The sequence below is a fragment of the Gobius niger genome, assembly GCF_951799975.1.
Source record: "Gobius niger genome assembly, chromosome: 1".
In the NCBI taxonomy this organism is placed as follows: Eukaryota; Metazoa; Chordata; class Actinopteri; order Gobiiformes; family Gobiidae; genus Gobius; species Gobius niger.
In genome coordinates this window covers 76,427,945-76,500,033 of record NC_136852.1, presented here as the reverse complement: position 1 = coordinate 76,500,033, position 72,089 = coordinate 76,427,945, and the positions used below count along the sequence as shown (strand labels likewise).

At 45.8% G+C, this 72,089-nt stretch overlaps 1 protein-coding gene across 1 annotated transcript; it reads left to right on the top strand.

Moving 5' to 3' along the window:
- The first annotated feature begins 40,301 nt into the window (after positions 1-40,301).
- Positions 40,302-71,414, top strand: ascc2 (activating signal cointegrator 1 complex subunit 2). The gene is made up of 19 exons (XM_079564865.1): positions 40,302-40,357; positions 43,835-43,963; positions 46,282-46,440; positions 47,407-47,580; positions 47,688-47,817; positions 47,883-47,950; positions 49,210-49,323; positions 52,737-52,849; positions 53,968-54,036; positions 55,274-55,378; positions 56,002-56,070; positions 56,130-56,204; positions 63,419-63,605; positions 64,757-64,944; positions 65,961-66,080; positions 67,500-67,715; positions 67,786-67,879; positions 70,469-70,557; positions 71,224-71,414. The coding sequence occupies exons 2-19, from the start codon at positions 43,874-43,876 to the stop codon at positions 71,393-71,395; spliced, it is 2,232 nt and encodes a 743-aa protein (XP_079420991.1). The 5' UTR covers positions 40,302-40,357; positions 43,835-43,873; the 3' UTR covers positions 71,396-71,414.
- The last annotated feature ends 675 nt before the right edge of the window (positions 71,415-72,089 follow it).

The window sequence follows — 72,089 nt, the reverse complement described above, 5'->3', positions numbered from 1 at the left end:
CCTAACCCTAACCCTAACCCTAACCCTAACCCTAACCCTAACCCTAACCCTAACCCTAACCCTAACCCTAACCCTAACCCTAACCCTAACCCTAACCCTAACCCTAACCCTAACCCTAACCCTAACCCTAACCCTAACCCTAACCCTAACCCTAACCCTAACCCTAACCCTAACCCTAACCCTAACCCTAACCCTAACCCTAACCCTAACCCTAACCCTAACCCTAACCCTAACCCTAACCCTAACCCTAACCCTAACCCTAACCCTAACCCTAACCCTAACCCTAACCCTAACCCTAACCCTAACCCTAACCCTAACCCTAACCCTAACCCTAACCCTAACCCTAACCCTAACCCTAACCCTAACCCTAACCCTAACCCTAACCCTAACCCTAACCCTAACCCTAACCCTAACCCTAACCCTAACCCTAACCCTAACCCTAACCCTAACCCTAACCCTAACCCTAACCCTAACCCTAACCCTAACCCTAACCCTAACCCTAACCCTAACCCTAACCCTAACCCTAACCCTAACCCTAACCCTAACCCTAACCCTAACCCTAACCCTAACCCTAACCCTAACCCTAACCCTAACCCTAACCCTAACCCTAACCCTAACCCTAACCCTAACCCTAACCCTAACCCTAACCCTAACCCTAACCCTAACCCTAACCCTAACCCTAACCCTAACCCTAACCCTAACCCTAACCCTAACCCTAACCCTAACCCTAACCCTAACCCTAACCCTAACCCTAACCCTAACCCTAACCCTAACCCTAACCCTAACCCTAACCCTAACCCTAACCCTAACCCTAACCCTAACCCTAACCCTAACCCTAACCCTAACCCTAACCCTAACCCTAACCCTAACCCTAACCCTAACCCTAACCCTAACCCTAACCCTAACCCTAACCCTAACCCTAACCCTAACCCTAACCCTAACCCTAACCCTAACCCTAACCCTAACCCTAACCCTAACCCTAACCCTAACCCTAACCCTAACCCTAACCCTAACCCTAACCCTAACCCTAACCCTAACCCTAACCCTAACCCTAACCCTAACCCTAACCCTAACCCTAACCCTAACCCTAACCCTAACCCTAACCCTAACCCTAACCCTAACCCTAACCCTAACCCTAACCCTAACCCTAACCCTAACCCTAACCCTAACCCTAACCCTAACCCTAACCCTAACCCTAACCCTAACCCTAACCCTAACCCTAACCCTAACCCTAACCCTAACCCTAACCCTAACCCTAACCCTAACCCTAACCCTAACCCTAACCCTAACCCTAACCCTAACCCTAACCCTAACCCTAACCCTAACCCTAACCCTAACCCTAACCCTAACCCTAACCCTAACCCTAACCCTAACCCTAACCCTAACCCTAACCCTAACCCTAACCCTAACCCTAACCCTAACCCTAACCCTAACCCTAACCCTAACCCTAACCCTAACCCTAACCCTAACCCTAACCCTAACCCTAACCCTAACCCTAACCCTAACCCTAACCCTAACCCTAACCCTAACCCTAACCCTAACCCTAACCCTAACCCTAACCCTAACCCTAACCCTAACCCTAACCCTAACCCTAACCCTAACCCTAACCCTAACCCTAACCCTAACCCTAACCCTAACCCTAACCCTAACCCTAACCCTAACCCTAACCCTAACCCTAACCCTAACCCTAACCCTAACCCTAACCCTAACCCTAACCCTAACCCTAACCCTAACCCTAACCCTAACCCTAACCCTAACCCTAACCCTAACCCTAACCCTAACCCTAACCCTAACCCTAACCCTAACCCTAACCCTAACCCTAACCCTAACCCTAACCCTAACCCTAACCCTAACCCTAACCCTAACCCTAACCCTAACCCTAACCCTAACCCTAACCCTAACCCTAACCCTAACCCTAACCCTAACCCTAACCCTAACCCTAACCCTAACCCTAACCCTAACCCTAACCCTAACCCTAACCCTAACCCTAACCCTAACCCTAACCCTAACCCTAACCCTAACCCTAACCCTAACCCTAACCCTAACCCTAACCCTAACCCTAACCCTAACCCTAACCCTAACCCTAACCCTAACCCTAACCCTAACCCTAACCCTAACCCTAACCCTAACCCTAACCCTAACCCTAACCCTAACCCTAACCCTAACCCTAACCCTAACCCTAACCCTAACCCTAACCCTAACCCTAACCCTAACCCTAACCCTAACCCTAACCCTAACCCTAACCCTAACCCTAACCCTAACCCTAACCCTAACCCTAACCCTAACCCTAACCCTAACCCTAACCCTAACCCTAACCCTAACCCTAACCCTAACCCTAACCCTAACCCTAACCCTAACCCTAACCCTAACCCTAACCCTAACCCTAACCCTAACCCTAACCCTAACCCTAACCCTAACCCTAACCCTAACCCTAACCCTAACCCTAACCCTAACCCTAACCCTAACCCTAACCCTAACCCTAACCCTAACCCTAACCCTAACCCTAACCCTAACCCTAACCCTAACCCTAACCCTAACCCTAACCCTAACCCTAACCCTAACCCTAACCCTAACCCTAACCCTAACCCTAACCCTAACCCTAACCCTAACCCTAACCCTAACCCTAACCCTAACCCTAACCCTAACCCTAACCCTAACCCTAACCCTAACCCTAACCCTAACCCTAACCCTAACCCTAACCCTAACCCTAACCCTAACCCTAACCCTAACCCTAACCCTAACCCTAACCCTAACCCTAACCCTAACCCTAACCCTAACCCTAACCCTAACCCTAACCCTAACCCTAACCCTAACCCTAACCCTAACCCTAACCCTAACCCTAACCCTAACCCTAACCCTAACCCTAACCCTAACCCTAACCCTAACCCTAACCCTAACCCTAACCCTAACCCTAACCCTAACCCTAACCCTAACCCTAACCCTAACCCTAACCCTAACCCTAACCCTAACCCTAACCCTAACCCTAACCCTAACCCTAACCCTAACCCTAACCCTAACCCTAACCCTAACCCTAACCCTAACCCTAACCCTAACCCTAACCCTAACCCTAACCCTAACCCTAACCCTAACCCTAACCCTAACCCTAACCCTAACCCTAACCCTAACCCTAACCCTAACCCTAACCCTAACCCTAACCCTAACCCTAACCCTAACCCTAACCCTAACCCTAACCCTAACCCTAACCCTAACCCTAACCCTAACCCTAACCCTAACCCTAACCCTAACCCTAACCCTAACCCTAACCCTAACCCTAACCCTAACCCTAACCCTAACCCTAACCCTAACCCTAACCCTAACCCTAACCCTAACCCTAACCCTAACCCTAACCCTAACCCTAACCCTAACCCTAACCCTAACCCTAACCCTAACCCTAACCCTAACCCTAACCCTAACCCTAACCCTAACCCTAACCCTAACCCTAACCCTAACCCTAACCCTAACCCTAACCCTAACCCTAACCCTAACCCTAACCCTAACCCTAACCCTAACCCTAACCCTAACCCTAACCCTAACCCTAACCCTAACCCTAACCCTAACCCTAACCCTAACCCTAACCCTAACCCTAACCCTAACCCTAACCCTAACCCTAACCCTAACCCTAACCCTAACCCTAACCCTAACCCTAACCCTAACCCTAACCCTAACCCTAACCCTAACCCTAACCCTAACCCTAACCCTAACCCTAACCCTAACCCTAACCCTAACCCTAACCCTAACCCTAACCCTAACCCTAACCCTAACCCTAACCCTAACCCTAACCCTAACCCTAACCCTAACCCTAACCCTAACCCTAACCCTAACCCTAACCCTAACCCTAACCCTAACCCTAACCCTAACCCTAACCCTAACCCTAACCCTAACCCTAACCCTAACCCTAACCCTAACCCTAACCCTAACCCTAACCCTAACCCTAACCCTAACCCTAACCCTAACCCTAACCCTAACCCTAACCCTAACCCTAACCCTAACCCTAACCCTAACCCTAACCCTAACCCTAACCCTAACCCTAACCCTAACCCTAACCCTAACCCTAACCCTAACCCTAACCCTAACCCTAACCCTAACCCTAACCCTAACCCTAACCCTAACCCTAACCCTAACCCTAACCCTAACCCTAACCCTAACCCTAACCCTAACCCTAACCCTAACCCTAACCCTAACCCTAACCCTAACCCTAACCCTAACCCTAACCCTAACCCTAACCCTAACCCTAACCCTAACCCTAACCCTAACCCTAACCCTAACCCTAACCCTAACCCTAACCCTAACCCTAACCCTAACCCTAACCCTAACCCTAACCCTAACCCTAACCCTAACCCTAACCCTAACCCTAACCCTAACCCTAACCCTAACCCTAACCCTAACCCTAACCCTAACCCTAACCCTAACCCTAACCCTAACCCTAACCCTAACCCTAACCCTAACCCTAACCCTAACCCTAACCCTAACCCTAACCCTAACCCTAACCCTAACCCTAACCCTAACCCTAACCCTAACCCTAACCCTAACCCTAACCCTAACCCTAACCCTAACCCTAACCCTAACCCTAACCCTAACCCTAACCCTAACCCTAACCCTAACCCTAACCCTAACCCTAACCCTAACCCTAACCCTAACCCTAACCCTAACCCTAACCCTAACCCTAACCCTAACCCTAACCCTAACCCTAACCCTAACCCTAACCCTAACCCTAACCCTAACCCTAACCCTAACCCTAACCCTAACCCTAACCCTAACCCTAACCCTAACCCTAACCCTAACCCTAACCCTAACCCTAACCCTAACCCTAACCCTAACCCTAACCCTAACCCTAACCCTAACCCTAACCCTAACCCTAACCCTAACCCTAACCCTAACCCTAACCCTAACCCTAACCCTAACCCTAACCCTAACCCTAACCCTAACCCTAACCCTAACCCTAACCCTAACCCTAACCCTAACCCTAACCCTAACCCTAACCCTAACCCTAACCCTAACCCTAACCCTAACCCTAACCCTAACCCTAACCCTAACCCTAACCCTAACCCTAACCCTAACCCTAACCCTAACCCTAACCCTAACCCTAACCCTAACCCTAACCCTAACCCTAACCCTAACCCTAACCCTAACCCTAACCCTAACCCTAACCCTAACCCTAACCCTAACCCTAACCCTAACCCTAACCCTAACCCTAACCCTAACCCTAACCCTAACCCTAACCCTAACCCTAACCCTAACCCTAACCCTAACCCTAACCCTAACCCTAACCCTAACCCTAACCCTAACCCTAACCCTAACCCTAACCCTAACCCTAACCCTAACCCTAACCCTAACCCTAACCCTAACCCTAACCCTAACCCTAACCCTAACCCTAACCCTAACCCTAACCCTAACCCTAACCCTAACCCTAACCCTAACCCTAACCCTAACCCTAACCCTAACCCTAACCCTAACCCTAACCCTAACCCTAACCCTAACCCTAACCCTAACCCTAACCCTAACCCTAACCCTAACCCTAACCCTAACCCTAACCCTAACCCTAACCCTAACCCTAACCCTAACCCTAACCCTAACCCTAACCCTAACCCTAACCCTAACCCTAACCCTAACCCTAACCCTAACCCTAACCCTAACCCTAACCCTAACCCTAACCCTAACCCTAACCCTAACCCTAACCCTAACCCTAACCCTAACCCTAACCCTAACCCTAACCCTAACCCTAACCCTAACCCTAACCCTAACCCTAACCCTAACCCTAACCCTAACCCTAACCCTAACCCTAACCCTAACCCTAACCCTAACCCTAACCCTAACCCTAACCCTAACCCTAACCCTAACCCTAACCCTAACCCTAACCCTAACCCTAACCCTAACCCTAACCCTAACCCTAACCCTAACCCTAACCCTAACCCTAACCCTAACCCTAACCCTAACCCTAACCCTAACCCTAACCCTAACCCTAACCCTAACCCTAACCCTAACCCTAACCCTAACCCTAACCCTAACCCTAACCCTAACCCTAACCCTAACCCTAACCCTAACCCTAACCCTAACCCTAACCCTAACCCTAACCCTAACCCTAACCCTAACCCTAACCCTAACCCTAACCCTAACCCTAACCCTAACCCTAACCCTAACCCTAACCCTAACCCTAACCCTAACCCTAACCCTAACCCTAACCCTAACCCTAACCCTAACCCTAACCCTAACCCTAACCCTAACCCTAACCCTAACCCTAACCCTAACCCTAACCCTAACCCTAACCCTAATGCCTCCGGGACTAGGGGGTACCATGACAGGGGAATGGCCCGTGCAAAACCGGTCTCATACCAGAGATGGGTCCCTTTTCAAACACCTAACCCTAACCCTAACCCTAACCCTAACCCTAACCCTAACCCTAACCCTAACCCTAACCCTAACCCTAACCCTAACCCTAACCCTAACCCTAACCCTAACCCTAACCCTAACCCTAACCCTAACCCTAACCCTAACCCTAACCCTCAGAGCAAGGCTACTCAAGGACACACATGGACGTCAGAGTGACTCAGATCAATGGATAATACACACCAGGGGGCGCTGAACCCAATTTTTAAGGCAAGTTAGCCGACATTTAAAAACAATTTCACATTTAATTTAATTTTACACTATCAGTTTCTTCGATTAATTTCTCCATTAAACCAAGTTGAGTTGGGGGATAGATGGCCTAATCCAATCATTGGCCCTAACCTTAAGGTCAGTGGACCCATGCCTAAACCTAATTTATAGGAAGGACAATTTTAGTTCTACAAAAAAACATCATTTTTTGCATTATGGATTATGTTAGCTTGTTATTTTAGTTTGTTATTTTGGTGTTGTACAACGCGACTCTGGGAAAACCTCATGGTACAACTTGCAGCAGATATGGCCCGTGCATTACCGAGCTCCACTAGGGAGTTGGGTCTAACTCATAAACCTACTCCGCCAGTGCCTATCTGGTGTTGGAAATGCCAGCGTTCATCATAAGACGCCTTGGAAGCCAGTTGGGGAAATACCGTAAGACGTGCCTATAATTTACCATGACAAGCAGTCATGAGGACATGTGCACTGATGCCTGAAGAAGGACTAGTTGATCCGAAACGTCGCGACCGTGCACAGAGGGGAATAGCTCACATTTAAAAATCCAAATTTGGTCAAGTTTGATAGAGCAACGCGGGATTTGGCGCACAGTATATAAGAAGCTCACCAAGCAGGGAGCATTCAGTCAGAGCAAGGCTACTCAAGGACACACATGGACGTCAGAGTGACTCAGATCAATGGATAATACACACCAGGGGGCGCTGAACCCAATTTTTAAGGCAAGTTAGCCGACATTTAAAAACAATTTCACATTTAATTTAATTTTACACTATCAGTTTCTTCGATTAATTTCTCCATTAAACCAAGTTGAGTTGGGGGATAGATGGCCTAATCCAATCATTGGCCCTAACCTTAAGGTCAGTGGACCCATGCCTAAACCTAATTTATAGGAAGGACAATTTTAGTTCTACAAAAAAACATCATTTTTTGCATTATGGATTATGTTAGCTTGTTATTTTAGTTTGTTATTTTGGTGTTGTACAACGCGACTCTGGGAAAACCTCATGGTACAACTTGCAGCAGATATGGCCCGTGCATTACCGAGCTCCACTAGGGAGTTGGGTCTAACTCATAAACCTACTCCGCCAGTGCCTATCTGGTGTTGGAAATGCCAGCGTTCATCATAAGACGCCTTGGAAGCCAGTTGGGGAAATACCGTAAGACGTGCCTATAATTTACCATGACAAGCAGTCATGAGGACATGTGCACTGATGCCTGAAGAAGGACTAGTTGATCCGAAACGTCGCGACCGTGCACAGAGGGGAATAGCTCACATTTAAAAATCCAAATTTGGTCAAGTTTGATAGAGCAACGCGGGATTTGGCGCACAGTATATAAGAAGCTCACCAAGCAGGGAGCATTCAGTCAGAGCAAGGCTACTCAAGGACACACATGGACGTCAGAGTGACTCAGATCAATGGATAATACACACCAGGGGGCGCTGAACCCAATTTTTAAGGCAAGTTAGCCGACATTTAAAAACAATTTCACATTTAATTTAATTTTACACTATCAGTTTCTTCGATTAATTTCTCCATTAAACCAAGTTGAGTTGGGGGATAGATGGCCTAATCCAATCATTGGCCCTAACCTTAAGGTCAGTGGACCCATGCCTAAACCTAATTTATAGGAAGGACAATTTTAGTTCTACAAAAAAACATCATTTTTTGCATTATGGATTATGTTAGCTTGTTATTTTAGTTTGTTATTTTGGTGTTGTACAACGCGACTCTGGGAAAACCTCATGGTACAACTTGCAGCAGATATGGCCCGTGCATTACCGAGCTCCACTAGGGAGTTGGGTCTAACTCATAAACCTACTCCGCCAGTGCCTATCTGGTGTTGGAAATGCCAGCGTTCATCATAAGACGCCTTGGAAGCCAGTTGGGGAAATACCGTAAGACGTGCCTATAATTTACCATGACAAGCAGTCATGAGGACATGTGCACTGATGCCTGAAGAAGGACTAGTTGATCCGAAACGTCGCGACCGTGCACAGAGGGGAATAGCTCACATTTAAAAATCCAAATTTGGTCAAGTTTGATAGAGCAACGCGGGATTTGGCGCACAGTATATAAGAAGCTCACCAAGCAGGGAGCATTCAGTCAGAGCAAGGCTACTCAAGGACACACATGGACGTCAGAGTGACTCAGATCAATGGATAATACACACCAGGGGGCGCTGAACCCAATTTTTAAGGCAAGTTAGCCGACATTTAAAAACAATTTCACATTTAATTTAATTTTACACTATCAGTTTCTTCGATTAATTTCTCCATTAAACCAAGTTGAGTTGGGGGATAGATGGCCTAATCCAATCATTGGCCCTAACCTTAAGGTCAGTGGACCCATGCCTAAACCTAATTTATAGGAAGGACAATTTTAGTTCTACAAAAAAACATCATTTTTTGCATTATGGATTATGTTAGCTTGTTATTTTAGTTTGTTATTTTGGTGTTGTACAACGCGACTCTGGGAAAACCTCATGGTACAACTTGCAGCAGATATGGCCCGTGCATTACCGAGCTCCACTAGGGAGTTGGGTCTAACTCATAAACCTACTCCGCCAGTGCCTATCTGGTGTTGGAAATGCCAGCGTTCATCATAAGACGCCTTGGAAGCCAGTTGGGGAAATACCGTAAGACGTGCCTATAATTTACCATGACAAGCAGTCATGAGGACATGTGCACTGATGCCTGAAGAAGGACTAGTTGATCCGAAACGTCGCGACCGTGCACAGAGGGGAATAGCTCACATTTAAAAATCCAAATTTGGTCAAGTTTGATAGAGCAACGCGGGATTTGGCGCACAGTATATAAGAAGCTCACCAAGCAGGGAGCATTCAGTCAGAGCAAGGCTACTCAAGGACACACATGGACGTCAGAGTGACTCAGATCAATGGATAATACACACCAGGGGGCGCTGAACCCAATTTTTAAGGCAAGTTAGCCGACATTTAAAAACAATTTCACATTTAATTTAATTTTACACTATCAGTTTCTTCGATTAATTTCTCCATTAAACCAAGTTGAGTTGGGGGATAGATGGCCTAATCCAATCATTGGCCCTAACCTTAAGGTCAGTGGACCCATGCCTAAACCTAATTTATAGGAAGGACAATTTTAGTTCTACAAAAAAACATCATTTTTTGCATTATGGATTATGTTAGCTTGTTATTTTAGTTTGTTATTTTGGTGTTGTACAACGCGACTCTGGGAAAACCTCATGGTACAACTTGCAGCAGATATGGCCCGTGCATTACCGAGCTCCACTAGGGAGTTGGGTCTAACTCATAAACCTACTCCGCCAGTGCCTATCTGGTGTTGGAAATGCCAGCGTTCATCATAAGACGCCTTGGAAGCCAGTTGGGGAAATACCGTAAGACGTGCCTATAATTTACCATGACAAGCAGTCATGAGGACATGTGCACTGATGCCTGAAGAAGGACTAGTTGATCCGAAACGTCGCGACCGTGCACAGAGGGGAATAGCTCACATTTAAAAATCCAAATTTGGTCAAGTTTGATAGAGCAACGCGGGATTTGGCGCACAGTATATAAGAAGCTCACCAAGCAGGGAGCATTCAGTCAGAGCAAGGCTACTCAAGGACACACATGGACGTCAGAGTGACTCAGATCAATGGATAATACACACCAGGGGGCGCTGAACCCAATTTTTAAGGCAAGTTAGCCGACATTTAAAAACAATTTCACATTTAATTTAATTTTACACTATCAGTTTCTTCGATTAATTTCTCCATTAAACCAAGTTGAGTTGGGGGATAGATGGCCTAATCCAATCATTGGCCCTAACCTTAAGGTCAGTGGACCCATGCCTAAACCTAATTTATAGGAAGGACAATTTTAGTTCTACAAAAAAACATCATTTTTTGCATTATGGATTATGTTAGCTTGTTATTTTAGTTTGTTATTTTGGTGTTGTACAACGCGACTCTGGGAAAACCTCATGGTACAACTTGCAGCAGATATGGCCCGTGCATTACCGAGCTCCACTAGGGAGTTGGGTCTAACTCATAAACCTAACCCTAACCCTAACCCTAACCCTAACCCTAACCCTAACCCTAACCCTAACCCTAACCCTAACCCCCTAACCCCCTAACCCCCTAACCCTAACCCCCTAACCCCCTAACCCCCTAACCCTAACCCTAATCTTAAAATACAGGGTTTATGCATTACCATAACCCCAAACCTAACCCTAGGGACTCAGGGTTCTTGCCTAATCTTAAAATACAGGGTTTATGCATAACCCTTAGGTTACCCTAACCCTTGGTGGTGTGGCTTGAGGGGCAGGGGTTGAGCCTGACCCCAAACCAAGCCCTATCCCCTAACCTCCAACCATAACCATAACCCTAACCCCAAACCCAACCCCAGGGAACTCCCCCTGGTGGATGGGCTTGGGGTATGCTGTCACTTCTTGTTACCGAGTCACCCCAGCGCCTCTCCGCCTTGGATGGCCATGTCCAATCATTGGCCCTAACCATTAGGTCAGTGGACCCATGCCTGACGTTTTAGGAAGGACAATTTCAGTTTTACAGAGAAATATCATTTTTTACATTTGGGATTATGCAAGTTTGTTATTTTGGTGTGTATAAACAGTCTGAGAAGACCTCAGGGTACGCGATCACAGATCTGCACTAAAGAGAGAGACATGGGGGTACAATAGGGAAACAATTGAGACAAAAGTGGGGGAAATATCCAAAATGACCTTCTCCCATAATAGGACCTATTTTCAGATCTGGGCATGTATGGCAAAGTAGCCCACACGACTTGGGCTTGTAGCTCAGCGATAGTGTGCGGGACTTGGGTGCGGGAGGTTTTCAGTTCAAACACAGCTTTGTCACTTTTCACATTTTTTAACACACACACACACACACACACACACCTGTAGACGTCATGGACCATTTTATTGAACGCTCACACCTCAAAAAAAAAAAAAGCATCAAATAAATAACATTGACACTGAGCCATTTAGTACTTTCCCCCAAAAATTGACTCAACTGTCGAGCCAAGTGAGATCCCTGCCCTCCCCACCAAAAGACTTTCTATCCACCCCATAGTCCCACAAAAGCTCTTCTCCAACCACAACATCTCGAAGAGCATGAAAGAGGACCACTGCACGTGTCCCTTCCGGGAGGTTTACGTTGTGAACCTTTGGTGCCACATTGGCATTTTTACGTGAATGGTTGAGGCGCCTTCCGTAGGTGTCCATGGTGGGGTGGCAGCTGCAGGGAAACTGTGTGGCGTCCACACACAGGCTTTTGCCTGCAGAGTCTTTGAAAAACAAAACATATCCAGACTGAAGGAGCTTTTTCCCTTGCGAGGACGGCATATTCAGTCCATGATAATCACAAACGACTTCATTTTTCCGCCGGGGCAACACTGTGATTATGCCTAGGGATTTATAAAACAGAGAAGATTGGATAAACATATTGGCGGTCAAAAAAAAACGCTGTGAAGGAAATACCTTTTCCCTTTTCCTCTTCAAACTGCACCACGGCGAGACCGGTCCAGCTCTGCTCCATCACCCTGCGGACAATCCACTGCATCTCCTCCTCTGTGTCTGTAGGTGGAACCCAGGCCTTCAGCACATCCCCAGTGCTGGGTACATTTGTCTCCCACTTCTCAATGTCAATCTTGTGTTGCACAGTGGATGGACGTGGTTCTGTACGGGCTCTGTTCTGTGCTTGATCTTCAGGTAAATATAAAAGAAGAAATGTTACTATACTTACACATATTACATATTACATACATTTTGTGGTATATGTCAAATGGCAGTTGGTCTCTAAACTTTGGACCTGTGGCTTTTTTTTTTTTTACACATTTTAAGGTATCACTTTTTATAGAAGAAGATCTTCATTGATATAGTGCCTTTCACAGATATAATCACAAAGCGCTTCACATGAGACAATTGTACATTCGCTCCATACTGGGTGGTGGTAAGCTGCTTGTGGTTTCCCCTGGGTGAGACTTACAGAAGCGCTGTCGCGACTGCACACGTCTGCACCAACAGTCCCTCTGACCACCATATATAAGTAAATATAAATATATATAAAGCACTGAAGACTCAAGCATGGTATTTACCTAAAATGTACTTCTCCCGCACATGTCGCTGCTCAGATCGCCACTTCTTGTAAAAAGGCCTGTAATCGCTAAATCCGGCTTTCTCGCAGGCTGCCTTTGTCGGCGCCTGTGCATCTGGAGTGATTGGAAAGGCACAGAGGAAGTCATTCCAGCGGCTGATGGACCGAGTTTCTGGACTGGTGGTGGCACCCTCTCTGACTGTGTACCTTGACAAAACACAGAGGGATAATGTTTTTTATTTGTAAAACTGTCAAAAATTAAGTAATAAAGCACAACTGAAATGGATTCATTTCAAAGTTTGATACTAACTTTTCTTCCAAACGGCGCACGTCAACCGCTGCGTTCTTAAGCGCCTGTCCGCCATTGGCCAGGAAAAATGCTATGCTTTCGTCCTTCTGTACAAAGGTCGGCCTCACATTTCGGAAATACGTTTCCAAAGTCTGCCAAATCATCAAAATTACACAGGTTGCCTGGACAGACTTTTTTCATCGTCAAGTGTTTCAACCTGCCTTGTCCGTGGATGGGCTCAGCTGGTAGGTGGAACCCCCCGTTGAAAGCAGAACTACTCCGCCATCTGAGTCCGGTACCCGCTGGAGCCAGCTCTGGACCTGTCCGATATTCAGATAGCGCATTAACAATAGTGTTTTCTGCTGTCATGCCCCATAGTACTTCCTGTCAGCCGGGTGGGGTGAATGAAGCTGTTCTACAGTCATCACTGTCTGTCTGCCTGCCTGTGCGCCCGCACGCCCGCACGCCCGCCTGTCTGTCTCTCTGTCTGTCTGAGATAACCCTGTTTTCAGTGATGCCAGTAAAATGCACACAAATGGATACTTACAGTCAAATCAGATACAGCTTTTGAGCTGAATTGGTAGCCTTTCATCAGTAGCACCTGGCAGTAACGTCTGTACTCGGTGCTTTCCCGGTTGGAAAGTGTTTTTTTCTCCTTGACTTTGTTCTCTATGCACCGCATGTCACGCATGGCCGCCTGCAGCACATCCACCTCTTTACAACTGTAAAAGCAGAAAAGACATACATGTGTTGAAAGATTTTCAAACAGCACCCAAGTGCTCCATTCGCTGCTCCTTCTGGGTCCTCTCTAACGCTTCAATTCTCCTCCGGCTTTAAAAAAAGTGACCCCAAATCAGCAAAGATAGGCCCGTGTTTGTGAGTGTGGGAAAAAGCGATTTCTTTGCATGTGTTGTGACATAGTCTTTGTGTAATGGCAGTGTACACCACGCATACGGACACTGTATGGCTGCTAAAATGAAAGGTTCCCAGACACGTGTTCCACTTCTATAAACTTATTTATTCGGCCCAAAAACCCAATATCCACATCCACATGTGATATAGGCCCAGGTGCCATATAGAGGCAGGGGGTAAAATAACAGTGACAAATCATAATTGGCTGCTACACTTTGCAATCCTTGGACTTTCACTTGTCACTTTTCTTAACCGATTCAAAATGTTCAAAACAAACAAAACAAAAAGTTATACATAATACATACACACATAAAAAGACACACTACACTGTAACAACTTACAGTGAGTTGTGAAACAGCTGCACAGCTGTTGTCCCATTCTTGCAGCAGTAGGGACACGCAGTACCGTCTGAACGTAGTCATCTCTTTGGTGGTCACCGTCTCACCTCCAGCCATACTGTTGGCAATCTGGAGCATCTTCTCTTGTCCTCCAAATACAATCTCCTGGTTCTCTGCCCCGGAGCCATCATCCCACGCAGTGGTTTCACGGTCCATGTTCTCTGCCCTGGAGTCGCACAGAATTGCAGACAGTTGTTTTTCAGAGTTAATCTCAAGTGCAACACCCGAGTTTAGCCCTAACCCCCAATACTGCAAAGTCTCATTTATAACCCTAAACCACAAGTGAAATGATTTCGAGCTATGGACTAGTTATCAACAACAACGAAAAAAGAAAATACGATAAACAATGACTTATATAAAACAGAATTGGCTTTTATCATTTTACCACTCACATGGCTTCTGTTGAGGTTGCTCTGTTGACGGCCGGCCGACTCGATTACACATATAGAAACACCCCCCGCCCCTTGCTAATGACACCAGCTAACGCTCACTTAGCCACTCCTCCTGGAGGCAAATCTTGGCCAAAAAAAATAAATAATAATAATAATATCTTGACCTGAGATCCTGAGGAAAGAACTGTGGTGTAGTACGTTTTACGGCCCACTAGGTGTCACTGTGTGACCGCAATGAATGCTGTCCAAGCGCCGGTGTCCAATCAGTTTAGTAGAATGATTTGATTTGAACAGAGGCAATGCAAAACATACATTTAGCTCGAAAAGGAGAGAGGCATTGTACCGGGTTTTGGCAGCTGTGCTAATTTCCACTTGCAGTCCATGGGCAGCCTGATGTTAACAGACAACGTTTATGATATATGCATGTATAAATACAGGGAACTCTCAAAAGGACATTACAGATGCAGACACTGAACTCATTTTTTAAAAGAATTAATTGCCTTTTCACATTTATCGTAAGGTAGAAGATTAGTTTGTTATGACAATATCAATCAATCAATTCAAAATGTAAAGAACCAAAACTACTTTATTGAAAAAACACACCAAAAACACACGCTATAACAACAATAAATAATGCTCCAAGAATATAAAAAAGACACTCCACTAATTCACTGGGCCCCTATCCTCTTTCCCTCTTTTCTCCCCTCCCTCCGTCAGGTCCATCTCCGCCCTTAGCTGCTGGGCCCTCTTCTTTTTTAGCATAGTTTTAATCTCTTCGCCGAGGTATTCCTGCATGGTTTTGTGAGGTGATGGGCTATATCCTTTTTGCCATATGCTGTCCTCAATGCCCCGGCGAGTGATTTTCAGACTTTTCAAAGCACTGTCTTTTGTACCTGCGAAATCAAACAACAAACATTTCCGGTCAGATTGTGGCTTGGAATGTCACTAGTTATGTCAATGTGTCACTTAACTGTTTATTCCCATCCGCTCACACTGGTACAGGAAGTAGGCTAGTTGCTGACGGCTCAGTCTTTCATTGGGGCTCATATGATGAGGCAGAAAAGGCTGTAGGGCCGCCAAGACCTCCGGTTCTGGTTCCTTGTTTGGTTCTGGCTCTGTTGGCGGCACTGGCTCCACCACTTCCTGCCTCGTCAGCTCGGCCTCTGCGTCTGTGGCTTCTGCCGGGGTGGGTGCCTCACTCACACCAGTCAGTGTGGCCGCTGAGAGGGCATCATCAAGGTCTGCCCCAAGCTCCACACCCCGCGATGGAGAGGAGTGACTGGAAGGTGAAAATGTGATGTTGCCACGCTCTAGTTTGGCCAGACGCCCAGAGACGATTTCTTCCAGTGATCTCAGTTGGGTCTCTATGGCATCCAAGCGGCGGTCATTTCTCTCCATCGCGCTTGAAAACTCCGAGGACAACCTTTGGGAACAGTCCCTGTAAAATTCGGCCATGAAGCCTTGTTGTGCACTCCTCCACGCCTGGAGGCCATTGTGCACTTCAGTTTGGAGCGTGGACATGGTGGTTTTCATGTCTCCAATCGCCTCCTTAATTTTACCCACAGCTATCTCTTCAAAAAGCTCCAGCTCATCCCCTGGATTCAGGCTGACATGCTCGTCTCCGTCGCACTCCATGTCTGTAAGGGGGGGGGAAAGTATGAAAGTATGAACTTCAAAATATAGTTTCTGAGTAAAAAGTGAAAGTTTTGCGTTGCTTTTTTGAAGAATTGAATGTAATGGATCCTTTGAAGCAAACCAGGACTAAACTGTGGGCTAGACTAGGTCTAAAGAGTTAAAGTAGCATCTCGTGATAAAAAAAGTGAGCATCAAATGTGCTGATGATACCACCATCACTGGGCTGATCTCATCTCAATCTCATAATTGTGGGGGAGGCGGGGGGATGTTGGTTAACCTGATTTTGAACATGGCCGATAAAATTAATCTGAATCGTTTGGTTGTAGGAGATCATTTTTTCTTTTCTTTTTTTTATTTTTTTTTAAATAAAATACCTGTTACTTTTAACCCAATTACAAAAGTAATGTAGCACAGGCTAATGAAAAGTACGCGTCATAAAACTGACTCACGTAAAGTAAAAAATACCTATAATTTGGATTTCTTATTATGGTTTTATTCTGCTGCTTTATGGTGACTAAGTGATATCAGCATTCTCTCCTGTAGCACTATCTATTATTCTGCATTCACAACATTCTTTGAAGTAAAAGAGACGGTGAAAGTGTGGTTGAAGGCCCTTTTGGGGTTAACCCTAAAGCGTTAAGGGTTGGGACAGATTAATTAAGTTGGACCGCTTAATTAAGTCGGTGCTTTAACCACCTTATTGGAAATTGAACCACACTGCTGCCAATGCTGTTACCCTGTATTTATTTGGGAAGAAATTAACTAAACTGGGTCAGCAAGTCAAAGAAAGGAACCAGAAAAAAACTTTTTTTGTCATCCACTGCGCTGAACTCAGACTAGGGAGCAATCGACATACGCGCGCACATGCTGTGACAATGAGAACATTACACGTGCGTTGGACTTCATATGCGATAGGCTACATACCTTTAACTGGAGTGGTGCCGATTAAAAGAACAACGACCTGACTCTTGCGCTTACGATAATAGAAATAACTTGTAATAACCATCTACAATCCCACCGAGCAGATGGGCCCCCTTTGAGCAGACGCTCACAGAGCCTCTAGTGGTTCGGGGGGGGGAACTGTTGTTGTTTTTTATGTATTCATTTATTTATTTTCCGCTGACTCCATTGCTGAATGATATTTCCCTATGGATATCAATAATCCATATTACCACTTAGACTTTATTTTGCTGCTTTTTTGGAATGACAATTTCAGTTTTACATTATATCAGTTTTGCATTTAGAATGACGTTGCTTTCTTATTTTCTGATTTTCAAACTAATTGGAGTCTAGCTCAGTTAGTGATGAGTAACTCAGGTATGGCCAGTGCATAAGTCAAACCCTTAACCCCTAAACCCTAAGGAACTCCCCCTAGTGGATGGGGTTAGGAAACGTTGCCACATATGCAAATGAGAGTCTTGGCTTTCCAGAGTCATCTGCACTTTCTTCTCTATACCTAACCCTAACCCTAACCCTAACCCTAACCCTAACCCTAACCCTAACCCTAACCCTAACCCTAACCCCCTAACCCCCTAACCCTAACCCCCTAACCCCCTAACCCCCTAACCCTAACCCTAATCTTAAAATACAGGGTTTATGCATTACCATAACCCCAAACCTAACCCTAGGGACTCAGGGTTCTTGCCTAATCTTAAAATACAGGGTTTATGCATAACCCTTAGGTTACCCTAACCCTTGGTGGTGTGGCTTGAGGGGCAGGGGTTGAGCCTGACCCCAAACCAAGCCCTATCCCCTAACCTCCAACCATAACCATAACCCTAACCCCAAACCCAACCCCAGGGAACTCCCCCTGGTGGATGGGCTTGGGGTATGCTGTCACTTCTTGTTACCGAGTCACCCCAGCGCCTCTCCGCCTTGGATGGCCATGTCCAATCATTGGCCCTAACCATTAGGTCAGTGGACCCATGCCTGACGTTTTAGGAAGGACAATTTCAGTTTTACAGAGAAATATCATTTTTTACATTTGGGATTATGCAAGTTTGTTATTTTGGTGTGTATAAACAGTCTGAGAAGACCTCAGGGTACGCGATCACAGATCTGCACTAAAGAGAGAGACATGGGGGTACAATAGGGAAACAATTGAGACAAAAGTGGGGGAAATATCCAAAATGACCTTCTCCCATAATAGGACCTATTTTCAGATCTGGGCATGTATGGCAAAGTAGCCCACACGACTTGGGCTTGTAGCTCAGCGATAGTGTGCGGGACTTGGGTGCGGGAGGTTTTCAGTTCAAACACAGCTTTGTCACTTTTCACATTTTTTAACACACACACACACACACACACACACCTGTAGACGTCATGGACCATTTTATTGAACGCTCACACCTCAAAAAAAAAAAAAGCATCAAATAAATAACATTGACACTGAGCCATTTAGTACTTTCCCCCAAAAATTGACTCAACTGTCGAGCCAAGTGAGATCCCTGCCCTCCCCACCAAAAGACTTTCTATCCACCCCATAGTCCCACAAAAGCTCTTCTCCAACCACAACATCTCGAAGAGCATGAAAGAGGACCACTGCACGTGTCCCTTCCGGGAGGTTTACGTTGTGAACCTTTGGTGCCACATTGGCATTTTTACGTGAATGGTTGAGGCGCCTTCCGTAGGTGTCCATGGTGGGGTGGCAGCTGCAGGGAAACTGTGTGGCGTCCACACACAGGCTTTTGCCTGCAGAGTCTTTGAAAAACAAAACATATCCAGACTGAAGGAGCTTTTTCCCTTGCGAGGACGGCATATTCAGTCCATGATAATCACAAACGACTTCATTTTTCCGCCGGGGCAACACTGTGATTATGCCTAGGGATTTATAAAACAGAGAAGATTGGATAAACATATTGGCGGTCAAAAAAAAACGCTGTGAAGGAAATACCTTTTCCCTTTTCCTCTTCAAACTGCACCACGGCGAGACCGGTCCAGCTCTGCTCCATCACCCTGCGGACAATCCACTGCATCTCCTCCTCTGTGTCTGTAGGTGGAACCCAGGCCTTCAGCACATCCCCAGTGCTGGGTACATTTGTCACCCACTTCTCAATGTCAATCTTGTGTTGCACAGTGGATGGACGTGGTTCTGTACGGGCTCTGTTCTGTGCTTGATCTTCAGGTAAATATAAAAGAAGAAATGTGACTATACTTACACATATTACATATTACATACATTTTGTGGTATATGTCAAATGGCAGTTGGTCTCTAAACTTTGGACCTGTGGCTTTTTTTTTTTTTACACATTTTAAGGTATCACTTTTTATAGAAGAAGATCTTCATTGATATAGTGCCTTTCACAGATATAATCACAAAGCGCTTCACATGAGACAATTGTACATTCGCTCCATACTGGGTGGTGGTAAGCTGCTTGTGGTTTCCCCTGGGTGAGACTTACAGAAGCGCTGTCGCGACTGCACACGTCTGCACCAACAGTCCCTCTGACCACCATATATAAGTAAATATAAATATATATAAAGCACTGAAGACTCAAGCATGGTATTTACCTAAAATGTACTTCTCCCGCACATGTCGCTGCTCAGATCGCCACTTCTTGTAAAAAGGCCTGTAATCGCTAAATCCGGCTTTCTCGCAGGCTGCCTTTGTCGGCGACTGTGCATCTGGAGTGATTGGAAAGGCACAGAGGAAGTCATTCCAGCGGCTGATGGACCGAGTTTCTGGACTGGTGGTGGCACCCTCTCTGACTGTGTACCTTGACAAAACACAGAGGGATAATGTTTTTTATTTGTAAAACTGTCAAAAATTAAGTAATAAAGCACAACTGAAATGGATTCATTTCAAAGTTTGATACTAACTTTTCTTCCAAACGGCGCACGTCAACCGCTGCGTTCTTAAGCGCCTGTCCGCCATTGGCCAGGAAAAATGCTATGCTTTCGTCCTTCTGTACAAAGGTCGGCCTCACATTTCGGAAATACGTTTCCAAAGTCTGCCAAATCATCAAAATTACACAGGTTGCCTGGACAGACTTTTTTCATCGTCAAGTGTTTCAACCTGCCTTGTCCGTGGATGGGCTCAGCTGGTAGGTGGAACCCCCCGTTGAAAGCAGAACTACTCCGCCATCTGAGTCCGGTACCCGCTGGAGCCAGCTCTGGACCTGTCCGATATTCAGATAGCGCATTAACAATAGTGTTTTCTGCTGTCATGCCCCATAGTACTTCCTGTCAGCCGGGTGGGGTGAATGAAGCTGTTCTACAGTCATCACTGTCTGTCTGCCTGCCTGTGCGCCCGCACGCCCGCACGCCCGCCTGTCTGTCTCTCTGTCTGTCTGAGATAACCCTGTTTTCAGTGATGCCAGTAAAATGCACACAAATGGATACTTACAGTCAAATCAGATACAGCTTTTGAGCTGAATTGGTAGCCTTTCATCAGTAGCACCTGGCAGTAACGTCTGTACTCGGTGCTTTCCCGGTTGGAAAGTGTTTTTTTCTCCTTGACTTTGTCCTCTATGCACCGCATGTCACGCATGGCCGCCTGCAGCACATCCACCTCTTTACAACTGTAAAAGCAGAAAAGACATACATGTGTTGAAAGATTTTCAAACAGCACCCAAGTGCTCCATTCGCTGCTCCTTCTGGGTCCTCTCTAACGCTTCAATTCTCCTCCGGCTTTAAAAAAAGTGACCCCAAATCAGCAAAGATAGGCCCGTGTTTGTGAGTGTGGGAAAAAGCGATTTCTTTGCATGTGTTGTGACATAGTCTTTGTGTAATGGCAGTGTACACCACGCATACGGACACTGTATGGCTGCTAAAATGAAAGGTTCCCAGACACGTGTTCCACTTCTATAAACTTATTTATTCGGCCCAAAAACCCAATATCCACATCCACATGTGATATAGGCCCAGGTGCCATATAGAGGCAGGGGGTAAAATAACAGTGACAAATCATAATTGGCTGCTACACTTTGCAATCCTTGGACTTTCACTTGTCACTTTTCTTAACCGATTCAAAATGTTCAAAACAAACAAAACAAAAAGTTATACATAATACATACACACATAAAAAGACACACTACACTGTAACAACTTACAGTGAGTTGTGAAACAGCTGCACAGCTGTTGTCCCATTCTTGCAGCAGTAGGGACACGCAGTACCGTCTGAACGTAGTCATCTCTTTGGTGGTCACCGTCTCACCTCCAGCCATACTGTTGGCAATCTGGAGCATCTTCTCTTGTCCTCCAAATACAATCTCCTGGTTCTCTGCCCCGGAGCCATCATCCCACGCAGTGGTTTCACGGTCCATGTTCTCTGCCCTGGAGTCGCACAGAATTGCAGACAGTTGTTTTTCAGAGTTAATCTCAAGTGCAACACCCGAGTTTAGCCCTAACCCCCAATACTGCAAAGTCTCATTTATAACCCTAAACCACAAGTGAAATGATTTCGAGCTATGGACTAGTTATCAACAACAACGAAAAAAGAAAATACGATAAACAATGACTTATATAAAACAGAATTGGCTTTTATCATTTTACCACTCACATGGCTTCTGTTGAGGTTGCTCTGTTGACGGCCGGCCGACTCGATTACACATATAGAAACACCCCCCGCCCCTTGCTAATGACACCAGCTAACGCTCACTTAGCCACTCCTCCTGGAGGCAAATCTTGGCCAAAAAAAATAAATAATAATAATAATATCTTGACCTGAGATCCTGAGGAAAGAACTGTGGTGTAGTACGTTTTACGGCCCACTAGGTGTCACTGTGTGACCGCAATGAATGCTGTCCAAGCGCCGGTGTCCAATCAGTTTAGTAGAATGATTTGATTTGAACAGAGGCAATGCAAAACATACATTTAGCTCGAAAAGGAGAGAGGCATTGTACCGGGTTTTGGCAGCTGTGCTAATTTCCACTTGCAGTCCATGGGCAGCCTGATGTTAACAGACAACGTTTATGATATATGCATGTATAAATACAGGGAACTCTCAAAAGGACATTACAGATGCAGACACTGAACTCATTTTTTAAAAGAATTAATTGCCTTTTCACATTTATCGTAAGGTAGAAGATTAGTTTGTTATGACAATATCAATCAATCAATTCAAAATGTAAAGAACCAAAACTACTTTATTGAAAAAACACACCAAAAACACACGCTATAACAACAATAAATAATGCTCCAAGAATATAAAAAAGACACTCCACTAATTCACTGGGCCCCTATCCTCTTTCCCTCTTTTCTCCCCTCCCTCCGTCAGGTCCATCTCCGCCCTTAGCTGCTGGGCCCTCTTCTTTTTTAGCATAGTTTTAATCTCTTCGCCGAGGTATTCCTGCATGGTTTTGTGAGGTGATGGGCTATATCCTTTTTGCCATATGCTGTCCTCAATGCCCCGGCGAGTGATTTTCAGACTTTTCAAAGCACTGTCTTTTGTACCTGCGAAATCAAACAACAAACATTTCCGGTCAGATTGTGGCTTGGAATGTCACTAGTTATGTCAATGTGTCACTTAACTGTTTATTCCCATCCGCTCACACTGGTACAGGAAGTAGGCTAGTTGCTGACGGCTCAGTCTTTCATTGGGGCTCATATGATGAGGCAGAAAAGGCTGTAGGGCCGCCAAGACCTCCGGTTCTGGTTCCTTGTTTGGTTCTGGCTCTGTTGGCGGCACTGGCTCCACCACTTCCTGCCTCGTCAGCTCGGCCTCTGCGTCTGTGGCTTCTGCCGGGGTGGGTGCCTCACTCACACCAGTCAGTGTGGCCGCTGAGAGGGCATCATCAAGGTCTGCCCCAAGCTCCACACCCCGCGATGGAGAGGAGTGACTGGAAGGTGAAAATGTGATGTTGCCACGCTCTAGTTTGGCCAGACGCCCAGAGACGATTTCTTCCAGTGATCTCAGTTGGGTCTCTATGGCATCCAAGCGGCGGTCATTTCTCTCCATCGCGCTTGAAAACTCCGAGGACAACCTTTGGGAACAGTCCCTGTAAAATTCGGCCATGAAGCCTTGTTGTGCACTCCTCCACGCCTGGAGGCCATTGTGCACTTCAGTTTGGAGCGTGGACATGGTGGTTTTCATGTCTCCAATCGCCTCCTTAATTTTACCCACAGCTATCTCTTCAAAAAGCTCCAGCTCATCCCCTGGATTCAGGCTGACATGCTCGTCTCCGTCGCACTCCATGTCTGTAAGGGGGGGGGAAAGTATGAAAGTATGAACTTCAAAATATAGTTTCTGAGTAAAAAGTGAAAGTTTTGCGTTGCTTTTTTGAAGAATTGAATGTAATGGATCCTTTGAAGCAAACCAGGACTAAACTGTGGGCTAGACTAGGTCTAAAGAGTTAAAGTAGCATCTCGTGATAAAAAAAGTGAGCATCAAATATGCTGATGATACCACCATCACTGGGCTGATCTCATCTCAATCTCATAATTGTGGGGGAGGCGGGGGGATGTTGGTTAACCTGATTTTGAACATGGCCGATAAAATTAATCTGAATCGTTTGGTTGTAGGAGATCATTTTTTCTTTTCTTTTTTTTATTTTTTTTTAAATAAAATACCTGTTACTTTTAACCCAATTACAAAAGTAATGTAGCACAGGCTAATGAAAAGTACGCGTCATAAAACTGACTCACGTAAAGTAAAAAATACCTATAATTTGGATTTCTTATTATGGTTTTATTCTGCTGCTTTATGGTGACTAAGTGATATCAGCATTCTCTCCTGTAGCACTATCTATTATTCTGCATTCACAACATTCTTTGAAGTAAAAGAGACGGTGAAAGTGTGGTTGAAGGCCCTTTTGGGGTTAACCCTAAAGCGTTAAGGGTTGGGACAGATTAATTAAGTTGGACCGCTTAATTAAGTCGGTGCTTTAACCACCTTATTGGAAATTGAACCACACTGCTGCCAATGCTGTTACCCTGTATTTATTTGGGAAGAAATTAACTAAACTGGGTCAGCAAGTCAAAGAAAGGAACCAGAAAAAAACTTTTTTTGTCATCCACTGCGCTGAACTCAGACTAGGGAGCAATCGACATACGCGCGCACATGCTGTGACAATGAGAACATTACACGTGCGTTGGACTTCATATGCGATAGGCTACATACCTTTAACTGGAGTGGTGCCGATTAAAAGAACAACGACCTGACTCTTGCGCTTACGATAATAGAAATAACTTGTAATAACCATCTACAATCCCACCGAGCAGATGGGCCCCCTTCGAGCAGACGCTCACAGAGCCTCTAGTGGTTCGGGGGGGGGAACTGTTGTTGTTTTTTATGTATTCATTTATTTATTTTCCGCTGACTCCATTGCTGAATGATATTTCCCTATGGATATCAATAATCCATATTACCACTTAGACTTTATTTTGCTGCTTTTTTGGAATGACAATTTCAGTTTTACATTATATCAGTTTTGCATTTAGAATGACGTTGCTTTCTTATTTTCTGATTTTCAAACTAATTGGAGTCTAGCTCAGTTAGTGATGAGTAACTCAGGTATGGCCAGTGCATAAGTCAAACCCTTAACCCCTAAACCCTAAGGAACTCCCCCTAGTGGATGGGGTTAGGAAACGTTGCCACATATGCAAATGAGAGTCTTGGCTTTCCAGAGTCATCTGCACTTTCTTCTCTATACCTACAGCCCCCATGGCCCCGGCAGCCCTGTAACCCAAACCCTGAGGAGCTCCCCCTAGTGGACCCCATTGGTAAGTGCTTGTCACATCTTGTTACTGAGTTCTGGCCATGCCTGCATTTACATTACACATCATTTGAACAAATCTGGTCGACTCATATCGCCCTAATTCATGACTTGAAAATGACTTTCAATAGAATTCATTTCTCCATTATACCCAGTTGAGCTGTTGACTAAGAGGGCCATATACAACCATCGGCCCTGACCTTAAGGTCAGTGGACCCATGCCTGAACCTAAGTTATAGGAAGGACCATTTCAGTTCTACAGAAAAATATCATTTTTTGCATTTGGGATTATGTTAGTTTGTTATCGTGCCTTTTTTGGAATGACAATTTCAGTTTTACATTATATCAGTTTTGCATTTAGAATGACGTTGCTTTCTTATTTTCTGATTTTCAAACTAATTGGAGTCTAGCTCAGTTAGTGATGAGTAACTCAGGTATGGCCAGTGCATAACTCAAACCCTTAACCCCTAAACCCTAAGGAACTCCCCCTAGTGGATGGGGTTAGGAAACGTTGCCACATATGCAAATGAGAGTCTTGGCTTTCCAGAGTCATCTGCACTTTCTTCTCTATACCTAACCCTAACCCTAACCCTAACCCTAATGTCAGGGTTTCAATGCCTAAACTTAATATTTTTTCCAATTATTAATTCGGACTTCTGTTGATTTTTTCCATTAATTTTTTCCAAAATTCGAATTCCTATTTTTCCCCCCATTTTTTATACAATTGTTTCCCCTCTTTTGATCATCCCCCCCTCCTTTTTTATTCCTCCCCCCTTTTCCCCTCCTTCTTTTTTTATGGGTGTGGAACCTTTGGCCAGGAATACTTAGCCTATTGGCCTCCAGTGTGGATCCTGGATATCCGTGGTCCATGCTGGGGGCCTTACGGCCAGTGGGCCGCTCTGGGGGTGGCCCTGGGGTTGGTCGGGTGTCCTGGGAGTAGGGACGGAATCTCTGTTTTGCTTGTGTACTGTTGACATGTTTATTATTATTTTTACAAGTGTTTATGCATAAACCTCACCTACGGTTGAAAACGTGAAAACTTAAAGTGTTACATGGTCTAATTAAAGTGGGGGCTGATGTGATCCGTCCCGTCTTCCACTTCGCCTGGGCCGGCGGGGTCGCTCCTGGAGTTTGCCCCTGGCACCTATAGAAATACAAAGTATAAGAAGTTAAGGATTATTGCCACTGGGATGAGAATTAATAATAGTCATGCATATGATCTTGTGCATCTTACATATATTTATATTTTCAGTAAGGTTTGAAACATACGGCAGTGGTGGGTCACTGTATACAGGGCCGACGGCTCTCTAGGAGTATTCCTACTTCCCCTTTACTTTGCCTCTCTCTATAAGAGACAGTGGGTTTGGTTTAGTACTCGCTGAGGGGTTGATGTCCTTGGGAGGGAATTTGAGGAGCTTTTGGGCAGGCCTGTTGCCAGTGAACTGAAAACCGACTGGTCTTTTTAAGAATAATAACACCAAAACCTAACACTAACCCTAACCCATGACAGGGGAATGGCCCGTGCAAAACTGGTCTCATACCAGAGATGGGTCCCTTTTCAAACACCTAACCCTAACCCTAACCTAACCCTAATTTTTGTAGATATATTGTTTAATATATGGAAAAACAAAAAGCTGAAGCCCAAAACTGGCATATTACTTTGTTCCTCATCATGTCAGCTTTCTTTGTTCTTTGTTCCCACTGGTAATGACCCAAGATACACTCTATTGAAAGATACTAGTTTTGAAAAGGTAGCAAAAATGTGTCTGAGGAGGGGGTTTGGCTCCCGGTCTAGGAGGTCTATTCGATAGGGTGGGGAATTGTTATATTCTCTGTTTTTGTGATGGGTTCATGGACTGGTCTGTTGCCAGTGCTACCAAAGCCTAAATGGCCTATTTTAGTATTATTTCTCCAAACCTAACCTAGCCAGTTGCCAGATCAGTTCTCGCCCACACGTGCAGTTGGAACTCCATTTCCTCACCTCATATACATATAATGTAATTTTCATATGATTTTTTTAATCTCATATTAATGTAACATAGTTGGTCCTAAACCTCCATCCATCCATCCATTTTCTTCCGCTTTATCCGGGGCCGGCACCAGGCCAGCTCGGAGACATAGTCCCACCACCGTGTCCTGGGTCTTCCACGAGGCCTTGTCTCAAACCTAATCTGGGTTTTGTACAGACCTTCTGTGTACATAAGTCTGGTCTGGTTTTCTTCTGTCTCCTCCTGACCTCCTTGCTCGGCCCGACCGGCAGCATCATATGCCACATGTGGACTTAGACTTAATTATAGTCATTTGTTGACCTCTTAATCATGTCTCTCTTTGCAGGTATCTACTAATCCCTTTTTTGTTGTTGTTTTTTACAGTTATCCCTCCCTTCATATCACAACATTTGCACCATCAATATTTTTTTTTTTTTCATATTTAATCTTCCATAATGGCTTCCTTCTTTATTATCCCCTCCCCTGTCCATCCCCGTCCCCATTCCTGTCCAATCATTCTGTTTCCCTCCAAATGGGCGTGAGTTTACCCTGATCACTAATTAGGTGCTGGTTGACAGGCACAGATTTATAGATCTGTAGCTTTCCAAGCAAACAATAGGTGTGTTTGAGATGAGCCAGACGGACGCAGTTTTACAGCCGACTGCAGACGCTCGGTGCCGGTTAGATTTCTGTTCTTGCTCCAGAGGCTCTGACGTCACGGGCACGTGGGGCACGTGGGGCACGTGGGGCACGTGGGGCACGTGGGGCACGTGGGGCACGTGGGGCACGTGGGGCACGTGGGGCACGGAACGATCTGAGACCCCGACGAGAGCAGCCGACTGGATCAGCCGCTGCATCTCTCCAGAGGAACTGCAGCGGCTCCACGGCCCCGTGCACGATGGGAAAACACCCACCTGTCCTCACGCTCAGGTGATTGGATACGAGTCTGTGTGATCAGAAACGTGCTCCTCCCCCTCCCCCTCCTCCTCCTCCCCTCTCCTCTTTAGATCTGAACAAATAAACTCTGACTGAAACTATTAAAGTTCTGCATCGCCCCTAAAACAGAGCTCATGTTTGATGCTTTTACAGAACAACTCGTGATTTAAAAGGACGTATTTTATCTCACAAACTTGAACAAACAAACGAATGGGAAAGTTTCCTCTGATGAAGAATGACGTCTCTGGAGTAAAGGAAACAGAGCAGGAGGTGAAGGACTTTTATTTAGGATAAACTTTAAATGAGCGCGATATCTGAACGAGACGCTGCTGATCTGAGGCTCTCGCTGTTCTCTGCATGTGGAGCGGTCGGATTGGCTTCAGACTTTTTTCTCCGCCCCCGTTGTGCCGGCTACTCTCGATCATCCAGGCGAGCCGCAACGGCATCTCAAACACACCTACTGTAAAACATCAGTCACACTCTGTGTGTGCTCCATGCATCCCCTCTGAAGAAGCACCAGCAAGTGCGAAACTTTAGGGGTCTCCCTTGGATCGCACCGGGATGCCTGTCGGGTTTTTAACCCTTTAATTTGTTCCTTTTTTTGAATCTCCGGAGTATTTTTTTTTTTTCAGTTTGGATTAATTTGCATTTTTCAAAGATTTTAACCTCAAAAACTTCAAATAAAAGAGACTTTTTTAACTATTGAACACCACTAAGCCCTGTTTGCTGTGGGTGCTTTGCCCTGACACCACCCTCCGCACTCACCTGCCCGGTTGGAGGGAAAAGCCTGCTCTAAAACATCTCTGCTACAGCAATCTGCTACAAGCCACCCCATAGACTAGGCCTCGGCCACAACCATCTGGACTGACACCTGAGGAACACCGATCGCGTGCAGTATCCAGCGCCATCTTGGTCCGGGCCGTGGTCGTGGGGAATCCAACCTGTTTGAGGAGCCATGGCATCGTCACGTCAGGTGGGCACACTGCATACACACAAACAGGGCGGGGTTGCTAAGCCGCGGGCATCTCGGCGTGGTCCAGGGGAAGGAGTAGGGTTAGACTCACACCCCAGATTAGCTTTAGGGACAGCTGGGGTTTTCTCTGCAGATCCAGCCGCCCATTTTGTACACGGGAATCAGTCATTAGATGAGCCCACATGGGGACTAGCAAAAGCTATGTTTAAGCTTATCCAAGCTGTACATCATCTTTCCGTGATTGAGAGGGCTATCCAAACTCAGAATCCGATGTCATTTATTTATTTTTATCTGTTTCAATAAACTTTGAAATATATTTCTACTGTTTCCTCTTTTTTATATATATATTTTTTGCAGTATTTCCTCATATTAGGCACTGGTTTACTTTAGCTTGTCACACCTATTTTTTAATAACACCTAGTTTTTGTACTAGCCTAACCCTGTCATTTATGCTAAACTTAATGCTAGTGCTACTTTTGCTTAAACTTAAAATTCTCCAAATTTATTGACATTACTTGATTGTAATTGGCCAAAGTAGTGTCACTCAGGACGCAGTTTGAGGCTCTGTCGACCCGTGCTCCGTTTGAAGGCCTCCAGCGTGTGTCTTGTTTGCACAGGAGACACGCTGGGGGCCTTACGGCCAGAGGAGCTCTCCAAGGTGCTAGTCTACGGGTCCGGATTTGATCGGCCTTGTGTTTGGGTTTACGTTGCATGATTTGCACTTTAAAGGTACTTCTATTTGGATGGTAGTTTTCCAATCTTGTTTTCCAATTCGATAAGTATACAACTTTAGTAGGATTTTGATGGTTTTCTACTGCAAAGCTACTGGTGAGCGGATATATATTCTCTCTCGCATTTCGTTGGACTCCCTGGACTGCTCTGAGGTTATCTCCCTGGCACTTTAGGACCGAAAGGTGAGCTTTGGGTTCAGGGCAAAAGGCATCATTATTAGAACATCTTTAATTGGGGCTAATTACAATCAATATTAGTTTCACACATTCAGTTGGGCTGGGGCGGTGGATCGGGCAGCCTGGGATCTTATGCGCTTACATTGCGCTTAAACCCTATGGAATTAATGAGTAGTAATGAAAACAAAAGGTTTCTGCTGGTTCTGTGGGCCCTGAATATCAGGTTATATGGACTAACTTGTTGCCAGTGCACAAAAAGCCTATTATTTTAATAACAACTTTCTATAACCTAACCCTGACCACTAAAATTCATCATCCAAATCTCAAATACACCTCAAACCGCAATTTGTTTTGCTCGTGCATGAGCCTCACATGGTTTCATCCTGTCCTGGGGAGATCCGATTTTACCTGAATGTGTATGTCGACTAAACGTTGGTACTGTAGGTGTCAGCATATAAATAAAGTTTGTTATTCTCGTTTCTGACAGTGAGTGTTTTGCTTTCAAGAGCTCTCCTATTAAGTCATTATTTCTGTTTAGAGAATAATCATTTCATTGTAACAGAGTGGAGTCATGTCCTGTGGGCCATCACTGGCCTCAAGCTGGATGGGGATATGGTCAACAGAATATTCAGAAGGGGGCCTTATGTAAGGCCATCAGTAGCGATTGGGGCAAGAAGTAAAAAGTTGTACATTTACTTTAAATAGAATTGTACACAGTCTTATATAGCAAGTTGGAAATAGTGGTTTTGTCATTGTATGTTCAGGGTCTGACTCCTGTGAAGAAGAGGAATGGCTGGAGGAGAATGACAGCCTGTTACCGTCATTAGTGCCACTTCAAATATCACTGCTGCTGTTGCCAGTTGCTGGTACTTCTGCAACTGGTGCTGCTACCGATGTTACAACAGTTCCTATAGCAACCACCTCTGCTGAGTCATCCTGGCAGAATGAATATGGGGCCTGTATTATAGTGATATACTATAGTGATATGGTTATTGCAGTAGCTGTCATGGTCTGCTTTCTGTTGCCTTGTTTTGGTTTGTTTTCTTGTGTTTATGTCCTTGGTGTTTTATTTTGACATGTCTTTTTGGTCTGTTGTGATTTTCTGTTTGACTTCCCTCTTGCTATTGTGTAACCCACATAAAATTGTGCCTTTTCAGAATAGATTAAATAATAAATTTCTAGTTGCCTGCCGTGACCACACGCGCGCACCTTTTTCCCTCACAAGATGTCCATAGCCAATCACGTCACAGTAGTATTCCTATACAAGCTTCCTGCTCCTTCTCTCCGGCAGAAGGTGGGGAGAGGCAACAGGACGGCCGCAACAGGTTAGTTGGTAAACTCACTCTATTTCGCTGTAGTTTTCCGTTGATTTAAACTAAACCTCCGTTGTACATTCTACGCTTGTCGAGTTCGCTAACTGCCGCTGCAGACGCTGGGCTTCTCGCTGTGGGACAGATTATTGAGTGGAAATCGGTGAGTCTGATGCGTCTGTGTTATTGTTTTGATGTAGCGCATTGCCTTGTTTGGAATTGTCATGCTGGTATTTTAGATGTTTTGATACCATGAATGTTTATGTCTTTATAGCCGAGGGTGTTTTTGAGACCCATGTTTTATTGTAATGCAATTATAGTTGTGTGTGTGTGTGTGTGTGTGTGTGTACACAGGAAGGAAAGAAAGTCTAGCTAGCGTTTGCGATGTTTGTTGATTTGGTCCTTGGTTTATCCGAACAGGCCAGCTGCCCTGTCGGGTCCACTCATGACGTCGAGCTTTGAGAAATCCGTAAAAAGGCAGAGACGAGACCACATCTCCAAAACCGGGACACGGGCGAAAACCGTGCCGTTCCGGACCCGAGTCTTAGGGTTTACAACTTGCAGATTTCAGCGATTGTGATGGAGAATTGGCACAAACAGTGTCGGCAATGAGCTAGCTTACTGGTACTATAGCATTGATGTTTTATATTGCATATTTAATTTGGTAAGTGAGCTATAATTAAGTTTACACTGCGTTCCAAATTATTATGCAAATTGTACTTTTGTGTCAAAAAGGTAAAAAAAATAATAATAATGAAACTCATGGATGGTGTCGTGTCTCGTGTATGAATCACTGACATTAATCTCAGAGACCTGGGATGATTAGTTTTCAGGTTAAGCCCAGTTAAGGGAAAAACTGCTGAAAAAGGGTGTTCCACTTTGTTCAGCAGATCATCATTTTCAAGCAATATGGGAAAGAAAAAGGATCTTTCTGCTGATGAAAAGCGTGAAATAGTTGAATGTCTTGGTCTAGGTGTGAAAACCTTCGATATTTCATGAAAGATGAAGCGTAATCATCGCACTGATAAGAGATTTGTGGATGATTCAGACACACTCCGGTTTGTGCAGATAAAGGCACAATGAGGACGGTTTCTGCCAGACAAACACATCAGATTAAGAGAACAGATGCTACAAAGCAGCAGACAGGTATTTGAAGCTGCTGGTGCCTCTGGAGTCTCGCAGCAGCTGTGTGATCAGTACTCAGTGTTGGGAACTGTTGGACTTTTAGTTACATTATTCCTTAGCCTTCTAGTCGTGTATTACCCGTCTCCAACAATTCATCCGGTTCTTTTGGATCATACTGTTGATAAATAAAGACATTAAACAGATATAAGAATCATTAATTATTGAGAATTGGTATCACAGGTAAATACAAACAATAGTTGCTACGCGGATGACACTCAGCTCTACATCTCCAGTAAGCCTAATTCCACACTCCCACCCTCCTCTCTCACTAACTGCCTCCATGAAATGAAGTCCTGGTTCACGTCTAACTTTCTCAAACTGAACAGCAATAAAACTGAACTCCTTCTCATTGGCACCAAATCCACCCTAAATAAAATCAGCAATCCCTCCATTCCCATTGATGGCTCATACATTTCCCCCGTCCCTCAGGTAAAGAGTCTGGGTGTCATCCTCGACAGCACCCTCTCCTTCACCGCACACATCAATAGCATCACCCGCATCGCCTACTTCCACCTCAGAAACATCCGCCTGCTCCGCCCTTCAATCTCCCCTCACACCACTGCCATACTTGTCCACAGCCTCGTCACCTCCCGTCTCCACTACTGCAATTCCCTGCTGTTTGGTCTCCCTCAGAAAACTCTCCATAAACTCCAACTGGTCCAAAACGCAGCTGCCTTATCATAACACACACACCCTCCATAAACCATATCACACCTGTCCTTCAACAGCTCCACTGGCTCCCCACCACCCACCGTGTCCAATATAAGATCCCGCTCCTCACATTCAAAGCAATACACAAGCTCCGCCCCTCCATACCTGACTGACCTCTTCCATATCTCCCCACCTGCTCCTCCTCTTTCGTTTCGTTTCGTTTATTATGAATATACAATAAAAACATTTACACATTCATTCATGGAGTATTGCATATTCATAAATGGGACACCCTTGAAGCAATAGTTTGCTTATATATAGGACACAATATTAAAAGCACAAACATACATTAATACATTAGCAACCTAGGAAACATTACCATTGTTGCCTATTACCTTCCAAACCTATAACTAACCTTACCTACTCTAATCTAACGCTACCTTATCATACTTTTATTACTTTAGCAATGCAGCATCATTCTCTACGGCTCACTGCCGCCCCACTCGCCCGTCTCGTCACCATGGGGAGTAGAGCCTTCAGTCGCTCTGGAACACTCTCCCTCCTGACCTCCGTAACACCGACTCACTCCCACACTTCAAATCCATCCTCAAAACTCATCTGTTTAGACAAGCCGACTCACTGCGACCACAACTGCATCGTCCTTTATTCAAGCTGTTTTTAACATTGTATTTTAACTGTTTTTAATTGTTGTGTAATTATGCTTGTGGATGTGAGGCGACCTTGAGTGTCTAGAAAGGCGCCTAAGAAATATATTATTATTATTATTATTATTATTATTATTATTATTATTATTATTATTATTATTATTATTATTATTATTATTATTATTATTATTATTATTATTATTATTATTATTATTATTATTATTATTATTATTATTAGTTATGCTTCACGAGCAGGAGGTCGTTCCACGTTGAGACAACACAGCGCTGCGGCCCCTCGTGAGAGATCTCTGCCACTGCTTTGTCTCACACTTTTTAGAAACTCCCTGACACCTCACCATGCTGTTTGTGAGTCTGCAGAGTTCATCTCGAATCGGCCAAGGTCGGTTCGAGCTGTTCTCCACATTGTGACAATGTGCAGCGAGCGTGTTTAGGCGTACGAGCGCTAACTTTCTCCTTTCTCATCGCTTCCTGTAACTTCAAAGTTACCATTTTCGTACTTCCTGTACTTTCTCTGTCATCATATTTACTTGTTATTGTCTCCCTTGCATTCCAGTTAGTGCTATGGCAGATATAATTTCCTAACAGAACGTTGCTTTAAAAAAGGGTTAGTTACTCTACTCTGCTTATTTTAGTAACTTAAGGCCCAGCCTCTCTGCCCCCGGTGTCTCGGTAAAACCATCTCATCATGACCTCATGTTTAAGTAAATCTCATTCATAAGTTGCTTTGCATGCCTTATATGGTGCGACGGAGGCGTGCAGGGGGCGTGGCCTGAGGAGGGGTCATGTGCACATTTCTGCTCCAGGTGGAATCAGTGAAGGGGAGGTGACCTGGTGCTGCTCGTACGGACTCTTATAGGCAGAGTCTCACGGAAAATGAGACCCCTGGCCTCTGTCAGAGGGAGGACATCAGTCAGAGGGAGCACCACAGTCAGAGGGAGCACCACAGTCAGAGGGAGGACCACAGTCAGAGGGAGGACCACAGTCAGAGGGAGGACCACAGTCAGAGGGAGGACCACAGTCAGAGGGAGGACCACAGTCAGAGGGAGGACATCAGTCAGAGGGAGGACCACAGTCAGAGGGAGGACCACAGTCAGAGGGAGGACCACAGTCAGAGGGAGGACCACAGTCAGAGGGAGGACCACAGTCAGAGGGAGGACATCAGTCAGAGGGAGGACCACAGTCAGAGGGAGGACCACAGTCAGAGGGAGGACCACAGTCAGAGGGAGGACCACAGTCAAAGCTAACGTCATCAGTCTAAAGAGACGATGTGCTGAACTCAAGAAAGTCAACGAGCTGTTACAGAAGAGGGTTTGTTCACACTAAATGTTTCACGGATTCATTATTTAGTCCCAGTAACATAAATACATTGTTTATCACTTAAACAGGTTTCTGGTGATGCATCAAAAGATCCATTTACTAACAATGGATTTGATGGAAGAAATTGAGGTAGGAAACAGTGGACCAAATGTATTTACTTATATAGAATGTACTTAACAAGGATTTGTTAGGAGCTAAATGAGCTGCAGGTCAGCGCTGAAGAAGCAAATTACAATTTAATGGCCTTCACAAAGCAAAACATTGAGTTGGGTAAGTTACAAAAGATCAACTGGAAGAAACCACAAGTAAAGGTTCAAAGTTAGAGGGTGAGTTTGTTAAAGAAAATCAGTAACTTTTTAACTTGTCTTATATGAAATCATATTTTATCCTGTAGCTGAAATGAGTGAGAAGCAAGAGCTGGTCGATAGAGATGCGCGGGTCAACCCGAAACCCGCAGTCAACCCGCGGATTCGGTAGGGTCGGGTACGGGTGGGTCGGCTCACAAAGCTCCCTTTTTTTCCGTCTTTATGTTGTTCGCTCACAATATGCAGGTCATTCTTTTCCATAAATGCCACAAAAGTCAACTGTGTTTGAATGTAGGTGTTGGGTTTAACTAAAGAAGCAAAAAGCAGAGACAGAAGCAGGAGTAGTGATGTGCCGATCGTGTCGAGGCTTCGAAGCGTGTGCCGAGTAATCTAGAGGGATGTTTATTGAAGCGCGTATCGATGCGTGTGTTGATCACGTGTGTGGTGCATGGTGTGGTGACGTTCGAAGCCTCGGGAAGTGGCCGTACCACATGACTGATTCAGGAAATGATTCGCGGGTTTGGAGCGCGATTCAAAACAAAAGAGACAGTGAAATGAAATGAAATGGATTCCCCCTCACATTTTGTGTATTTGGGTTAGACATAAACAAAGTATCACAAGCACATTTTACATCACAACTCTTTCAGCCCCCACCATTTATTTATTTTGTTATACATTCTCACGGACATGTCCCTTTTTAAATCCAGATTCAAGACTAATATTTTCAAACTTGCTTTTAATACTTAGAGCACACTGAATTATGTCCAGGTTGCAATCATTTGGTGTTTTTGTCTTTTTATTGTTTTTATCTTTCTGTGAAGCACTTTGGTCCTCCTGGTGTTGTTGTAAAGTGCTACAAATAAACTTTTATTGATTGATTGATACATTTCTTGTCCACGTGATGGCGTAGTGGAGCAAAGCACCTTGATGCTTCGAACCGTGTGTGATGCAATTGGCTGTGAGGCTTCAATGCTTCATGGGGCTTCATCTTGCCATCACTAAGCAGGAGGCAAGTTTAACAGTTTATTTATCAAACTGATGGTGGCAGGCCGTGGAGGCAGGGAGCAGGTCACCAGGAACGAGACACCAGGAGAATCTGAACAGATGAGGACACAGCATGTAAGTATTTTCCAGGTAAGTAAAACACAAAGTGCTTCCAAAACAAGGAGCTCTGTAACGCTACTGAACAGGACAGAATTATCTGGCAGTGCGGTGCTGAGACATCCAGGCCTTCATACTGTGGTTGATTAGGTAATGATGTGCAGGTGTCTAGTCTGCAGCTCCAGGAGGAGTCAGTCACGCCCCCTGCCACACACTGCTCTGCTGCAAAAAGAAAACAAAAGGGGGGAGGGGGACAGCACACAAACCAAATCATAACAGTAGGGCTGAAACAACTAATCGATTAATCGATGACTAATTGATTAATTAAATAGTCGACAACTATATAAAAATGACATAAAAATGTAGTATTTTTGATGAAGTCCTACTTTGTTTATATAGTTCGGGTCTGTGTACATTTTGTTCATTGTAAATTTCATGAATAGAGCCTCCAACAAACATTTCCCTTTAGTTTACTCCATCAACACATCTTCAAACAGCGCCACTTAACCTATATGTGATTAAAAAAAAAAATAGAAAATATATAATTTTCCTACACCATTCACAGCCAAGCGATTATTCGATTAATCGTAAAAACACTCAATAGATTAATCGATTACAAAATAATCGATCGTCGCAGCCCTAGTTGAATGTTTTGTTTTATGGGGTAAACGTATCATTAGCATGTTATGTTTAGATGTCACCAGACCTATCGCTTCTGTATGACTCTGATCACGGCTACAAATGCGTCACAATAGCCGTGCGACACGCACATGTGATGAAAGTACTGCATCAACAAGAAGAACAAGGTAAAACTAACATCAAAGACACAGCATCTTACTGACCTGAGGAGAGCAGCTTCTGAGCGTCAGGTAAAGCTGCTCCACTTCAGTCCAAACTCTGTTTACTTTGACAGAAAGACTCGTCCATGACGTGGTGGAAGTAAAGCCTCGTGACAGTTTCTGCTCCTTGTTTCCTGATAAGTCCATGAGCGATTTCAAAGGTTCCTCAGCGGCGCAGCATCGAGTGCTAGTTCTCCTGTAAACTCGCCGTCACGAGACGCGCTCCCGTTTGAGTGATATCCAGCTGCAGCGTGAGTCATGAAGCAGTTTTTTAATGTGTGCGGGTCGGGTCGGCAAACTGAGAGGCTTTTCTCCGGGTCGGGTTTAAATTACAGCGGGTCGGGTTGGTGCGGGTCAGAAAAAAAGCCGACCTCTAGTGGTCGGACTCCTGACCGAACATCTCGATCGAGCAAATGAGCAGATCCAGGTAAAAGTACAATCTTTGAGATAATACTGTTTTAATTTCAGAATGATCGCCTCAGTTTTCTTACGGTATTTGAATGTGCCTTAGGATCTACAAACACAACTGAAGGAGCTGGAAAAGTAAGTCTTAATTTAATGTATCAAAACAAGAAATAACACAATGAGCAAACAGAACTTTGAAGCAGGACCTAGTCATATACAGAGGGCTACGTCTTCCATCTCCTTCAGCACGACTTTAATCTGACTCCTGTATTCAGTAACGAATAATCAAACGCATGACTATTTCAGAGCCAGCATCAGATTAAAGTTACTTTTCCAAGTCAGTGCATTACTATGTCATTTTCCTTTGTAAAAACAGACATATTTTCCTTGTGTTTGCGTAACCTCTACTGCACAAACTTAAACAACGATGTAAATACCCAATAGTCACTATTTGAGTTTGTGGATTGTTAGGGACCAGGCAGTGAGACCATGAGACAAAGGCTTCAAATCTCAAAAAATGCACTTTATTGGCCACAACAAACATGGGCCGATAAAAGAGGTCAACTTAATGTAACTTTACAGAAATAGAATGTGCAAAGGAAACTAACACAGACAAACTGACCTCCTCAAATGAGACAAAAGGCAACTTAGATACAGCTTGGACCAATGACCATCATATATGAGTAGGTTCCAGTTTTTATTGTAGTTTTAATTACGCAAAACAAAAGTACTTCCATATGGAAAAATCATTTTCTCTGACTGCAGCTGAAGTTTATTTAGGATTTTAATTTATTCTAATTTGTTCCATTTTAGCCTTGACCTGGTTTCAACACTTCATTCGTTTTCCCCCATTTATTTTCCAAAGGCAGTGCTGTTGGATTCCCCAATAACCATGTCTGGTTTGTGAACATTTCAGACAGAGCCGTGAAGAGCTCCAGGCTGCACACGCCACAGTCCACCAGCAGGAGGCAGAGCTGTCCCAGGTCAGGGAGGACCTGAAGGCAGAAAAGGCTCCCTTTTTACACTTGACTACTTCCCTATTAATTTCATTGATATTTTGTGATTTATGGTGGATTGGCAAACTCAAATAACTGCTTGTGTTTTATTCTCATTAGGAACGTGTGGCTTTTTTTAAAATATAGTTTTATTTAAAAAACCTGCCCTGTAATTAATACAGGCTTTTTAATCTTTCTAACCCATGCGAGTGCCAGTTTGGGCAAACGTTTTGACCCAAGGGCACATTGGGTTTCGACACTTGTCAGGAGGACCAACGGTCATTTCTTCATTAATCAATATTTTCCCTATGGCATAATTTTTCAAGTCTTGACCAGAGCAGATACAAGTAGGAGAAAATGAAGACTACAACTGTTAAAGTTTGAAACACATTTAGTCCTGGAAAACCAATTTTCCAATGGTGTCTTGTCCATTTACCTGCTTCCTAAACAAGCCAGTATTGAACCTCCAAATGAGGGTCTAAACGGATGAAATCAGGACTAAAGCATGTCGACCAAATACTAAAGACTGTGGTGTTCCTCAAGGGACCTGCCTTGGTCCACTGCTTTATGCCATCTTAGTACTGAAACAAGCTAAACTAACCATGTATGCAGATGATACTACAGTTTAAAATCTTTAGCTGTAGTAAGAAGATGCCGTCAGTTTCAGAGCCCTGGAAGTCACATCCGACAAAAAGAATATATATATATATATATATATATATATATATATATATATATATATATATATATATATATATATATGGTGGTCGAAAATGACCGAGCCTTGATCCTGTGGGACTTCCAGATACAGACGGACAAAATGGTAATGAACCAACCGGACATTGTGGTGGTGACAAAGAGCAGAGGAAAGCCGTTGTGGTCGACATAGAAATACCAAGACTTCAACATAAGAAAAAAGGAACACGAGAAACTAGAGAAACACCAGGGGCTCAGAGAAGAGCTGGAGAAAACCTGGAGGGTGAAGCATCAGTGGTGCCCGTGGTCGTTGGGGCACTCGGGGCAGTGACCCCCAAACTGGAGGAGTGGCTCCAGCAGATCCCAGGAAATACATCAGACATCTCGGTCCTCTGGTAGAGGACCCGAGCTTGGAGGAAAAAGACACCGCCCGCGGAGGGTGAGAAAGAGTTTTCTTCACACCACAAATTATCTCACGATAATTATCTCAGGGGGATTTTTTTTTTTTTTTTTCATAAATAAGGAATTTAAGGTTATTGGTCGAACAGTTCCATGTACTCCACTTGCAGTGTTGTTTGGAGTTTGGAATGGGCAAGAAATAAATATGAGGTACAAGTGACATCAATATCCGCTGTATCCAGCAGAGGGCGCTCCCGTATAAGGACCATTGATCTGCAGCTGCAGCTTTCCCCAAACTTCTCGTAGAAGCTAACCCGCTAGCGTGTTAGCATATTCGACGCTTTTCAAACATTGACTTCAGCTCGTCTCTGTTTCTCTGAGAGACATACATTGTTATTATTATTATTATTATTATTATTATTATTATTATTATTATTATTATTATTATTATTATTATTATTATTATTATTATTAGTAGTAGTAGTAGTAGTAGTAGTAGTAGTAGTAGTAGTAGTAGTATTAGTATTATTATTATTTGGTGCGTACGTGAGGCGTAAATGCCGGAGTTTGTGCTTCCGCTGAGGATCGCGCAGCGTCACTGCCTTTACTTCCGGGTCACTTCCGGATTCAGAGCGAGAGGAGCTTTATGTGAAGTTGAAGCTGATCTGAGGTAAATCACGGATTATCTGATTCGTCCATGAACTAAACTGCTTTTATATTTGTATATTTCCTTTATTTCCCATCAGCTACAGAACATTCCCTCCTGCGCAGTCACAGCTCATGAGGCTCTGTTGTTGTTGTTGTTGTTGTTGTAACATTTAGGACCTGATGTTTCTGGAGTTATTGCTTTATTCGGGTTAAAGTAAAGTCCCGTAATGTGAATATCACACGTCGTTAGGCCTGTTTTCACTGGAAAAGTCTTATCTGAGCAAAATATTTAGTTTCACTTGAGTTTATTTGAGCAGCTTCCAGTTACACAGGGTTCTGACGTAGAGAAGTTTACAAAAAGACATCGTGCTGTATATTAAGGGTTGACGGTGGCTCAGAGAGTAGAGCGAATCCCGCTGATGCGCACTGTGGTTGTGTCCTTGGGCAAGACACTTCACTTCCTCGCCTCCAGTGTCTGCCACACTGGTGGGTGGATGAGAGAGTGAATGGGTGAATGGTTCCTTGATTGGAGGACATTTTGACTTCATTTTCTGTTTTCCGTCATATATTCATCAATAATAGGTAACAAACTATAAAAGCTCATTGTTTCATATGATGTTTGATATATTTAGTACAACCCAGTCACTGTCATTCAAATACGTGTGCTAATGTTAGAAACTAGCTGTTTAGCTAGCTGTTACTACTGACCAAGGAACAAACTTGCTAAAGCAAACTTGTAAATAAAAAGAAGTGAGCAACATTTGAAAAGCAACATGTGCAATTATCCCTGTATTTAAATCACTGACCCACTTGCACTATGATGTAAACCTGCACTGCTAACACTGACTTTAACATGTTTTTGTTATAGTCTGTTTACTTAATTATTTACTCTTTTATACTTTTGTCCCCACAAAGTTCATGGTAGTCATTGTACATAAGAAACCACTATTTCACTATTTACTTATTTATTTATTTATTTATTTATCTACTTTCTCACCTTTTCTGCCTCTTTGCACCTGAGTGTTTCTAAGAACTGAATGTAAAAGTACATTTCTGTGAGATCAATAAAGGCTGATCTTCTCTTAAACTAAATACAATTAAATGATGCAGTTTTATCCTAAAACATTGTGTAACAGTTTTGCACAAGGTAAAGTGAGACTTTAAACAAAAAAACTGACAAATAGCTCCTACACTCTATACTCTTGTACTCTATACTACACAAATACTCTATACTACACAAATACTCTATACTCTCTATACTACACAAATACTCTATACTTTCTATACTATACAAATACTCTATACTCTCTATACTACACAAATACTCTATACTCTCTATACTACACAAATACTCTATACTTTCTATACTATACAAATACTCTATACTCTCTATACTACACAAATACTCTATACTCTCTATACTACACAAATACTCTATACTTTCTATACTACACAAATACTCTATACTCTCTATACTACACAAATACTCTATACTCTCTATACTATACAAATACTCTATACTCTCTATACTACACAAATACTCTATACTCTCTATACTACACAAATACTCTATACTTTCTATACTACACAAATACTCTATACTCTCTATACTACACAAATACTCTATACTCTCTATACTACACAAATACTCTATACTACACAAGTACTCTATACTCTCTATACTACACAAATACTCTATACTTTCTATACTACACAAGTACTCTATACTTTCTATACTACACAAATACTATATACTTTCTATACTACACAAGTACTCTATACTCTCTATACTACACAAATACTCTATACTCTCTATACTACACAAGTACTCTATACTCTCTATACTACACAAGTACTCTATACTCTCTATGCTACACAAATACTCTATACTCTCTATACTACACAAATACTCTATACTCTATACTACACAAGTACTCTATACTTTCTATACTACACAAGTACTCTATACTTTCTATACTACACAAATACTCTATACTACACAAGTACTCTATACTCTCTATACTACACAAATACTCTATACTTTCTATACTACACAAATACTCTATACTACACAAGTACTCTATACTCTCTATACTACACAAATACTCTATACTCTCTATACTACACAAATACTCTATACTTTCTATACTACACAAGTACTCTATACTTTCTATACTACACAAATACTCTATACTACACAAGTACTCTATACTCTCTATACTACACAAATACTCTATACTTTCTATACTACACAAATACTCTATACTACACAAGTACTCTATACTCTCTATACTACACAAATACTCTATACTCTCTATACTACACAAATACTCTATACTCTCTATACTACACAAATACTCTATACTCTATACTACACAAATACTATATACTTTCTATACTACACAAGTACTCTATACTCTCTATACTACACAAATACTCTATACTACACAAGTACTCTATACTCTCTATACTACACAAGTACTCTATACTTTCTATACTACACAAGTACTCTATACTTTCTATACTACACAAATACTCTATACTACACAAGTACTCTATACTCTCTATACTACACAAATACTCTATACTTTCTATACTACACAAATACTCTATACTTTCTATACTACACAAGTACTCTATACTCTATACTACACAAATACTCTATACTCTCTATACTACACAAATACTCTATACTACACAAGTACTCTATACTCTCTATACTACACAAATACTCTATACTTTCTATACTACACAAATACTCTATACTACACAAGTACTCTATACTTTCTATACTACACAAGTACTCTATACTTTCTATACTACACAAATACTCTATACTACACAAGTACTCTATACTCTCTATACTACACAAATACTCTATACTCTCTATACTGCACAAATACTCTATACTCTATACTACACAAGTACTCTATACTTTCTATACTACACAAGTACTCTATACTTTCTATACTACACAAATACTCTATACTTTCTATACTACACAAATACTCTATACTTTCTATACTACACAAATACTCTATACTCTATACTACACAAATACTCTATACTTTCTATACTACACAAATACTCTATACTTTCTATACTACACAAATACTCTATACTTTCTATACTACACAAATACTCTATACTTTCTATACTACACAAATACTCTATACTTTCTATACTACACAAATACTCTATACTCTCTATACTACACAAGTACTCTATACTCTCTATACTACACAAATACTCTATACTCTCTATACTACACAAATACTCTATACTCTCTATACTACACAAATACTCTATACTCTCTATACTACACAAGTACTCTATACTCTCTATACTACACAAGTACTCTATACTCTCTATACTACACAAGTACTCTATACTCTCTATACTACACAAGTACTCTATACTCTCTATACTACACAAGTACTCTATACTTTCTACACTACACAAATACTCTATTGGTTTCTAAAGTCTGTTTCCCTGACAGGAGGAAAAGCCTGGTGCCGGTCAGTGACACAGACGACTCATGGCGGCTGTGGCTGCGGCTGTGGCGCTGGACGAGCAGCAGGTGACGGAGAAAGACGCCTCTGGCCTGGAGCGAACTCTGCCGGCTTTAGTGAGTCACTGCAGACTTTTCTTACCCTTACCCTATAGGCCAGAGTAACGCCTCATTTGAAAGCTAAGACCTGCTCTCTGACAATAACTCTATGCAAGTGTAGAAGAAGACGGGAATCCCAAACCATATCCAGATTTTAACGCTAGGTCGAAAAGGGACATATTTTCTTCAAGCATTCCTTAAAGAGGATGAGGCGATTAAGAAGTGGAATCAGTGATGATGACGATCCATTCCTGAGCGAGCAGAAACCCAGCGTACGTAAAGGAACAGAACGCTGTCAACAATTACCAAGCTTTACCCAAATCTAAAAGCTATTTGAAAATGTGCTTGGTTAAGGCGAGGCTTAAGAGGTTAATCCTGATTTATATTTTGATGAAACATGAAACAAACATGGCCAATTGTTAGAGGGTTAAAGACTGAAACACAGAAGGTTAAACACAGAGGATTAAAGGCTGAAACAGATATTTATGTTTACATTGGGTATTTAACCCTCTGTGTTTCAGTCTTTAACCCTCTGTGTTTCAGTCTTTAACCCTCTGTGTTTCAGTGTTTAACCCTCTGTGTTTCAGTCTTTAACCCTCTGTGTTTCAGTCTTTAACCCTCTGTGTTTTAGTCTTTAACCCTCTGTGTTTCAGCCTTTAAAGGAATAGGCCACCGTTTTTACATACATAGATATGTTCTTACCTCACCTTAGACGAGTTAATATATCCCCGTCTGGTCTTTGTCCGTGCGCTCACACATACGCAGCCTCTCCCACATGTCACATAGCTCCAAAAAAGCTCACGATAGAAGCTACCAAGCTCTTCCACGTGTTCCCTATTTAAATAAAGTTACGTGAAGTGTTTTCATGCGAAGTATATTTACACAGAAATGTAGCATGTGGATTTTATAAGCAGATAAAAAGGGGAACTATATTGTGAGGCGTAATGATACAGGAGCACAGCGTCCGCGCAGTAACTCCTAAAGACTTCCCCGCTCACTTCCGTCAGTAGAAGCTGCGTGACTTGTACAGAGCGAACAGAGAACAGTTGAAGAAGCCTGGATAACTTGTGAACGATGCCTTTTACGTGCATCGTGCTGGGCTGTGATAACAAGCAGAAAGTATATAGTGTAGTAATGTTTCACACATTTCCAACTCACCCCGGACGACGACACAGGACTCAGGAGCTCCACCATGAGGTAGGAATGCGCAGCACTTTCCCAAAATATATTTTCTGCTTGTTGTAAAAGGCTCTGTACAAGTCACACAGCTTCTATTGACGGAAGTGAGCGGGGAAGTCTTTAGGAGTTACTGCGCGGACACTGTGCTCCTGTATCATTACGCCTCACAATATAGTTCCCCTTTTTATCTGCTTATAAAACCGACATGTTACATTTCTGTGTAAATATACTTCGCATGAAAACACTTCACGTAACTTTATTTAAATAGGGAACACGTGGAAGAGCTTGGTAGCTTCTATCGTGAGCTTTTTTGGAGCTATGTGACATGTGGGAGAGGCTGCGTATGTGTGAGCGCACGGACAAAGACCAGACGGGGATATATTAACTCGTCTAAGGTTAGGTAAGAACATATCTCAGTATGTAAAAACGGTGGCCTGTTCCTTTAACCCTCTGTGTTTCAGTCTTTAACCCTCTGTGTTTCAGTCTTTGAAACACAGAGGGTTAAAGGCTGAAACAGACATTTATGTTTACATTGGGTATTTAACCCTCTGTGCTTCAGTCTTTAACCCTCTGTGTTTCACCCTCTGTGTTTCAGTCTTTAACCCTCTGTGTTTCACCCTCTGTGTTTCAGTCTTTAACCCTCTGTGTTTCAGTCTTTAACCCTCTGTGTTTCAGTCTTTAACCCTCTGTGTTTCAGTCTTTAACCCTCTGGGTTTCAGTCTTTAACCCTCTGTGCTTCAGTCTTTAACCCTCTGTGTTTCAGTCTTTAACCCTCTGTGTTTCAGTCTTTAACCCTCTGTGCTTCAGTCTTTAACCCTCTGGGTTTCAGTCTTTAACCCTCTGTGCTTCAGTCTTTAACCCTCTGTGTTTCAGTCTTTAACCCTCTGTGCTTCAGTCTTTAACCCTCTGGGTTTCAGTCTTTAACCCTCTGTGTTTTAGTCTTTAACCCTCTGTGTTTCAGTCTTTAACCCTCTGGGTTTCAGTCTTTAACCCTCTGTGCTTCAGTCTTTAACCCTCTGTGTTTCACCCTCTGTGTTTCAGTCTTTAACCCTCTGTGTTTCACCCTCTGTGTTTCAGTCTTTAACCCTCTGTGTTTCAGTCTTTAACCCTCTGTGCTTCAGTCTTTAACCCTCTGTGTTTCACCCTCTGTGTTTCAGCATCCCCATCGAACAGCGGAGCGTCTCTTCCTGCAGTACTCTCCCCCACCTACAGAGGGCTCTGCAGCTGAACTGGAGGAGTTCCTGGAGCAGAGCAGGTTCATCATTGAAGACCTGGAGTGGCTCCTGTCTCTGCCTCATGACCGCTTCTGGTGCCAGGTACAAACTCCTCCACAACACCTGTCCTTCACGTGTGACGCAGGTTTATTTCTCGTTCACATAACAGGACGAGTGTTTATGTGAACGTTCTCCTGATGGTGGCGCTGATTCTAAACAAACATGATTCTATGGACACAGACATTTATATGGTTAGTCTGGTGTTATAAGTGATTTGCCTCAGGTGCTCTGTGGAGCAGGTCACACTGTTTTTAATGCAGGCTAGCTGATACTGTAGAAATGTGCTAGCCTAGCACTAGGCTAGCACTAGCCTAGCACTAGCCTAGCGCCACGAAACTGCATGAATTACAAAAAAATATCTTCAGAAATCAGCAACACTCTGGATAACTAGGAAATGAGGCCCCATGTCAGAAATCCTGAAATATCCCTTTAAGGTTTTGGTTGAACATTTCCTAATTTAGTGAAGTTTTTAGTCTTGTTTTTGTGTTTTTTATGTCTTGTTTTGACACAATTTGCTGAAAAAACAGTTCCTTTTCCTCCATTTGTGTTTAATTAGAATGAAACATGTTGATATGGTTTAGTGAATTATCACAACAATATTGTTGTGGTGATATTGCACAGTGTGCAAGCCCTAAATAGTAAAAACAACAGTTGAGGCAGGTTCTCCCATATCTTGTTTGTTTGTGGCCACACCCCCTTTGCTCTGCCCAATCCCGTCAGACCTTGGAAGCTCAGCAGGGAAGGGCCCGGCAGGACTTGGATGGGAGACAGTTTGGGAACACCAGGAAGCCTAGCGAATGTAGTGAGTGAGTGAGTGGTCGGAGGAGCCGATGGCGCAGACTGGTTGCCTCGCTTCCGTCAGTCTACCCCAGGGCAGCTGTGGCTAAAATAGTAGCTTACCACCACCGAGTATGGAGTGAACAAATAGTGCAATGTAAAGCGAGTGTCCAGAAAAGCGCTATTTAAAACCTATTATTATTATTATTATCTGTTGTCGTCTGACTCCAGGTGGTGTTTGACGAGTCCTTACACAGATGTTTGGACTCGTACCTGCAGCTGGCCCCCCGTGGCTCTGACGTGTCCGGCCTCCCCTCGTCTCCGGCTCTGGCTGAGGTCCAGTGTTCTCTGCACAGAGCCGTGTTCATGACTTTCCTCCGAACGGCCACGTACAAAGAGTCTAAAGTGAGATACAGTCTTTCCTAGTTGCACTGATCTGATTCTGCCTATAGGCTGTAAGGGCTTCCCCTTCGCTTAGACATTAACTCATATCTGTTCTTTTCTCTTCTCAGGAACACTTCCTCTCTGCAGCTGTGTTCAAGGAGATCATCTATGACAACTACCTGTTTGACATTCCCAAACTCATGGATCTGTGTGTCCTGTTCGGGAAGGGGAACGGCCATCTGCTGACCAAGATGATCGGTACAACCCGGACACGGTTCATTTATTCACTGAAGCTTTGACAATGATTGTTTCTTTGTGCACAGAGAATATCTTTACCCAGCAGCCGTGTTATTACAGCGACCTGGAAGAGGCCATTCCCACCGTGCTGCAGGTAAATACTGGAACGCTCCAATGGAACACTTTAGAACAGGGTTAATCTTCAATATCCTGTTGTGCATTACATTATCCATAGATAAGGACTAAAGCACATATAAACCAGGCCAAAAACAGGTCAAAGTAGGTAAAAGTAAACAAGACTACAGGATGGGGGTCTTCACCTGAGACTGATCCTCAAACAACTGCCTCTCACTCAGCTGTCTGTGGGAATGACAACACTTTAGAGTCAATCGGACACTATGGGGGGCTAACTTCACTCAGCTGATCTACTGTGCTCCAAGTCCAGACTTTATGAAAACAAACACCCTCAGCAGTGAATGACAGTGACTCCGCGGGGAAGCGCACGTGTGATTCGTTATTTAGTTTATTCCACTTCTTATCCTCGTTAACTTCCACCATCGCACAGAAAACACCTCTACACTTGGGACAACATCTGTAATTAGAACGACACTATTTGATCCGCTTTGCAAACACATTCACAGTGACCGACCTCGAAGTCACATTGAAACTCTGCAGAGCGTCGTGTCCCGTGAGGAGTCCTGCCTCAGCTTCTGTTTGTGACATCCCTGACTCGGTGCAGTGATCTCCTCCTGTTTCCTCAGTTCAGCCTCAAGCTCTGTTTGTGACATCCCTGACTCAGTGCAACGATCGCCTCCTGTTTCCTCAGTTCAGCCTCGTGCTCTGTTTGTGACATCCCTGACGCCTCCTGTTTCCTCAGTTCAGCCTCAGCTTCTGTTTGTGACATCCCTGACTCGGTGCAACGATCGCCTCCTGTTTCCTCAGTTCAGCCTCGTGCTCTGTTTGACATGTTGAGCTCTGGCAGGTGATGGTCACAGCGCAAACACACGCTGCTCAAAGGGCCGCGATTCGCCGCCATCTCGTCTTCAGAAAATGCACTTTTATGTAAAATGAGCAGCGGGCTGGATTAAATTGCTTAGGGGGCCATATCTGGTCCTCGAGCCGGGATTTGCCCAGGTCTGCTGTAGAGGCTGTTGTCGGGCTCAAGAGTCAGTATTATGGTTTTAAGTGTGTGTGTTTTAGGACTGGGACAAAATATATCACAGTAATATATTTACTTTATTTATGTCTTTGATGATGCTCCGACTTTAGCTTCAGCTTCAAAGCCATTCCACTTTCTGTAGGAAACAGACTTTTCTAAGACAAATGAAAATACCAGTTCAGACTGGCCCAGTCTCTTTAGACCGTCCTAAAGCCGTGAGAACGAGCGCTGACTGGACTTTTCTCTGAGTGCAGGTGTTTGAGAGCATTCTGGAGAAGTGTGGTCTGCAAAGTGAAGGAGCGTCTGCAGAGGAGCCTCTGAAACTGAACGCAAACAGAGCTTCAGACATCTTCAGCATGGACCAACAGGTGGGACAGGAACACCTCCTCCAGCCTTCACACTTTTACAACAGCTTTCTGACTCGAGTTCTTCTCTTGGAAACGTTAGCTAAAATATTCTTTCACTCACACGGTGCCTTTAAGGAGCCACTAGGTCCACATTTCTATCCTGGAGAACTCTCATGCAGAACCTCAATGTTTCTCAAATAAAACATTACTGTAATACTTTAGATTTTGTTGTGGTGACAGTGTGTTTGTGCGTCGCCATAATCACAAAAAGTCTATATGAGTGATTAAAGTGACTGTTTGAGGACATACTGATCACATAAAGACTATATGAGTGATTAAAGTGACTGTTTGAGGACATTCTGATCACAAAAAGACTATATGAGTGATTAAAGTGACTGTTTGAGGACATACTGATCACATAAAGACTATATGAGTGATTAAAGTGACTGTTTGAGGACATACTGATCACAAAAAGACTATATGAGTGATTAAAGTGACTGAGGACATACTGATCACATAAAGACTATATGAGTGATTAAAGTGACTGTTTGAGGACATACTGATCACATAAAGTCTATATGAGTGATTAAAGTGACTTTTTGAGGACATACTGATCACATAAAGTCTATATGAGTGATTAAAGTGACTGTTTGAGGACATTCTGATCACATAAAGTCTATATGAGTGATTAAAGTGACTGAGGACATACTGATCACAAAAAGACTATATGAGTGATTAAAGTGACTGTTTGAGGACATACTGATCACAAAAAGTCTATATGAGTGATTAAAGTGACTGTTTGAGGACATACTGATCACAAAAAGTCTATATGAGTGATTAAAGTGACTGTTTGAGGACATACTGATCACAAAAAGACTATATGAGTGATTAAAGTGACTGTTTGAGGACATACTGATCACAAAAAGACTATATGAGTGATTAAAGTGACTGAGGACATACTGATCACATAAAGTCTATATGAGTGATTAAAGTGACTTTTTGAGGACATACTGATCACATAAAGTCTATATGAGTGATTAAAGTGACTGTTTGAGGACATACTGATCACATAAAGTCTATATGAGTGATTAAAGTGACTGTTTGAGGACATACTGATCACATAAAGACTATATGAGTGATTAAAGTGACTGTTTGAGGACATACTGATCACATAAAGACTATATGAGTGATTAAAGTGACTTTTTGAGGACATACTGATCACAAAAAGACTATATGAGTGATTAAAGTGACTGTTTGAGGACATACTGATCACAAAAAGACTATATGAGTGATTAAAGTGACTTTTTGAGGACATACTGATCACATAAAGACTATATGAGTGATTAAAGTGATGTTTTGAGGACATACTGATCACATAAAGACTATATGAGTGATTAAAGTGACTGTTTGAGGACATTCTGATCACATAAAGACTATATGAGTGATTAAAGTGACTGTTTGAGGACATTCTGATCACATAAAGTCTATATGAGTGATTAAAGTGACTGTTTGAGGACATACTGATCACAAAAAGACTATATGAGTGATTAAAGTGACTGTTTGAGGACATTCTGATCACATAAAGACTATATGAGTGATTAAAGTGACTGTTTGAGGACATTCTGATCACATAAAGACTAAATGAGTGATTAAAGTGACTTTTTGAGGACATACTGATCACATAAAGACTATATGAGTGATTAAAGTGACTTTTTGAGGACATACTGATCACAAAAAGACTATATGAGTGATTAAAGTGACTTTTTGAGGACATACTGATCACATAAAGACTATATGAGTGATTAAAGTGACTGAGGACATACTGATCACATAAAGTCTATATGAGTAATTAAAGTGACTGTTTGAGGACATACTGATCACATAAAGACTATATGAGTGATTAAAGTGACTGTTTGAGGACATACTGATCACAAAAAGACTATATGAGTGATTAAAGTGATGTTTTGAGGACATTCTGATCACAAAAAGACTATATGAGTGATTAAAGTGACTGTTTGAGGACATTCTGATCACATAAAGTCTATATGAGTGATTAAAGTGATGTTTTGAGGACATTCTGATCACAAAAAGTCTATATGAGTGATTAAAGTGACTGTTTGAGGACATTCTGATCACATAAAGTCTATATGAGTGATTAAAGTGATGTTTTGAGGACATTCTGATCACATAAAGACTATATGAGTGATTAAAGTGATGTTTTGAAGACATTCTGATCACAAAAAGACTATATGAGTGATTAAAGTGACTTTTTGAGGACATTCTGATCACATAAAGACTAAATGAGTGATTAAAGTGACTGTTTGAGGACATTCTGATCACATAAAGACTATATGAGTGATTAAAGTGATGTTTTGAGGACATACTGATCACATAAAGACTATATGAGTGATTAAAGTGACTTTTTGAGGACATTCTGATCACATAAAGACTATGTGAGTGATTAAAGTGACTGTTTGAGGACATACTGATCACATAAAGTCTATATGAGTGATTAAAGTGACTTTTTGAGGACATTCTGATCACATAAAGACTATATGAGTGATTAAAGTGACTGTTTGAGGACATACTGATCACATAAAGACTATATGAGTGATTAAAGTGACTGTTTGAGGACATTCTGATCACAAAAAGACTATAAGAGTGATTAAAGTGACTGTTTGAGGACATACTGATCACATAAAGTCTATATGAGTGATTAAAGTGACTGTTTGAGGACATACTGATCACAAAAAGACTATAAGAGTGATTAAAGTGACTGAGGACATACTGATCACATAAAGACTACATGAGTGATTAAAGTGACTGTTTGAGGACATACTGATCACATAAAGACTATATGAGTGATTAAAGTGATGTTTTGAAGACATTCTGATCACATAAAGACTATATGAGTGATTAAAGTGATGTTTTGAGGACATACTGATCACATAAAGTCTATATGAGTGATTAAAGTGACTGTTTGAGGACATACTGATCACATAAAGACTACATGAGTGATTAAAGTGACTGTTTGAGGACATTCTGATCACAAAAAGACTATATGAGTGATTAAAGTGACTGTTTGAGGACATTCTGATCACAAAAAATCTATATGAGTGATTAAAGTGACTGTTTGAGGACATACTGATCACAAAAAGACTATATGAGTGATTAAAGTGACTGTTTGAGGACATTCTGATCACATAAAGACTACATGAGTGATTAAAGTGACTGTTTGAGGACATTCTGATCACAAAAAGACTATATGAGTGATTAAAGTGACTGTTTGAGGACATTCTGATCACAAAAAATCTATATGAGTGATTAAAGTGACTGTTTGAGGACATACTGATCACAAAAAGACTATATGAGTGATTAAAGTGACTGTTTGAGGACATTCTGATCACATGATTAAAGTGTTTCATCTCGTGCAGGAGCTGGCTGACCTGCTTCTGTACCTGTGTGACTCCACCTCCACCATCCACGCCTTCCTGGAGATCTTCCCTCAGGCCTGTTCCAGCTTCTACTCCCAAGGCTACCTCAGCAGGTGCTCAAGCTCTTTTTTATACCGGTGCTTGAATACCTGAACAATACTTTTACTTTATACTATTGTCTGCCTTTTTTTCCCCAAATATTCAAAAACTAAAACTAAAAAATCTCAATTTTTTCCTCCAATCAACATTTTCCCAGTTTTTTCACTTGTTTTTGCCATATTTTTTTCTTCGATCCACATCATCAAAACTTCAATATTAGATTTCTTTGTTGGGGTTCCTGCTTTCGATGCTTTTATCTTCTGGAGACCAGAGTGGTGTGGTTTAACGGTGCCCCACCCTAACCATGACCAAACCCATCACTGTGTCATATATTCATATGTTCATGTGTTCATATGTTCATGTGTTCATATATTCATGTTCATATGTTCCTGTGTTCATATGTTCATATGTTCATGTGTTCATGTGTTCATATGTTCATATGTTCATGTGTTCATATGTTCATGTGTTCATATATTCATGTGTTCTTGTGTTAATGTGTTCATATGTTCATGTGTTCATGTGTTCATATGTTCATATGTTCTTGTGTTAATGTGTTCATATGTTCATGTGTTCATATGTTCATATGTTCATGTGTTCATATGTTCATATGTTCCTATGTTCATATGTTCTTGTGTTAATGTGTTCATATGTTCATGTGTTCATGTGTTCATATGTTCATATGTTCTTGTGTTAATGTGTTCATATGTTCATATGTTCTTGTGTTAATGTGTTCATATGTTCATGTGTTCATGTGTTAATGTGTTCATATGTTCATGTGTTCATGTGTTCATATGTTCTTGTGTTAATGTGTTCATATGTTCATATGTTCTTGTGTTCATATGTTCTTGTGTTAATGTGTTCATATGTTCATGTGTTCTTGTGTTAATGTGTTCATATGTTCATGTGTTCATATGTTCATATGTTCTTGTGTTAATGTGTTCATATGTTCATGTGTTCATATATTCATGTGTTCATGTGTTCATATGTTCATGTGTTCATGTGTTCATATATTCATGTGTTCATATGTTCATATGTTCATGTGTTCATGTGTTCATATGTTCATATGTTTGTGTGTTCATATGTTCTTGTGTTCATATGTTCATATGTTCTTGTGTTCATGTGTTTGTCACAGACTCAGCTCCTTCTATGAAAGTGCTGTTCCTGAGCTGGAGAAGGCGGCGAGAAAAGGAACAGACAAAGGGTGAGTGTTTTATCTCCATGCTTTAACTTCATCTTAGCCCCCACTGGAGCGGCTGAGTTGTGGTTTAGTTGTGGCTGAGTTGTGGTTCAGTTGTGTTTCAGTTGTGGTTCAGTTGTGGTTCAGTTATGGCTGAGTTGCGGCTGAGTTGTGGTTTAGTTATGGCTGAGTTGTGGCTGAGTTGTGTCTTGTGTTCCAGGCTGCAGATGGAGTTGTGGCTGAGTTGTGGTTCAGTTATGGCTGAGTTGCGGCTGAGCTGTGGCTGAGTTGTGGTTTAGTTGTGGCTGAGTTGTGGCTGAGTTGTGGTTTAGTTGTGGTTTAGTTGTGGCTGAGTTGTGGTTTAGTTGTGGCTGAGTTGTGGCTGAGTTGCGGCTGAGTTGCGTCTTGTGTTCCAGGCTGCAGATGGAGCTGTGGCTGAGTTGTGGCTGAGTTGTGGCTGAGTTGTGGTTTAGTTGTGGTTTAGTTGTGGCTGAGTTGTGGTTTAGTTGTGGCTGAGTTGCGGCTGAGTTGTGTCTTGTGTTCCAGGCTGCAGATGGAGCTGTGGCTGAGTTGTGGCTGAGTTGTGGCTGAGTTGTGGTTTAGTTGTGGTTTAGTTGTGGCTGAGTTGTGGTTTAGTTGTGGCTGAGTTGCGGCTGAGTTGCGTCTTGTGTTCCAGGCTGCAGATGGAGCTGTGGCTGAGTTGTGGCTGAGTTGTGGTTTAGTTGTGGTTTAGTTGTGGCTGAGTTGTGGTTTAGTTGTGGCTGAGTTGCGGCTGAGTTGTGTCTTGTGTTCTAGGCTGCAGATGGAGCTGTGGCTGAGTTGTGGCTGAGTTGTGGTTTAGTTGTGGTTTAGTTGTGGCTGAGTTGTGGTTTAGTTGTGGCTGAGTTGCGGCTGAGTTGCGGCTGAGTTGTGTCTTGTGTTCCAGGCTGCAGATGGAGCTGTGGCTCAGGTTGTGGCTGAGTTGTGGTTTAGTTGTGGTTTAGTTGTGGCTGAGTTGTGGTTTAGTTGTGGCTGAGTTGCGGCTGAGTTGTGTCTTGTGTTCTAGGCTGCAGATGGAGCTGTGGCTGAGTTGTGGCTGAGTTGTGGTTTAGTTGTGGTTTAGTTGTGGCTGAGTTGTGGTTTAGTTGTGGCTGAGTTGCGGCTGAGTTGTGGCTGAGTTGTGTCTTGTGTTCCAGGCTGCAGATGGAGCTGTGGTTTAGTTGTGGTTTAGTTTTGGCTGAGTTGTGGCTGAGTTGTGGCTGAGTTGTGTCTTGTGTTCCAGGCTGCAGATGGAGCTGTGGCTCAGGTTGTCTCACTCTTGCCGGAGGATGGTGGACACTGCTCACCTGCTCTTACACCACGTCTGCCTCCAGCCCATTCTGGAAGGGTGAGTCGTACACATCCTTATTTAACTCACCCTGAGGGTTCTGCCTGATCCTCGTCAGACTTACTTTGCTCTCATTACAACATGTTTAAATTTATATTACCAACTCATTTCTGAACAAAGGCATCTGTAATTTATAATGAATACATGATTTATTCTGTATAAATATATCTGACTCAGAATGTTGTTCCATCAGGAGCAGATCGTCACAGAATTGTAAGAGTCGACCTGACTGTTCAGCTAAGTTTAGTGAATGAAAACCTCCCTAACACGGCGCTAAGAACAAACATCTGTATAAGAACAAACATCTGTATAAGAACAAACATCTGTATAAGAGCGAGACATGAATGAGGCCCTGTGACCTTTAGAACAGACGCTTTTCACAGACACCGCTAAAACAAACTGCTGTTACTTAAAACTTTATCTATGAAATAATGGATTCATCTTTCGTACATTTACCTTTAAGCATAATTCACGATCCCAAAGTGTCTCGTGTAATGTTCTATACGAGACACTTCTGCGTTCTGCCGGCCATTAAAAGCACTAAATAATAATATCTAAGTTATGAACATTTCAGACATTTCTAAAGTGGAGCTTCTAAATACTGAGTCTGTTGTCCTCCACAGGGGAAACAACATACAGAAGTGTGCTGAGGACCTGCTCCACAACTTCACCTCCTTCTTACCCGACAAAAGGTAAAACCTCCTGGAGCCGGTGCATCAAAGTGAAGTCTGTAACGGTTTGGTTTTTGCAGATTTGTGTCCGATTACAACGAGCAGTTTCCCATCGCAGACGACGTCAGCCTCTTACAGCAGGCCTTCCCCCTCCTGTATCCTCTTCATTTATTTATATAAATGTGACTGTGGCTTTAACCACGTAACCCTCGCCTTAACGGAGCACATGTTCTCCAGTTAGTGTTAGTGTTAACTTTCTGGGGCCTCAGGGATCCTTTTCCTGTCGTTCTTGCTGTGTTGCTGTCATTTTTTTTACTTTTATTCCCCTCTCTTTTGTGTGGGAGGGAGGCGGAGAGAGGGTTAGTGAAATACTTGTAATGGGGCAGGGTTGAAGCTGGTGGAGAGAGTCCAAATGTTCTGCCATCCATGTCTCCTCCAGGCATGGTAGAGAAGCGAGGGCCGGTAGAGAAGCGAGGGCGGGTAGAGAAGCAAGGGCCGGTAGAGAAGCGAGGGCTGGTGGAGAAGCGAGGGCTGGTAGAGAAGCGAGGGCTGGTAGAGAAGCGAGGGCCGGTGGAGAAGCGAGGGCTGGTGGAGAAGCGAGGGCCGGTAGAGAAGCGAGGGCTGGTAGAGAAGCGAGGGCCGGTAGAGAAGCGAGGGCCGGTAGAGAAGCGAGGGCCGGTAGAGAAGCGAGGGCTGGTGGAGAAGCGAGGGCCGGTAGAGAAGCGAGGGCCGGTAGAGAAGCGAGGGCCGGTAGAGAAGCGAGGGCCGGTGGAGAAGCGAGGGCCGGTGGAGAAGCGAGGGCCGGTGGAGAAGCGAGGGCCGGTAGAGAAGCGAGGGCCGGTAGAGAAGCGAGGGCGGGTAGAGAAGCGAGGGCTGGTAGAGAAGCGAGGGCTGGTAGAGAAGCGAGGGCTGGTAGAGAAGCGAGGGCTGGTGGAGAAGCGAGGGCTGGTAGAGAAGCGAGGGCTGGTGGAGAAGCGAGGGCGGGTAGAGAAGCGAGGGCTGGTAGAGAAGCGAGGGCCGGTAGAGAAGCGAGGGCCGGTAGAGAAGCGAGGGCCGGTAGAGAAGCGAGGGCCGGTAGAGAAGCGAGGGCGGGTAGAGAAGCAAGGGCCGGTAGAGAAGCGAGGGCTGGTGGAGAAGCGAGGGCTGGTGGAGAAGCGAGGGCCGGTAGAGAAGCGAGGGCTGGTAGAGAAGCGAGGGCCGGTAGAGAAGCGAGGGCCGGTAGAGAAGCGAGGGCCGGTAGAGAAGCGAGGGCTGGTGGAGAAGCGAGGGCCGGTAGAGAAGCGAGGGCCGGTAGAGAAGCGAGGGCCGGTAGAGAAGCGAGGGCCGGTGGAGAAGCGAGGGCCGGTGGAGAAGCGAGGGCCGGTGGAGAAGCGAGGGCCGGTAGAGAAGCGAGGGCCGGTAGAGAAGCGAGGGCGGGTAGAGAAGCGAGGGCTGGTAGAGAAGCGAGGGCTGGTAGAGAAGCGAGGGCTGGTAGAGAAGCGAGGGCTGGTGGAGAAGCGAGGGCTGGTAGAGAAGCGAGGGCTGGTGGAGAAGCGAGGGCGGGTAGAGAAGCGAGGGCTGGTAGAGAAGCGAGGGCCGGTAGAGAAGCGAGGGCGGGTAGAGAAGCGAGGGCTGGTAGAGAAGCGAGGGCTGGTGGAGAAGCGAGGGCCGGTAGAGAAGCGAGGGCTGGTAGAGAAGCGAGGGCTGGTGGAGAAGCGAGGGCTGGAGGAGAAGCGAGGGCTGGTGGAGAAGCGAGGGCCGGTAGAGAAGCGAGGGCTGGTGGAGAAGCGAGGGCTGGAAGAGAAGCGAGGGCTGGTAGAGAAGCGAGGGCCGGTGGAGAAGCGAGGGCCGGTGGAGAAGCGAGGGCTGGTAGAGAAGCGAGGGCCGGTAGAGAAGCGAGGGCCGGTGGAGAAGCGAGGGCTGGTGGAGAAGCGAGGGCCGGTAGAGAAGCGAGGGCTGGTAGAGAAGCGAGGGCCGGTGGAGAAGCGAGGGCTGGTGGAGAAGCGAGGGCCGGTAGAGAAGCGAGGGCCGGTAGAGAAGCGAGGGCCGGTGGAGAAGCGAGGGCCGGTAGAGAAGCGAGGGCCGGTAGAGAAGCGAGGGCCGGTGGAGAAGCGAGGGCTGGTAGAGAAGCGAGGGCTGGTAGAGAAGCGAGGGCGGGTAGAGAAGCGAGGGCTGGTGGAGAAGCGAGGGCGGGTAGAGAAGCGAGGGCTGGAGGAGAAGCGAGGGCTGGAGGAGAAGCGAGGGCTGGTAGAGAAGCGAGGGCCGGTGGAGAAGCGAGGGCCGGTGGAGAAGCGAGGGCCGGTAGAGAAGCGAGGGCCGGTGGAGAGAAGCGAGGGCCGGTAGAGAAGCGAGGGCCGGTGGAGAAGCGAGGGCCGGTGGAGAAGCGAGGGCCGGTAGAGAAGCGAGGGCCGGTGGAGAAGCGAGGGCCGGTGGAGAAGCGAGGGCCGGTAGAGAAGCGAGGGCCGGTGGAGAAGCGAGGGCCGGTGGAGAAGCGAGGGCCGGTAGAGAAGCGAGGGCCGGTGGAGAAGCGAGGGCCGGTAGAGAAGCGAGGGCTGGTGGAGAAGCGAGGGCCGGTGGAGAAGCGAGGGCTGGAGGAGAAGCGAGGGCCGGTGGAGAAGCGAGGGCTGGTGGAGAAGCGAGGGCGGGTAGAGAAGCGAGGGCCGATGGAGAAGCGAGGGCTGGTAGAGAAGCGAGGGCCGATGGAGAAGCGAGGGCCGGTGGAGAAGCGAGGGCTGGTGGAGAAGCGAGGGCCGGTAGAGAAGCGAGGGATGGTAGAGAAGCGAGGGCCGGTGGAGAAGCGAGGGCTGGTGGAGAAGCGAGGGCCGGTAGAGAAGCGAGGGCTGGTGGAGAAGCGAGGGCCGGTGGAGAAGCGAGGGCTGGAGGAGAAGCGAGGGCCGGTGGAGAAGCGAGGGCCGGTGGAGAAGCGAGGGCTGGTGGAGAAGCGAGGGCTGGTGGAGAAGCGAGGGCTGGTAGAGAAGCGAGGGCTGGTGGAGAAGCGAGGGCCGGTGGAGAAGCGAGGGCTGGTGGAGAAGCGAGGGCCGGTAGAGAAGCGAGGGCCGGTGGAGAAGCGAGGGCTGGTAGAGAAGCGAGGGCTGGTGGAGAAGCGAGGGCCGGTAGAGAAGCGAGGGCTGGTAGAGAAGCGAGGGCCGGTGGAGAAGCGAGGGCCGGTGGAGAAGCGAGGGCCGGTGGAGAAGCGAGGGCTGGTGGAGAAGCGAGGGCTGGTAGAGAAGCGAGGGCCGGTGGAGAAGCGAGGGCCGGTGGAGAAGCGAGGGCCGGTGGAGAAGCGAGGGCCGGTGGAGAAGCGAGGGCTGGTGGAGAAGCGAGGGCTGGTGGAGAAGCGAGGGCCGGTAGAGAAGCGAGGGCCGGTGGAGAAGCGAGGGCTGGTAGAGAAGCGAGGGCTGGTGGAGAAGCGAGGGCCGGTAGAGAAGCGAGGGCTGGTAGAGAAGCGAGGGCTGGTAGAGAAGCGAGGGCTGGAGGAGAAGCGAGGGCCGGTAGAGAAGCGAGGGCCGGTGGAGAAGCGAGGGCCGGTGGAGAAGCGAGGGCCGGTAGAGAAGCGAGGGCCGGTAGAGAAGCGAGGGCTGGTAGAGAAGCGAGGGCTGGTAGAGAAGCGAGGGCTGGTAGAGAAGCGAGGGCTGGTAGAGAAGCGAGGGCCGGTGGAGAAGCGAGGGCTGGTAGAGAAGCGAGGGCCGGTAGAGAAGCGAGGGCCGGTGGAGAAGCGAGGGCTGGTAGAGAAGCGAGGGCCGGTGGAGAAGCGAGGGCTGGTAGAGAAGCGAGGGCCGGTGGAGAAGCGAGGGCCGGTGGAGAAGCGAGGGCCGGTGGAGAAGCGAGGGCTGGTAGAGAAGCGAGGGCCGGTAGAGAAGCGAGGGCCGGTGGAGAAGCGAGGGCTGGTAGAGAAGCGAGGGCCGGTAGAGAAGCGAGGGCTGGTGGAGAAGCGAGGGCTGGTAGAGAAGCGAGGGCCGGTGGAGAAGCGAGGGCTGGTAGAGAAGCGAGGGCTGGTAGAGAAGCGAGGGCTGGTAGAGAAGCGAGGGCCGGTAGAGAAGCGAGGGCTGGTGGAGAAGCGAGGGCTGGTAGAGAAGCGAGGGATGGTAGAGAAGCGAGGGCTGGTAGAGAAGCGAGGGCTGGTAGAGAAGCGAGGGCCGGTGGAGAAGCGAGGGCTGGTAGAGAAGCGAGGGCTGGTAGAGAAGCGAGGGCCGGTAGAGAAGCGAGGGCTGGAGGAGAAGCGAGGGCTGGTGGAGAAGCGAGGGCTGGTGGAGAAGCGAGGGCAGGTGGAGAAGCGAGGGCTGGTAGAGAAGCGAGGGCTGGTGGAGAAGCGAGGGCCGGTGGAGAAGCGAGGGCTGGTAGAGAAGCGAGGGATGGTAGAGAAGCGAGGGCCGGTAGAGAAGCGAGGGCTGGAGGAGAAGCGAGGGCTGGTGGAGAAGCGAGGGCTGGTGGAGAAGCGAGGGCAGGTGGAGAAGCGAGGGCTGGTAGAGAAGCGAGGGCAGGTGGAGAAGCGAGGGCCGGTGGAGAAGCGAGGGCTGGTGGAGAAGCGAGGGCGGGTAGAGAAGCGAGGGCTGGTGGAGAAGCGAGGGCGGGTAGAGAAGCGAGGGCTGGTAGAGAAGCGAGGGCTGGTGGAGAAGCGAGGGCTGGTAGAGAAGCGAGGGCTGGTGGAGAAGCGAGGGCAGGTGGAGAAGCGAGGGCTGGTAGAGAAGCGAGGGCCGGTAGAGAAGCGAGGGCTGGTAGAGAAGCGAGGGCTGGTGGAGAAGCGAGGGCAGGTGGAGAAGCGAGGGCTGGTGGAGAAGCGAGGGCTGGTAGAGAAGCGAGGGCTGGTAGAGAAGCGAGGGCTGGTAGAGAAGCGAGGGCTGGTGGAGAAGCGAGGGCTGGTAGAGAAGCGAGGGCTGGTAGAGAAGCGAGGGCTGGTGGAGAAGCGAGGGCGGGTAGAGAAGCGAGGGCTGGTGGAGAAGCGAGGGCAGGTGGAGAAGCGAGGGCTGGTAGAGAAGCGAGGGCAGGTGGAGAAGCGAGGGCTGGTAGAGAAGCGAGGGCAGGTGGAGAAGCGAGGGCTGGTAGAGAAGCGAGGGCTGGTAGAGAAGCGAGGGCCGGTAGAGAAGCGAGGGCAGGTGGAGAAGCGAGGGCTGGTGGAGAAGCGAGGGCGGGTAGAGAAGCGAGGGCTGGTGGAGAAGCGAGGGCGGGTAGAGAAGCGAGGGCTGGTAGAGAAGCGAGGGCTGGTGGAGAAGCGAGGGCTGGTAGAGAAGCGAGGGCTGGTAGAGAAGCGAGGGCCGGTGGAGAAGCGAGGGCAGGTGGAGAAGCGAGGGCCGGTAGAGAAGCGAGGGCTGGTAGAGAAGCGAGGGCCGGTGGAGAAGCGAGGGCTGGTGGAGAAGCGAGGGCCGGTGGAGAAGCGAGGGCTGGTGGAGAAGCGAGGGCAGGTGGAGAAGCGAGGGATGGTAGAGAAGCGAGGGCCGGTAGAGAAGCGAGGGCTGGAGGAGAAGCGAGGGCTGGTAGAGAAGCGAGGGCTGGTAGAGAAGCGAGGGCTGGTAGAGAAGCGAGGGCTGGTAGAGAAGCGAGGGATGGTAGAGAAGCGAGGGCCGGTAGAGAAGCGAGGGCTGGAGGAGAAGCGAGGGCTGGTGGAGAAGCGAGGGCTGGTGGAGAAGCGAGGGCTGGTGGAGAAGCGAGGGCCGGTAGAGAAGCGAGGGCAGGTGGAGAAGCGAGGGCCGGTGGAGAAGCGAGGGCCGGTGGAGAAGCGAGGGCTGGTGGAGAAGCGAGGGCAGGTGGAGAAGCGAGGGCTGGTGGAGAAGCGAGGGCTGGTGGAGAAGCGAGGGCTGGTGGAGAAGCGAGGGCAGGTGGAGAAGCGAGGGCTGGTAGAGAAGCGAGGGCAGGTGGAGAAGCGAGGGCCGGTGGAGAAGCGAGGGCCGGTGGAGAAGCGAGGGCTGGTGGAGAAGCGAGGGCAGGTGGAGAAGCGAGGGCTGGTAGAGAAGCGAGGGCTGGTAGAGAAGCGAGGGCCGGTGGAGAAGCGAGGGCTGGTGGAGAAGCGAGGGCTGGTAGAGAAGCGAGGGCTGGTAGAGAAGCGAGGGCTGGTAGAGAAGCGAGGGCCGGTAGAGAAGCGAGGGCTGGTAGAGAAGCGAGGGCTGGTAGAGAAGCGAGGGCAGGTGGAGAAGCGAGGGCTGGTAGAGAAGCGAGGGCCGGTAGAGAAGCGAGGGCTGGTAGAGAAGCGAGGGCTGGTAGAGAAGCGAGGGCCGGTAGAGAAGCGAGGGCTGGTAGAGAAGCGAGGGCTGGTAGAGAAGCGAGGGCCGGTGGAGAAGCGAGGGCAGGTGGAGAAGCGAGGGCTGGTGGAGAAGCGAGGGCTGGTAGAGAAGCGAGGGCTGGTGGAGAAGCGAGGGCGGGTAGAGAAGCGAGGGCCGGTAGAGAAGCGAGGGCTGGTAGAGAAGCGAGGGCCGGTAGAGAAGCGAGGGCTGGTGGAGAAGCGAGGGCCGGTGGAGAAGCGAGGGCTGGTAGAGAAGCGAGGGCCGGTAGAGAAGCGAGGGCTGGTGGAGAAGCGAGGGCCGGTAGAGAAGCGAGGGCCGGTAGAGAAGCGAGGGCTGGTGGAGAAGCGAGGGCCGGTAGAGAAGCGAGGGCTGGTAGAGAAGCGAGGGCTGGTAGAGAAGCGAGGGCCGGTGGAGAAGCGAGGGCTGGTAGAGAAGCGAGGGCCGGTAGAGAAGCGAGGGCCGGTGGAGAAGCGAGGGCTGGTGGAGAAGCGAGGGCCGGTGGAGAGAAGCGAGGGCCGGTAGAGAAGCGAGGGCTGGTGGAGAAGCGAGGGCCGGTGGAGAAGCGAGGGCCGGTAGAGAAGCGAGGGCCGGTAGAGAAGCGAGGGCTGGTGGAGAAGCGAGGGCCGGTAGAGAAGCGAGGGCTGGTGGAGAAGCGAGGGCAGGTGGAGAAGCGAGGGCCGGTGGAGAGAAGCGAGGGCTGGTAGAGAAGCGAGGGCTGGTGGAGAAGCGAGGGCTGGTGGAGAAGCGAGGGCTGGTGGAGAAGCGAGGGCTGGTGGAGAAGCGAGGGCTGGTGGAGAAGCGAGGGCCGGTAGAGAAGCGAGGGCCGGTGGAGAAGCGAGGGCCGGTGGAGAGAAGCGAGGGCCGGTAGAGAAGCGAGGGCTGGTGGAGAAGCGAGGGCTGGTGGAGAAGCGAGGGCTGGTGGAGAAGCGAGGGCTGGTAGAGAAGCGAGGGCCGGTGGAGAAGCGAGGGCCGGTAGAGAAGCGAGGGCGGGTAGAGAAGCGAGGGCTGGTGGAGAAGCGAGGGCCGGTAGAGAAGCGAGGGCCGGTGGAGAAGCGGGTGTGGAGGTGAGATCAGTGCGCAGGTGGAGCTGAGTATCATTGACGTAGCATGATGTGACCCAGGGGGAGGGCAGGTTTTTACTCTTCTCCAAAGTTTTCCTAAACAGAAGTGTCCAGAGACGAGACGAGGACGTCGTACCTGCTGCAGGGCGTGCAGAGCGCTGTGGACGGAGCCGGGCCGAGGAGACCGGGGCCTCCACTCCCAAAGTATGAAGTCAAACAGTGGAACAAGTCCCAGCCTGAAGCAGCTCTCAGCTCTGCCAGTGAAGCCCCGGATCCCTGTGACGGAGCTCGAACGAAAACGGTAAGTGAGCAGTCGAGCTAAAGTAAAGATATTACTGACCGCTGATGCGTTTGTGTTCTCAGGTGTGTCTGAGTTAAAGTAAAGATATTACTGACCGCTGATGTGTTTGTGTTCTCAGGTGTGTCTGAGTTAAAGTAAAGATATTACTGACCGCTGATGCGTTTGTGTTCTCAGATGTGTCTGAGTTAAAGTAAAGATATTACTGACCGCTGATGCGTTTGTGTTCTCAGATGTGTCAGAGTTAAAGTAAAGATATTACTGACCGCTGATGCGTTTGTGTTCTCAGGTGTGTCAGAGCAGAGTTAAAGTAAAGATATTACTGACCGCTGATGCGTTTGTGTTCTCAGGTGTGTCTGAGTTAAAGTAAAGATATTACTGACCGCTGATGCGTTTGTGTTCTCAGATGTGTCAGAGTTAAAGTAAAGATATTACTGACCGCTGATGCGTTTGTGTTCTCAGGTGTGTCTGAGTTAAAGTAAAGATATTACTGACCGCTGATGCGTTTGTGTTCTCAGGTGTGTCTGAGTTAAAGTAAAGATATTACTGACCGCTGATGCATTTGTGTTCTCAGGTGTGTCTGAGTTAAAGTAAAGATATTACTGACCGCTGATGTGTTTGTGTTCTCAGATGTGTCTGAGTTAAAGTAAAGATATTACTGACCGCTGATGCGTTTGTGTTCTCAGGTGTGTCTGAGCAGAGTTAAAGTAAAGATATTACTGACCGCTGATGCGTTTGTGTTCTCAGGTGTGTCTGAGTTAAAGTAAAGATATTACTGACCGCTGATGTGTTTGTGTTCTCAGATGTGTCTGAGTTAAAGTAAAGATATTACTGACCGCTGATGCGTTTGTGTTCTCAGGTGTGTCTGAGTTAAAGTAAAGATATTACTGACCGCTGATGCGTTTGTGTTCTCAGATGTGTCTGAGCAGAGTTAAAGTAAAGATATTACTGACCGCTGATGCGTTTGTGTTCTCAGGTGTGTCTGAGCAGAGTTAAAGTAAAGATATTACTGACCGCTGATGCGTTTGTGTTCTCAGGTGTGTCTGAGCAGAGTTAAAGTAAAGATATTACTGACCGCTGATGCGTTTGTGTTCTCAGGTGTGTCTGAGTTAAAGTAAAGATATTACTGACCGCTGATGTGTTTGTGTTCTCAGGTGTGTCTGAGCAGTGCGGAGCTGGACTCTCTCCTCTCCTCTGTCCGGGACCTTCTGCCTGATCTGGGTGAAGGCTTCTTGTTGGCGTGTCTGGAGGAATACGACTACAACTCTGAGTTAGTGATCAACAACATCTTAGAGGAGCGTCTGAGCCCGTCTCTGAGCGCCCTGGACCGCACCCTGCCCAGGTAACTGATGAAAACACTTTACTAAAGACCAGGGTGCCCAAACCTTTTGTGTCCGAGGGCCAAAATGAAAAAGTGCCTGTGGATCGCGGGCCAAATACGGCGATGTCAAGCGTGAAACACATATAAATGCATATAATAATAGTTACTTTATTTAATTTTTCGATAGCCTATACATTTGCATTTGATTCTATCTACACAAAGAACATGCTATATTAAAACATTTGTTTTAATATAACAAAATCAACAATTGTAGCAATAAAGTGCAAAATGTAAAAATAAAACACCTGTATCTACAGCACCTACAGTGGCTTTACCTCATTCATTTGTTAACTCAAAGAAAATGCAACATTAGATCATTTTGAAAGTGTCAGTTCAGCATCAATTCTTTTATAAGTCATTTTTTAACATATACTGTTGTTGATGTCAACAACCTTTGCAATAAAAGTTGGAAAAATGGGAAAGTTGATGCTGAAACGCTCTCTGAGTGATAAATACCAAGACACCACAACAGAGTTTTAACTTAACTTTGCAAGAGGAGAGAAACAGCGCCCCCAATTGGACGCTGGTGGCAAAAAAGTGTACTGCATCCAAATTTACCATTGAGAATGAGGAGAGTTAGTATTAACCACACGCAGTGCAAAAGTAGGTCACCCTCTGGCGGGCCAACAGAATTGTGGACCGCGGGCCCCACTTTGGGCACCGCTGCTATAGACTCTAATGGGACCTTTTTTAAGCAGCTGATTGTTTTCCGTTCCCAACTGACTGGGGAAATAGTTGCATTTATTGTAAAATAGTTGGCCTTTTATCAGTTGTTATTTCAGCAGGAGACTAAGATAAAGATGTTTGCTCTGTTTGCTCTGGAACTTTAAACAGAAACAAAAAGTAGAAGTAGAACTCTCAGACTTTGATGATTGGAGTGTGGTCCCCTCTGTAAAACACGAGAAGGTGTCAGTTCAGCGTGACCCACTGAGAGGATAGTTCTGCCCCATAATGCCTTGTTTTCATCATGTTTGCAGAGCTCCTAAAGAAGAACCGGCCGAGCTCCTGAGCCACAGGTCCAATGTGTTCGATGATGACGAGTTCGACGTGTTTCGAAGAGACCAGGTGGACATGACCCGCGTCTGGAAGGGCAGAAGGTACGAAGGTCACGAAGGTCACTGCAGAGACGTCAGGCTGAGGGAAGGGTTCAGTCAGGCTGAGGGAAGGGTTCAGTCAGGCTGAGGGAAGGGTTCAGTCAGGCTGAGGGAAGGGTTCAGTCAGGCTGAGGGAAGGGTTCAGTCAGGCAGAGGGAAGGGTTCAGTCAGGCTGAGGGAAGTCTTGCTATTGGGGTTTTCAGAGACTTTTTGCCCTTTCTTCCTCACAGACGTCTCCCAGGGCAGAGCTAGGCTTTCTTAGAGGCAGGTCCACTCTGTACATGCTTTTTATGGTACTCCCATAATGACTTTATATCAGGTTATTTCCACCTGTCGTCGTTGATGTTACAAACTGATTCTAAATGTGACCATGGATGTAAACATTTGAACATTTACATTTACATTTAAATAAGACTGAAGTGTTAGCATTTCCACAAATCCTTCTCCTCGTTACTGAGACATTTTGTTAAATCCATGCAGTAATCTCCCTGAGTCCCACTGACTCGTGCTGCAGGAAATCGCACATGACCCTAACCCTAACCTCATCTGGTGTTTTCCTCTGCTAATGATCGAGTTCCTGAGATGAGGAAACCTTTGACCTTTAATCTCATTGTTATGAACACTTTGCATTTAGCTTTTTAGCCTCCGGTCATTTTAAGGACGTCTCCTTTTCCACTTCTCATCCTCTGAAAAAGAATCTAATCTGTTTTTCCCGAGCAGATACAAAGTAACAGCAGTTCAGAGGTTTGTCGACGACTTCCTCATGTGGATTTATTTGTAGTTTTTTTTAAATGTTTCACTTTGCTACAACACAAAAGCACTTGAACACAATGAACTCGCAGTTTCCACAACTGAAAGGCTCATGTTTACCAGAGCTCCTGAAGGCAGCATCAGTGCGGTTACAGAGAAGGAGGACTTACTGAAGCCACGCTGGGTTCTCCTCCAGAACCGAGCAGCTCCAGACGGCTCATCAGGACATGAAGCGATCAATACCAATATCTGGATCATTGAAGTGTTTTAAGTGTATTTGTGAAGTATATGGAAAGGTTTCATTGAAGTGTTTTAAGTGTATTTGTGAAGTATATGGAAAGGTTTCATTGAAGTGTTTTAAGTGTATTTGTGAAGTATATGGAAAGGTTTCATTGAAGTGTTTTAAGTGTATTTGTGAAGTATGTGGAAAGGTTTCATTGAAGTGTTTTAAGTGTATTTGTGAAGTATATGGAAAGGTTTCATTGAGGTGTTTTAAGTGTATTTGTGAAGTATATGGAAAGGTTTCATTGAGGTGTTTTAAGTGTATTTGTGAAGTATATGGAAAGGTTTCAGTATCTAATGTCAGACAGTGTTTGGTCTGTTCATGTTGTTTTGTGTGAATTGTCCGGAGAGCGACTACCAGGCCAGATGTAAAGTCAGAGTCTCGTGCAGGAAAGGGGAGAGCGCCCGCGAGCTGCTGAACGATAAGCAGCACATCGCGGATCAGAAGTCACGGTACCTGTCGTACGAGACGGTGGTGGACGAGATCCCGGTGGAGCCTGGGGACGGGGGGGACGGGGGGGACTACGAGGACGAGTACGACGACACCTACGACATAAACCAGGTGGGAGCCAACGACCGGGACCAGGACAGTCTGCTCAGGTGGAGGTGAGTTCCCCTAAAGTGAAGTGAAGAAACCTCCTCACAGATGGATCAGATGAACCTGTGTCTCCTGCAGGCCCTTCACCGTCCCTCAGATCCTCCGGCAGGGACAGAGAGCAGAGGAGGAGGAGGAGAGTGAGGAAGAGGCGGGAGAGGAGCGAGCGGCACAGGTGAAGAACTCCAGAACATCACACATGTTTTCATGACAGAGTTTTTAATGTCACATGTAAATGTTTTTATTGGGACGGATCGACAAGGGCCGATATTTGGGTATTTTACCGTATCGGATATCGGCTGATAAAAGGCAGAAATCTCCGGAACCGAAAGTGAGGGAGACTTTGGTCACCCCTTATTCAGCCTTAAATAATAATGAATTAACACTTAATTCATTATTATTTAAGTGTGACAAAGACTTAGTTAAGAGTTAACGCCGCTCCCATAATGAATCGTTCACTTCACTGATTCATTAAGTGTTAGTTACACTTAACAAAGGCTGTGTCCGAATGTCCAGCCTAGTCCCTAACCCTCATTCCCTACATAGGCCCGCACTAAACAGTCACTATATAGTCACTATCCATCCATCCATCCATCCATTTTCTTCCGCTTTATCCGGGGCCGGGTCGCGGGGGCAGCAGTCTCAGCAGAGATGCCCAAACTTCCCGGTCCACACACACCTCCTCCAGCTGTTCTGGGGGGACCCCGAGGCCACACCAGGCCAGCTCGGAGACATAGTCCCACCAGCGTGTCCTGGGTCTTCCACGAGGCCTTGTCCCACTAGGACATGCCTGGAACACCTCCCGCGGGAGGCGACCAGGAGGCATCCGGAACAGATGCCCGAGCCACCTCAGCTGGCTCCTTTCGACGTGAAGGAGCAGCGACTCTACTCCGAGCTCCTCCCGGGTAGCTGAGCTCCTCACCCGATCTCGGAGGGTGCGCCCAGCCACCCTGCGAAGGAAACTCATTTCGGCCGCTTGTATTCGCGATCTTGTCCTTTCGGTCATGACCCAAATCTCATGACCATAGGTGAGGGCGGGAACGTAGATCGATCGGTAAATCGAGAGCTTTGCCCCGACTCAGCTCCCTCTTCACCACGACAGACCGATACAATGTCAATTTTATTTATAAAGCACATTTAAAAACAACCATTGTCGACCAAAGTGCTGTACAAGATACAGCGACCGCATCACTGCTGACGCCGCACCGATCCGTCTATCGATCTCACGCTCCATCCGTCCCTCACTGAGAACAAGACCTGAGATACTTGAACTCCTCCACTTGAGGTAAGGACTCCCCACCGACCTGAAGAGGGGAAACCACCTTTTTCCGGTGGAGAACCATGGCCTCGGATTTGGAGGTGCTGATCCTCATCCCGGCCGCTACACACTCGGCTGCAAACCGCCCCAGAGCAGCTGAAGGTCCTGGTTCGTTGAAGCCATCAGAACAACATCATCTGCAAACAGCAGAGATGAGATCCTGAGGCTCCCAAACCGGACGCCCTCCGGCCCCTGGCTGCGCCTAGAAATTCTGTCCATAAAAGTAATGAACAGAACCAGTGACAAAGGGCAGCCCTGAGGAGACCAACACGCACCGGGAACAGGTCTGACTTACTGCCGGCAACGAACCAAGCTCCTGCTGCTCATACAGGGAACGGACAGCCCTTAGCAGCGGGCCCCGGACCCCATACTCCCGGAGCACCCCCCACAGGACGTTCCCAGCAGACCCTCACAACACGCTTGGGCCTGCCAGGTCTGACCGGCTTCCTCCCCTGCCAGCGGATCCAGCTCACCACCAGGTGGTGATCGGTTGACAGCTCCGCCCCTCTCTTCACCCGAGTGTCCGAGACACGCGGCCGGAGGTCAGACGACACAACTACAAAGTCGATCATCGACCTCCTGCCTAGGGTGTCCTGGTGCCACGTGCACTTATGGACACCCTTGTGCCCGAACATGGTGTTCGTTATGGACAAACCGTGACTAGCACAGAAGTCCAATAACAGAACACCACTCGGGTTCAGATCGGGGAGGCCGTTCCTCCCAATCACTCCCTCCCAGGTCTCACTGTCGTTACCCACGTGGGCGTTGAAGTCCCCCAGCAGAACAATGGAGTCCCCAGTCGGAGCACTATCTAGTACCCCTCCCAGGGACTCCAAGAAGGCCGGGTACTCTGCACCGATGTTGGGCCCGTAGGCCGAGACAACGGTGAGAGACCTGTCCCCGACCCGAAGGCGTAGGGACGTGACCCTCTCGTCCACCGGGGTGAACTCCAACACGTGACGGCTGAGCTGGGGGGATATGCGGCTGCAGATGTTTTTTTATTTATTTTTTTATCTGAATTTATTTATTGTTCCAAACGTTTATTTTATGAAACAGAACAACTGTTTTGGCACTTTTACAGGCGTTACTATCATCACAAAAAAAAGAAAAAAGAAAAAAAATCACCCCAGCGTGAGCTCAAAAGCCGAGCCGAAAGTCGGTCAGAGCCCGGTGTCCGAAGCACCAGCAGGTTGAGTGACTACATCTGCTAAAAGTTCAATAAACTCCGGGAATAAAGTATTTCTGACCTGATGCCCTTCCTGAGTCCCTCAGTCAGGAGGCTCATATTTAACTAAACATTTAATTTCTGTAAATCTCATTTAAAAATCGCTGGAATAAAAACCCTGACCCGGCCTCGGATAAAACGGAAGAAAATGGATGGAATAAAAATAAAAATGTCGACTCTTCTTTTTTATCGTCAGATTAAAACGAGTTCTTCTGTTTCAGAATCACCATCGTGACCAGTTTGTTCAGGACCCGGCGCTGCTGCGGGAGAGAGCGGAGGCGAGACGGGCGGCCATGCAGCAGCGGAGAGGGTAAAGGGACTGACACATGAGGGAAAAGAGACTGACACATAAGGTGAAAGAGACTGACACATGAGGGAAAAGAGACTGACACACGAGGGAAAAGAGACTGACACATGAGGGAAAAGAGACTGACACACGAGGGAAAAGAGACTGAAACACGAGGGAAAAGAGACTGACACATGAGGGAAAAGAGACTGACACATGAGGGTAAAGAGACTGACACACGAGGGAAAAGAGACTGACACACATGAGGGTAAAGAGACTGACACATGAGGGATAAGAGACTGACACATGAGGGTAAAGAGACTGACACATAAGGGGAAAGAGACTGACACACGAGGGAAAAGAGACTGACACATAAGGGGAAAGAGACTGACACATGAGGGATAAGAGACTGACACACGAGGGAAAAGAGACTGACACACGAGGGAAAAGAGACTGACACATGAGGGATAAGAGACTGACACACGAGGGAAAAGAGACTGACACACGAGGGAAAAGAGACTGACACATGAGGGTAAAGAGACTGACACATGAGGGAAAAGAGACTGTTGGTCGGTGACATTGTATTGGCGCCATCTGGTGGTTAAATACCATTACAGCCTTAAGTGAACTCGACACTGGCTCAGCTGATTTCATGCTTTTTAATGATTGGGTTTAAATGTTGTTCTGCAGGTTTAGACCGGAGCCTCCTCGTAACGTGGTGGGACAGCCCAAAGGTCAGGGCCAAAGTCAGGAGACGTTCCTGGACCGACGGAGGAAAGAGTCCAACAAAAGCCGAGGAGCCAATCACAACCGACGGTCCCTGGCCGACCGCAAGAAGAACAAGGGCATGATCCCGATATGAAGAACAAGGGCAGATCCCGAAATGACAGAAACACATGTCCCACAACATGTACAACAGTGTTTGGATAATAAAAACACCTTTATTGGTCATAAGTGGTGTATCTCATTATGTGCAGCTTTCAAAGGTTGATTTGCTTGTTTGGAGTTTTAATACGGTCGAACAGAAACGACGTTCATGATATGAAACATTTTTAGTGTGTTCACTGACTGGTGGAAACCTCATCAGCGCTTCATGGACTTTACAGAAGTTTAAGGAAAACGTTCGAGACAATGGACTGTAGCGACAGTGTTTGACACGCTGAAGTTGGCTACGCTAACTTGTATCTAAAGTTAAAGCTCCAAAAGTTTGTGTTTTCATCAATGATTTCTAACTGTTACTGTGAAAACCAGAAACCCTAAAAACAACTGCGCTAACCGCCACAGTCACTGAAAGGTCAAATAAGTTACGCAATGCAGCTTTAAGACGGCGCTCGTTTATTCACCCTGATCATGTGACTAAAATGACACAAACCGGTATTTGAACAGTCTTTATTATTTCCATTCATTGAGAAGCGTGGCCTTTATAACATGGATTCACTGATTGTGTATTTTCTTCATTAGGAGACTCGATTGTTCTCATTTGTCCTGGCAGTGCCTCGAGGCAGCACACGGGGGTGAACAGGGGGGTCCTCACACGGGGTCATCACACGGGGGTG

Excerpts from the sequence above, each read along its gene's own strand:
- ascc2 (XM_079564865.1), top strand. The coding sequence starts at position 43,874 with ATGGCGGCTGTGGCTGCGGCTGTGGCGCTGGACGAGCAGCAGGTGACG. Across the intron at positions 43,964-46,281 it reads AGCGAACTCTGCCGGCTTTA|CATCCCCATCGAACAGCGGA; the intron begins GTGAGTCACTGC and ends TCTGTGTTTCAG. Across the intron at positions 54,037-55,273 it reads AGAAAAGGAACAGACAAAGG|GCTGCAGATGGAGCTGTGGC; the intron begins GTGAGTGTTTTA and ends CTTGTGTTCCAG.